Source organism: Lemur catta, chromosome X (genome assembly GCF_020740605.2).
Source record: "Lemur catta isolate mLemCat1 chromosome X, mLemCat1.pri, whole genome shotgun sequence".
In the NCBI taxonomy this organism is placed as follows: Eukaryota; Metazoa; Chordata; class Mammalia; order Primates; family Lemuridae; genus Lemur; species Lemur catta.
Window position 1 is genome coordinate 30,392,447 of NC_059155.1, and position 68,091 is coordinate 30,460,537.

The window sequence follows — 68,091 nt, forward strand, 5'->3', positions numbered from 1 at the left end:
TTAGTCATCTTTTCAGTTTTCAATGTACAGCTGTTGCACATTTTTATCACATTTATCCTTAAATATTTCATATTTTGATGCTATTTTAAATATTTTTAAAATTTAAAATATCCAGTTGCTTGTGGCTAATATATAAAAATACAATTGATTCTTGTGTATTGGCTCTATATTCTGCAACCTTACTAAACTCACTTATTAGTTGTAGCTTTCTTGTACATTCTAGAAGAAATTCTATTTGGACAACATGTCATCCATGAATAATGAGAGTTTAACATTTTCATTTCCAATTTGGATGCCTTTTATTCATGCCTTATTGTATTGACTAGAATTTCTGGATAGCCTCGCCTTGTTACTGGCATTAGGGGAAAAGCATTCAGTCTCTCATCAGTAAGTGTGCTATTAGCTGTAGGTATTTTGTAGTTAGCCTTCATCAGATTGAGGAAAATCCCTTCTATTCTTAGTTTGTTAAGAGATTTAATCAGGAATGGATGATGCATTTTGTCAAATGTTTTCTCTGTGTTTATAGAGATGATTACATGTTTTTTCTTTATTCTTTTGTTAATATAGTGAGCTACTGTGATTGATTTTCTTTTCATTTTAAATTTTTTATTTTTAATTATTATGGGTACATTATAGTTGTATATATTTATAGGGTACATGTGACGTATTGATACAGGCGTACAATGTATATTAATCAAATCAGGGTGATTGGAGTATCCATTAAGCATTTATCATTTCTCTGTGTTAGGAACATTCCAATTCCACTCTTTTAGTTATTTTAAAGTATACTATAACTTAATGTCGACTATAGTCACTTTGTTGTGCTATCAAATATTGCTCATTCTATCTACAGTGACTGATTTTTGATTATTAAACCTACTTTATAATCCTCAGATAAACCCCATTTAGTCATGATAAATTATCCTTTTTATGTAGTTAGGTTCAGCTTGCCAAAATTTTGTTAAGAATTTTTGAATCTAACTTTTTTTAATCTTTTTTTTTCAGACCTCCACTTTCTTTTTTTTAAATTAATTAATTAATTAATTATTTTTTAAGACAGAGTCTCACTCTGTTGCCCAGGCTAGAGTGCCGTGGTGTCACCCTAGCTCACAGCAACCTCAAACTCCTGGGCTCAAGCAATCCTCCTGCCTCAGCCTCCCAAGTATCTGGGACTATAGGCACACGCCACCATGCCCAGCTAATTTTTTCTGTATATTTTTAGTTGTCCATATAATTTCTTTCTATTTTTTTTTTAGTAGAGATGGGATCTTGCTCTTGCTCAGGCTGGTCTCGAAAACTCCTGAGCTAAAACGATCCACCCACCTCGGCCTCCCAGAGTGCTAGGATTATAGGCGTGAGCCACTACGCCTGGCCTGAATCTACCTTTTTCAATGGTTTTCATCTTCAGTTTTCTTTTTCTTATAATGTCTTTGTCCGATTTTGGTATCAGGGCAACACTGGTCTCATAGAATGAGTTGGAAGTATTCTACTCTCTTCTATTTTCTGAAAAAGTTGGTACAGAATAGTAATTATTTCTTCCTTAAATGTTTGGGAGAACTTGCCAGTGAAGTCTGGGCCCAAAGTTTTCTTTGTTAGAATGTTTCTTACCTACAAATTAATTTTTGTAATAGTTATAGGACTATTCCAATTTTGATTTCTTCTTAATGAGCTTTGGCACTTTTTGTATTTTAAGAAATTTGTACATTTGTCCACTTCACCAAAGTTGTCAAATTTATTGGCATAAACTTGTTGCTATGTTTTGAATATTTGTTCCCTCCAAAACTCATGTTGAAATTTAATCTCCAATATGGCAGTGTTGAGAGGTGGGGCCTTTAAGAGGCTCTGCCATTATGAATGGATTAATCCATTCATGGATTAACAGATTAAAGGTTAATGGATTAACGAGTTATTATGGGAGTGGAACTAGTGGCTTTATAAGAAGAGGAAGAGTGAGTTGAGCATAGCATGTTAGCATGCTAGCCCCCTCACCATGTGATACCTTGCACCACCTCAGGACACTGTAGAAAGTCTCCACCAGCCACAAGGCTCTCACCAGATGTAGCCCCTTGACCTTAGACTTCCCAGCCTCTAGAACTCTAAGAAATAAATTCCTTTTTTAAAAAATAAATTACCCAGGTTTAGGTATTCTGTAATAGGTAACAGTAAACTGACTAAGACAGGTGATAGTATTTCTGTATCATGTTAACTTTTGTATTAGTTATCTATTTCTGCATAACAGATTACTAAAAGCTTAGTGGCTTAAAGCAACACACATTTGTTATTGCACCGACTCTGTAGGTCAGGAATCTGGGCACAGCTTACCTGGATCCTCTATTTAGGGTCTCTCACCAGGCTGTAATCAAAGTGGCAGGCAGGACTAGGATCTCATCTGAAGACTTGACTCTGAAAGGATCCATTTCTAAGCTCATGTGGTTGTTGGCAGGATTCAAGTTTTTTGTGGGTTGTTAGACTGAGGGCCTTAATTCCCTGTTAGCTGTTGGCCAGAGGTTGCCCTCAGTTCCTTGCTATATTGGCCTCTCCAACATGGTGGCTTGCTTCATTAAAGCCAGCAATAGAGAAATTGTAACAAGATGTAAGTCATAGCCTAATCAGAGAAGTGACATCTCACTACCTATGCCATATTGCATTGGTTACAAGCAAGTCCCTGGGTCAATCCACACTCAATGGGGAGGGGGTTCCACAGGGGCATGAATACCAGGAAGCTGGGATTATTGAGGACCATTTTAGAGTCTACCTGCCACAATATTTGTAGGATCTATAATTAAGCTCCCTCTCTCAATCCTGATATTGTTTAATAGTGTCCTTTTTCTTCCTGATTAATCTGGCTAGAGATATATCTTTTTATTGACATTCTCAGAGAACTAGCTTTCCTTTATTGTTTTTCCATTTTCAATGTTTTTGATTTCTACTGTTATTTTTAATTTAGGCTTAACTTTACTTACTTTAGGTTTAATTTGCTCTTTGTCTCCTAGTTTCTTAAGGTGAAAGTTGAGATCATTGTTTTAAGATTCTAATTGTTTTCTAATATAGGCATTTAGTGCTATTGATATAAATTTACTTCTTACCATGGCTTTAGCGGCATCTCACAAACTTTGCTATGTTGAGTTTTCTTTTTCATTCAGTGCAAAATGCTTTATAATTTCCCTTTTGATTTCTTTCTTGACCCATGTGTGATTGAGAAGTATTTTATTCAGGTTCCAACACATCTAACCCACAAGGATTCATACAGCCTCAAGGTGAAGGGATGGAAAAAAATATTCCATGCAAATAGAAATCAAAAGAAAGCAGGTATAGCCATTCTGATATCAGATAAAATTGACTTTAAATCAAAAATAGTAAAGAAAGACAAAGATGGTCATTATATAATGGTAAAGAGGGCAATTCAGCAAGAAGACATAACAATCCTAAATATTTATGCACAGAAGCACCCAGATTCATAAAGCAAACCCTACTAGATCTAAGCACAGAGATAAACAGCAGCATCATAATACCTGGGGACTTCAACACCCCACTAACAGATCTGGACAGATCATCTAGGCATAAAATAAAGAAAGAAACACTGGACTTAACAGGGACTCTAGAACTAGCTGGGCCACTGACTCCAGCACACAAGGCCACCCTGCAGGAGCATGTGATGTGAACACGCATATCACAGAATTATAGTATAACGATGTGTCTGTGCATGGGAAGGACTAGAAAGAGGCTAATCCAGAGTGTCAAGATAATAGTGTAACTGGCCCCATGAATAAAGTTCGATGCTGCTTTTAAAAAAATAATCCTAGGCCGGGCGCGGTGGCTCAAGCCTGTAATCCTAGCACTTGGGAGGCCGAGGCGGGCGGATTGTGTGAGCTCAGGAGTTCGAGACCAGCCTGAGCAAGAACGAGACCCCGTCTCTACTAAAAAATAGAAAGAAACTATATGGACAGCTAAAAATATATATATAGAAAAAAAATTAGCCGGGCATGGTGGCACATGCCTGTAGTCCCAGCAACTCGGGAGGCTGAGGCAGTAGGATCGCTTAAGCCCAGGAGTTTGAGGTTGCTGTGAGCTAGGCTGACGCCACGGCACTCACTCTAGCCCGGGCAACAGAGTGACACTGTCTCAAAAAAAAAAAAAAAAAAAAAAAATAATCCTGTCCCTTAACTACCTAGTTGACCTTTTGAGTTGTTTCCCAGAAATGGTGGATTTTCTGCAACACAAAGGAGCTGATATTCTGAAGGCTCCTGGGAAGACTTCCTGATGCCAAGATTCACCATCCCCCACAACCTGCTACCAATGCTTGTATCCCCTCGTTAGTTACACTATGACCTACCCCAATGCATGTGGCCTCTCCTTTAAAAGCCCATGGTCTCTGTTAGTTGGACAGACAAATTTGAGGCAGCTTCTGCAGTCTCCAGACAAGCCATCTGTCTGATTAAAAAATCCTTTCTTCCTTGGCAATCCTCTCTTGTCAATCCTCATTGTCTCAAAGATTGGATCTTTGAGCGACAAGCAGCTAGACCTAGACCAAAACCTCCCTGAGCTTTCCCGAGCAGTAGTAGATGTTTGGATTTCAGGTAATTTCTACCTTCTTTCTACTTTTGTGTATAGTTTAACTGTTTTATAATGACCATGCACTTTCTATAATCAGAAAAAAACAGTTATTTTAAATTTGAATAATAGGTATAGTCTTCATCAAAGAAATGAATAGTCCTACTGTGCTCTGTGCTGGTAAAAACCACATCTTAGGCTCTCAGTCTCCAACAGGCCTGGAAGAAGCAGTGGCCATGCTGTGAACTACCTGTGGAGAGGTCCACATCACAGGAAAATAGAGGCTGCCTCCAGAGCTGAGAGCAGCCTCTGGCCAACAGTAGCCAGCAAGAAACTGAAGCTCTCAGTGCTACAGCTGCAAGGAAATAAATTCTGCAATAATCTGAGTGAGCTTGGAAACAGATTCTTAGCCAGTCAGGTCTCAAGATAAAAACACACTCTGGCCAACACCTTGATTGTAGCCTTGTGAGACTCCAGAGCACAGGACTTAGTTAAGTCATGCCTGGGCTCCTTCCTGACTTACAGAAACTGTGAGACAGTAAATGTGTATTGTTTTAAGCTGCTGAATTTGTGACAATTTTTTGTACAGGAATGGAAAATTAATAAATATTCCTATGAGTAGTATGTGAGAATTTGAGATGCTTTATATCCTTGCCAGTTCCTTGTATTGTCAGTGCTTTTCACTTTGGCCATGCTTTAGGGTGTATATTGTGACTTTAATTTGATTTTCCTGATGACTAATAATGTTGAAATGTTTTTATATGCTTATTGGTCATTGGACACTCTTATGAAGTGACTTGCAAGTATTTTTCCCATTAAAAATTGAGTTTCCTTTTTATTACTGAGTTTTAGGAGTTCTTTATATATACTGGATATGTGATTTTGTAGGATACATGGATTAAAAATTTCTTCTCCAATTCTGGGGCTTGCCTTTTTACTCTCTTAATAGTGCCTTTTAATGAAAATAAAAATGTTCTCATTTTTAAATGATACACATCTTAGGCTTAGTGTCCAATGCTAAACATCTAACAGAGGCCTCTCCTCCCCCACAAGTACGCAATGGTGACTATTTACAAATGCACCTTTGTCTTTGAAGGGTATCGGAATATGCCACCCCAAAATATGTCACTTTGGCATAAGGATTATTTTGAGCTAAATGCCATTGAGTATCAGCTGGTGCAGGAAAAGTTCTCTGCCCTTCCCATATCTGTCTAAAAGCAGGACATATATTTCCCTTTGAGGAAAGTTCCTCACTGCCCCATACCAGGGAGGGAAGAAGAATGACCAGTCATCGAAAACTGGCCAAGATGAATTGCATAAACAGACCTTACTGAAATAGCCCTTATATTTCATTAGTTCCCCCATATATTTCCTAGTTTCTTCCCCACAATTTATCATCCCTTGAAGCCTAAACCCTTTTCCTTTGTTAAAATGGTATATCAGTATCTGAGTCTATTTGCTTTTTTGAGTTTCACTTTTCTGTAAACTATGCATATAAATATTAACAAAAATTATGTGCCTTTTCTCCTGCTAGTCTATTTTTTGTTAGTTTAATTTACAGTGTGCAGGCACTGAACCTAAGAGAGTAGAGGAAAAGATTTCCTCCCTGACATCTTCTGGGAGCAGGGTAATTAAGATGTTGGGAGGTCTGGAAAGCATGCCATAGGAAGACTGGTTGAGGTGATGTCAAGCTTGTGGAATAAAACACTGCTGGGCTGGAGGATATGTGGGAGGGCTGTTAAGGGGGGGAAGAAGAAAGGAAGGCAATTAACATTTGTAAAGCATATACTAAGTGCCTAACCCTGTGCTAGGAGCATTAGAATATTTAATCTTCAGATAGGAAACTGAGGCTCAGAAATATTAAGTAATTTGCTCAGGGTCACAGAGCTAGAAAGTGATGGAGTTTGGTTTCAAAAAGGTCTTCTGGAAATTTCACTTGTATGTATAAAACCAAAAGAATTAAACACTGACATTCAAACATGCATATTCATAACAGCACTATTTACAATAGCCAAAAGTTGGAAACAGCCCAAATTTTATCAATGGATTGTAGTGTGTTTGTGTGTGTGTGTGTGTATATATATATATATATGTATGTATATACACACACATACACACACACACAGTGGGATGTTTTTTAGCCATAAAAAGGAATGAAGTACTGACACTTGCTACGACTTGGACAAACCTCAAAAACTTACAGTAAGCAAAATGAACCAGACACAAAAAGTATCATTCCTTTTATATGAAATTTTCAGAATAGGTAAATCCATAGAGACAGAAAACAAATTGGTGGTTGCCAGGGGATCTGGTGAGGGAGAAATGGGGAGCAACTGCTTAATGGGTACATAGTTTGAAAATGTTGGTGATGAAAATTGTTGCACAACGTTGTCAATGTACTAAATGCCACTAAATTGTTCCCTTTGAAATGGTCATTTTTATGTCATGTGAACTTCATCTCAAAAAAAAAGGTCTTCTAACTCCAACTACAGTGCTCTTTTCATTCTTTAAGACCATCTGTTTCTCTGGGGAGAGTAGAAATTGGAAAGCACACTGTGGCTCAATATAAATGAGAACTTTCTAAGAGAGTTATCCAATAGTGTAATAAGCTGAGTTGTGTTGAATACTTACACTAGAAGGATTCTAGCAGAGACTGGACAACTGTCTTTAATGAATATTATAGAAGAGACCTCTAAGTCTCCCTCCAACCATTAGATTCCACTATTCTATCCTCTTGAATAGTTTATCTATTGGTGAGATCAGATTCAAACATAATAAAAGACAGGGTATAGTCCAATAGTGGTCTTGGTCTTAATGGTCGAGACTACAAATAGAAGACAATTTATCAGGAAAATGATCGACTTTGATAATGAAGGTTATATTTTTTATGTTACAATTTTGGAGAATGTTGAAAACAAACTAAGCAATCAAATAGCTAATGTGTTAATTAAAGTGTGGTACGTGCTTATAATGCTTCTACAAATGCTATTTTTAATTCACTATTGTGGGATTTTTATTTTTTTAATTTTTTGGGATATATATGGTCTTATTTATTATTATTTAACTCAAAAAATCTTATTTTTGGCTGTACTCAGACTTAGAAGTAGATGCTCTGAGAGGACAGCCTACATCTCTTGACAATCTGTTCCTGGTGCTTTTCTTTGGCCTCCTTTATTCTCTTGGCCAAGAGTGTAGCACATTCTGCAGCTTCTTCCTTATTTTTCTTAGTACGTTGTTTCTTTAAAGCAATATGCTGGCGTTTATGTTGCAGGACATGTGGAGGGTGCTTTGGTCCTAGGTTTCTTACCTTCTTTGTTTAAGGGCTTCCTTACAACATATTGACGAACATCATCTTCTTTTAAAATAAATCATTTGAAAACAAAGCTCATTTTGACAAAGTTTACATAGGTAGCCAGTGGTATTAGCTAGTGGTGGCAGCGGCTGAGGAGGGAAAATTAGTCTTGCAGAAAAGCTAAGATAGGCTGGGTGCGGTGGCTCACGCCTGTAATCCTAGCACTCCGGCAGGCCGAGGTGGGCGGATTGTTTCAGCTCAGGAATTCGAGACCGGCCTGAGCAAGAGCGAGACCCCCATCTCTACTAAAAATAAAAAGAAACTAGCTGGACAACTAAAAATATACATACAAAAAGTTAGCCTGCTGTGGTAGCACATGCCTGTAGTCCCAGCTACTTGGGAGGCTGAGGAAGAAGGATCCCTTGAGCCCAGGAGTTTGAGGTTGCTATGAGCTAGGCTGATGTCACGGCACTCTAACCTGGGCAATAGAGTGAGACTCTGTCTAAAAAAAAAAAAGAAAAGATGAACTAAGATAGTGATTTGCTCACAGGGAGGGCCATAATTCTATAATACAAGGTTCAGCGACCTGGATATGAGGGACAAGCCCAGGCCACAGATGCACATACAATTCAGGTCATTGAAGAGAATATAGTCCTTCCAAGTAAGGACTCTAAGCTAAAACCTCCGTTGCCTGGCTGAAAGGGAGTACTCTGTTGAGATCTAAATCAAAGGGAATTCATATTTGGAATGCATGCATGTGTTCCTTATATCTATTTTAAGTAAGGAAGTTTCTGAAGTTAACAAGGGTATTATTACAGCCAACAGCAATATAGCATAGTGGTTTAGAGCCTGGGTTCTGAAGTCAGATCCGAGTTTAAATCCCAGCTATGCCACTTAACACATTACTCTCAACCTTTTATGGCCTCACTTTTCTCACTCATTAATAGGGGAAAATAATAGTACCGGTCTTACAGGGTAGTTGTGAACACAAAAAGCTCTTGGCATCACTCTTGATACATGGTAAGTACTCTGTAATGTCAGCTATTATGATCATCTGTGCTCCCTGACGAAAATTTTAAATGGAAAAACAAAACAAAACACAAGCTGTGAACTAAATTGACAAAGATCCTTTTGGAACAAATGAACTCCAAACATTCATTCAACAAATAATCATTTTGGGCCAAATGCCTTGCACTGGCTTTTACTTACAACACATAAACAATAAACCCTAACTGTTATTGTGTACTCCCGCGTGATTAGGGAACCGTTTAAGAGGCTTAAAAATCGGATGTAGCGCATTGGCTAATGGAATCACCCAGAAGGCTTTGCGGTCATCCCTTCTGGTGGCCGTGGCCGTTGGTAGGGCCAGAAGCTTGTCATCAAGCTCTCATCATTTTCTGGCAGATCGTGAGGTGCGAATTAAGTGGAACTTCCCCCGTTGGCGTTTCTCCTCCTTAGTTTCTTTTTCTTTAATTTTTTATGGTCCCCTTTTCTGTTTCCAACTTGCTGTTCCTCAAGTTTCTAACCAAACCGTGAGCTTCCACTACAGGGCCTGAAGCCTAATTTTTCAGTCACTAATGTCTGACTTCCAGTAGGCGCTGAGGTTTTATTTGCTTCCCTGATCTTTATTTTCAGTCACTTCACTAAATTTTGCTCACCCGTGATCCCTCATTTTGCTACTTTTGTTCGAAACCCCTTGACCCACCCCCTTCCCTTTCCCTCCTTTTTCGGACTCTGTGGGGGCAGGACGCCACGCCCATTACTCCGCTTGCCCCGCCCCTCGCCCTACCGGCTCCACAGGCCCCCTCTCCTCCCCCTCTTCCCGCCTCTCCCCCTCCTTTCCCGGTCCTTGGATGCACCAGGTGGGTGGAAAACGCGGTGAGGAGGAGACTCCTCTGCTCCCCGTGGCGAGCATGTTAACTGTAGAATCTGCCAAATTCTCACGCCTGAGCTCCGTCTCTCTACACCTCCCACAAGTCAGCCTTTGCATCAGCAGCCTGTTCGACTCCCGCCTTTAGACCCTTGCCACTTCTGCCTCTTATTTCGCGCCTTCTTTTTTAGGCTTGGAGGAGGCGGAGTTGGAATGGCTGCACCACGGTTGCCGGGGCGACGCCTTGGTTACTTCCGCTGGTTTCAATACTTCCGGGTTGGCATTGCGGTGGCGTTTCCGACCGTGGGAGCCTCGGCTTCCCAGTCGTCCGATGAGCCTGAGCAGGTGAGGGGGAGCTCCTGGACTTCCAGGCTGGGGAGTGGGGCTGGGCCGCGCCAGGCCGCGCGGGGCCGGGCTGGCCTGGTTCCCGGCCTGGGAGGGGCTTAACGGTCCTCTGGTCTCTCTCTCCCCTCAGCCGAGTCCCTTCCCTGTCTTTCACTCTTCTGGCATCGGTGGTTTTACTTCTTCGATTGAACCCTGCTTCCTCGGCCCCCCTGGGAGGCCGCCTCCTTCAGGCGCCTCCCTTCTCTCCACGAGCTCGCTCTGACAGCTGAGGAACTGGCAAGATCCTGCTACCCAGAGTGTGAATGGGTATCTTTCCTGGAATAATCCTAATTTTTCTAAGGGTGAAGTTTGCAACGGCGGCCGTGATTGTAAGCGGAGTAAGCAAACACCTCCATTGTATTAGTGTGAGGGATGCTGTTGAAAGATGCCCCCCTTCGGTTTCAACCCTCTGCCACTGTCAAGGCATTGAAGGCATCTATTAAAATGCAGTTCAGTTACTTGATTGGGATGACAACTATTATCAACATGAATTAGTTTCTCAGACAAGGTAACAGCAGGGACATTTATAGTTTTGTGTCAGTGATTCTTCCCTCCCCCCCAGGCTAGAGATGCTTAGAGTCATCATGAACTCTTCCCTCGTATTCATTCCCTACATTATTGAGTTCTTTGTGTCTCCATTTTCAGAAATTTATCTCTAACCTCAGTGACAACAAGCATCCTTGTCTGCTTTATTTTGCACCATCCTAAGCTAGTCTCCCTGCCTCTCCATTTGTAATGCACTGTGTTTGCAGTAGTCCTAGTAGGCTAACTAAAATGTGGTGGATTTCCTCCAGTTACTTCCCTGCTTTTAAAAAAACTTGCAGATGCCCCCCCACCCCCCACCTTGGTTTTAAGCCTTTCAATGTAACTTGTTCCTTACCATACTCTTATCTGACATTGTTTCAGTCAACAACAAGGGAATTCTCTGTTCTAGTTAGATCCCTTTCTTCTCAGCACAAACTATACTGATTCCTGCCTCCACATGCTGTGTTTGTTCCCACATTTGTGTCTCTGTTCATCCTGTCCCCTCCCCACACCTCTCCCTTACCTGCACCTATCCAGATTCTGCCTACTCTCTGTCAAGGCCCAATTTAAGTTTTTTCACCTCGACAAGCCTTTTCAAATTTTTGAAGCCCATGCTGATTGTTGTCTTTTCTGTGCTCCTCTTGCTTGTAAAGTTTGTACTACACAGTTTAGCACTTAACATTACTCGAATGAACTACCTTGATTCTTCCACCAGATTTTAAGGTCTTAAAAGACAAGCACTATATTTTGTACAACTTATATCCCTGCCCCTTCTCCTTGCTTATCCAGGAAAGATAGGTTGAATGGTAAATATTGTCTTGGTGTTAGAACATATTTCTGTGTTTTTCAAACATGACAATTATACCCAAAGCACGTTGCAGGTTTGGGCATTTAGTATGCCTTCAATAAATATTTACATGGGTCTCCATTGTTACCTTCTGAATCTGAGACTCTTTAATGCCTACTCTTTCTTAAAGGAGAAAGCAAGAAAGGCACCCAGAGTGTCCTGACCAGATCTTTGGAATAGTGTAGGGCTATGTAACTTGTATTCTAGGATATTCTTATTCTCACTAAGGTATCAAATTTTCCTTAGATCTTGAGAATACATATCTGCATTTTGAAGATAATTTTCATTGGCTTCTTTATACAATAAATATATTTAGGGTACTGTATTTCTATTTTAACTTAGATATGACCTCTCCCCTTTTACCCATATCTGGGGTTAGCCCCCACAAATTAAAATAATTTTTAGAGGGCTAGGGGTATTTTACATAAGTAATTCTCTGCAACAAAAGCAAGGGAAGAAGATTTGTAGGCAGATATTATCTGAGGATCAGTAGAGTGTCATATGCATGGGTGTGAAGCATTGGCCCAGCCCAGCAAGTTACCTTCCTGGTTTCCTCTATCGTCTTTCACATACAGGCTGCATACATAGGTAAAGGATGTCATACTGGAAAACCAACTAAGTATTTAATGAATGTGTACTCAATTCTGTGCAAGCTATTCTGGGGGTTATAAAAATACTGTTAGATATGATATCTGCCCTCAGGGATCTTAGGAGAGGAAACAACATGGGGCAACTAGAAGATAAATCTCATCCTAGTCGTCACTGTTATGCCTGAGATAAGATATGGAAGAGATAAATGAAGGTTCAAAACATATTGTACACTTGTAGAATAGGTGCAGTGTAACATGCATGCATGTATACAGCCTTATGTAAAAGACTCAGAGGTTTCAGCTGGCAATTTAATGATTCGGTAGTGTGATATGGTCCCCAAAAAAGTGATTGCAATTTTCAGCTGTAGTAATTGAAGTATAATATATAGAATGAAGAAAATGATCATGGATACTTAGCCTAAGAAAGATAAGATACAGGAGAACATGATAGCTGTCTTTAAATATTTGAAGGACTCCCCTAGGGAAAAAGAATAAGTTGAATATTGCCTCCAAAGACTGGGTACAAATTAGAGGAAGAGTGACTTTTGGCTCAATACGAAGAAGGACTGTCTAAAATCAGATCTAATCAAAGATGATACAGGATTTCTTCATAAGATTCTTTCCTAACCTTGGAGTGAAGGAGATTTAACTGTCAGATGGGGGTGGGGAGATGATGGTAGTGGCAGTATTGGATTTGCCCAGACTTCTGGATTTCGTGGGCCATTAAATTTAAATGTGAGTGTGGGGAGGAGGCACAAATATAGGATAGTCAGTATTATTTTACCTAGTAAAGATGTTAAACAAAATCAACTGCCAACTACTATTATCATTTCGTACAAGAAAGGTGATTTTTTTAATGCTCCAAGAGTAAGAAGAATATGCTGTCCTAAAAATGTATAGTCCTTAATTAAATACATTTAGCTTAAAAAAGGCACCAGGTACCTTTTTTTATTTCACCTCGAAATTGTGAAAACTTCATTAGGGAACCACTGGGCTAACTTGCATAAGATTCAGTGACTGGTCTTTCTGCTCCCTGCTGTGGTTCTGCTCCCTGCCTTCCACTGATTCTTTGTTGCTCCCTAGACCCTGGGCACATCTTCCTTATTAAAAGGCTTGGCAGGTAGTAAAGTTCTGATGGAGGCTTTCTCTGAAATGAAAAGAATTGGAAGAAGTTGTCAGGAAAGTTTTAGAGAGAAGCACAGCAGCCTGAAACATTTAAGACTATTTTGGGTAATCTCTAAATTTGTGAATGGAAAGTGAATTTTTTCCCCACAGGCTGAGAGAGGGGATATGCCATAGTCCTGCTTTTCCATCCCTACTGTCTCACCATATGTGTCATGTTTTACTCTCAATTCAAATCCTAAAATGTGGACATAGCTAAAAATGTTGATAAGATAGTATTTAGTATTCAAGAGTCTTATTTCAAACTGCAGTTGATATTTGAAGTGCCTATTCCTACTTTGCTTCTTAGAATTCCTTTCAACAACTTTTCTCCAAAAGGGCTATCTGTTCCAGAGTCTATATGTACTATGCTTGAAAGGAAGTTTCCATCATTATTTTTGTGGCCTGTAACTAAAACATTTGTCTGCATGTTTGCTATTATCTCTGGAAAATTGTTCTTTGCTTAGTTACAGAGAATTCCTTTTGTGGAAACAAAGCAAAACCTTGTCTCCTCTAAAGAGATACCGTGACTCAAAGTCACTAACCCCAAATTGGGCAATTGGGGAGGTGGGCAGCAAGGAATATCAGTTAAAACGTAAATTTGGGTAAATTTTCAAAAATGTAATAATGATAATTGGCTAACAGTTATTGAGGTAGGTGCCAGCCACTTTTGTAGGTGTTTCACATATGTTATTTAACTTTCGCAACAACCCTATGATATAGTTTTTATTATTAGTCCCATTTTACAGTTCAGAAAATGGAGGCATAGAGAGAGGTTAAATAACTTGCCCAAGGTCACAGAACTAGTAAGTGGTAGAGTCAGGATTTGAATCTGGAGTTAGGATTTCAATTTAGGTAGTCTGACTTCAGAGTCTTTATTTCTGGCCACAAACCACTTGGAAGTTACTTTTGAAATTGAGAAGTATACATACTGTGAAGCTCTGAAGCAGGAATATTTAAAGGAAATCTGAGAGTTCATGCTGAGGAAATATATTAATTTCAGGTGGACCACAATTTAGTAGTTGATGCCTAGAGCAGTAGTTCACAAGTGTGGAAGCATCAGCATTATTTGGGAACTTGCAAATTCTCTGGGCCAGACAGACCACCAGTCAGAAACTGGGGAGAGGCCCAGTAATCTAGATGAGCCTGGTACATGCTAAATTTGAAAACCACTGGTCTAGAGGCTGGAGCTATGGAAAAAATAAAATCCAAGAGAGAAAGAGCTGAGAGTAGCAGAAAAAGAGAGGAAAGCTGAAAAGATTGAAGATGACAGGTCTAATAGGGACCAGATGGGAAAGGAGGAAAAGGAAGCTGGGAGCACAATACATTGTTTAAAAAACAACATAAAAGAATAACAGTATTTGTGTGTATGCATTTTAAAGGGCCAGGGGGAAGGAAAAGGAGATTCACTAGATGGATGTATGTTAAATGTCAGAAAGAAGAGATACATCATCCATATTGCTATCATTCCTCTGGGGACCTGAAGGAAGGTGATGAAAAGGTACTTAGCTTAGCCTGGGCCTAGTTGAGGAGCGAAGTTGTATATAGCTAGAAGTAGCTAGATGAATGAAAATTCTAAAGTTTAGTGGAGGGATGAAAGGGCTAAAAATATGAGACGGTAGTGGTAGGAGCCTGTGCTTTGCACTTGAATCAAGCTAACTGAATACCACGAACTGCTTTTATGAGATGCCTCAGCCTATATAATTTGAATTCCAGGTCCCTTCACTTGTAATTGTCTAGTTAAATGTCTGAGTTGGGTGTGCTGGATGGACTGAAGCCTCTTCTTTGGGTGGGGATGAATATAATATTAAAGAAACTAGAGAGAATGAAGGGCACAGGTTGATCTTTTAGTGAATTGCACGCCTACCTCTACATAATGGTAGTAAAGAACAAATTCATGATCATCCAGCACATAAAACAGAATTCCCCATTTTGTGTCATTCCACTTGGTGGGGTTTCTCCTCTACATCTGTTTTGTCAGTTTTGTTCATCTAAATTATATGATCAGACACTAACAAATGCTCCTCACTCTTGTGCATTGTTCTGATTTTTGTTTATTTTTTAGCAACAGAAAAGTGCCACTGTAAGCCATGAGATGTCTGGTCTGAATTGGAAACCCTTTGTTTATGGCGGCCTTGCCTCTATCGTTGCTGAGTTTGGTAAGAATGTGCAAAATGACAAACCTGCATTTTATAGTACAGATAGTAAGGTATGGTGACAGTTATTTTTGGTGGAAAATAGAGAAAAAATAAAAAGCTCACCCTCTTTGTTCTAAAAATTATTGTATTGCCAGGCGTGGTGGTTCATGCATGTAATCCTAGTGCTTTGGGAGGCTGAGGCAGGAGGATTGCTTCAGCCCAGGAGTTTTAGATCAGCCTGGGCAACATAGTGAGAACCTGTCTCCAAAAAAAAAAAAATTAAAAAAATTAGCCAGGCGTGGTTGCCCGTGCCTGTAGTCCTGTAGTCCCCGCTACTTGGGAGGCTGAAGTGAGAGGATTGCATGAGCTCAGGAGTTGACATTTACAGTGAGCTATATGATTGGGCCACTGCACTCCAGCCTGGGTGACAGAGTGAGACCCTATCTCTAAAAAATAAAATAAAAATAAATTATTGTTTCAAAGCTATCAAGTAATATTTTAGAGAAAGTACTACTAATGGTATGGCAAATGAAGTTAAGAAAAGTCAAACTTAGGAAGCTTTTTTGGTAGTTTAGTGATTTGTTAATTTGCTAGGCTTAAGTAATATACCTGAAAATATAGAGAGAGTTGGATATGATAGACATTTCTGTTATAGTCCTCTACTAATGGTCTTTCTTTTATGCTAAGTTGTTTATAAATCTCTTAGTAAGTATCCAAACTTCTTTTTTTTCAAACCTCTATCCCATTTTAGAAGAAAACTTACTGCCAAGATCAGACAAGATTCTTTTTTTTTTTTTTTTTTTTTTTGAGACAGAGTCTCACTCTGTTGCCCAGGCTAGAGTGAGTGCCGTGGCATCAGCCTAGCTCACAGCAACCTCAGACTCCTGGGCTTAAGCAATCCTTCTGCCTCAGCCTCCCGAGTAGCTGAGACTACAGGCATGTGCCAGAATGCCTGACTAATTTTTTTCTGTATATATTTTTAGCTGTCCATCTAATTTCTTTCTATTTTTAGTAGAGATGGGGTCTCGCTCTTGCTCAGGCTGGTCTCGAACTCCTGACCTCGAATGATCCACCCGCCTTGGCCTCCCAGAGTGCTAGGATTACAGGCATGAGCCACCGCACCCGGCTGACAAGATTCTTCTCTATTTGATTTTAATTCAGAAATATTTTTAGATTGTGACTTTTCATCTTCCAGATTTTCTCTTTCCTAAGCTATTCATAAATGACTGCGATCCACCAGTCTTTGTTGACTTTCATGGTATATGCTCTGGTGTTGTGACATTCAGATCATTGGTGACCAGAGCCACATAATCTCCTTGTTAGTTTTAGACCTTGAAATATTCCTTGAAATATATTTTGTTAGTGTAATGACCACTTCTATGTGTTGACACAAAGAAAGAGGTTTGGTTTAAGAAGTTTTCCCTCCAAGCACTCTGCTGGTATTAGTCCTGAATTACCTAAGGAACCAGGATGAGTACAACCAAATGGGACTTTTCCAATATCTTTCATAATATTAGGGAACTGTTTGTTTTCTGTAAACAAATAAAAGGAAAAAAAGCACTAAACTTTGCAATAGTATATAAGAGTATCTTGAGCAGCAATCTCATGTGTTCTTATCTTTGTGAAAATTTGGAGAGATTTTTATGAGGGAAAGGTGGGGAGACTTGAGGTAGGAAGGGGCAGAAAAGAGACTGCTAAATGTCAGATTGTATGCTACAGATGAAACAAAAACATTTAAATTATTTTGCATTTATAGTATATTAGGACAATCTTAAAGCACTCTATTATATCACAGTTTCATGTATACTGTGGGTCAAATGGTGCTGCCTATATACCAGTATAGTAGATTTCATTTTAATACATACAACTCTTGTTCTCTGACAGTCATATTCTAATAGAGATCTTCTGTGTGTTGTAAAAAGGATTTTGTCTTATGTTTCATATATTGTCATTGGCTTATATTTAGCCAAAACTTACCTGTGACTCTTTTGAAATATTTAAAAATGAGTGTGTTCCTTCATAGGAACGTTCCCTGTGGATCTTACGAAAACACGCCTTCAAGTTCAAGGCCAAAGCATTGATGTGCGTTTCAAAGAGATAAAATATAGAGGGATGTTTCATGCCTTGTTCCGAATCTATAAAGAAGAAGGTGTATTGGCACTGTATTCAGGGTAAGACTGGATTCTTTCCTTATTTCATGAACAGAAGTGTTTTTTAAAGAAGCCATATATTTCAACTGTCTGCTAGTTTGTACCCTTCATATTCACCATTTCAACTTATAATTCAGTATTGATGTGTGCCAGTTTATATTTCACCTGCCTGCAAGTCTTGAGTTTTGGATTTGTGTTCATTTGGCTATGAGTGATACGTTTTAAGATGGGTATATCATTGCAGCATGGGTATACAGCAAGATGATAAAATGGGTATATCATCTTGCTTTCCTGAGAGTCATCAATAGCCACTCTTAATAGCAGCACCAATTAATTGTATATATTTTTGTGATATTCTTCCTGAGTTGGCAAATACTGACTTACTTTAAAATTTTCCTCTTTAAAGAAGTATTATTCTGGTAGTATAAACAGAAAATGCAGAATAATAGAGAGGGAGACCCATCTTTTTTTGGTCAACTTTTGATTAGCCATAAGTTTGTGGTTATTGTCCAGTTTGTAGTTTATCTGCTGCCATTTTCCTAGGCCACTCCTGCATCGAGGCTACCAGTTTATTGCTCAGAGAATAGACACCAATTTTATTGTTAAAATAAGTGAGACTTAATTTAAAAGATAATTTTCTTGGGGAAAAAATCAAGTAGTACGTCCTGAAGCAAGGTGATTTGTGGATCGTCTGTTTCACCTTGTTCTTTCATCAGCATGGATAATCACAAGATTTTTTTTCTGATAGCAAGCAATAAAATCAGAAATATGCATATTTAGTCATCACTTTAAAATTCTAACCGTTTGAATTGCCGCCTTCTATTTATACCCCCTAAAGTACAGTTCTGCAAATTTGGAAGAATCTCAAAGAAGGTATGAGTGAGAATGTCTGCAGTTTAAAGGAGAACTTAAATAGGGTGAAATCTTGGCTCTAGTACCTCCTTGTTGATAGGATTTAACATGTATCTGCAACTGTTAGGAAGTAGAAGTTGATTTTTTAAAAATCTCTGTTAGGTGGGTAGTGGTATATAATTCTTTCTATACATTGCTGGATTGAATTTGCTAATATTAAGGATTTTTCATCTAAGTTCATGAGAGATATTGGTCTGTAGTTTTTCCTTTTTGTACTATTTTTGTCTGATTTTGGTATCAGGGTAATACTAGCCAAAATGAGTTGGGAAGCATCCCCTCTTGTGTTTCCTGAAAGAGATTGTGTAATACAGGTGTTAATTCTTTAAATGTTTAGTAGAATTCCCCAGTGAAATTATCTGGGCCTGGAGACTTCCTTTTTGGGAACTTTTTTTTTTTTTTTTTTTTTGAGGCAGAGTCCTGCTCTGTCACCCTGGCTAGAGTGCCATGGCGTCAGCCTAGCGCACAGCAACCTCAAACTCCTGGGCTCAAGCGATCCTTCTGCCTCACCCTCCCAAGTAGCTGGGACTACAGGCATGTGCCACCATGCCTGGCTAAGTTTTTCTCTATATATTTTTAGCTGTCCATATAATTTCTTTCTATTTTTAGTAGAGACAGGGTCTTGCTCTTGCTCAGGCTGGTCTCAAACTCCTGAGCTCAAACGATCCGCCTGCCTTGGCCTCCCAGAGTGCTAGGATTACAGGCGTGAGCCACTGAGCCCGGCCTTTTTTGGGAACTTTTAAATTATGAATTCAAATTCTTTAATGGTTATCTTAGTTTGGTCTGCTATAACAAAGTACCATAGACTGGGTGGCTTATAAACAACAGAAATTCATTTCTCACAGTTCTGGAGGCTGGAAGTCTGAGATCAGGCTGCCAATATAGTTGTGTTCTCGTGAGGGCATAGACTGCCAAGACTTCTCATTGTATCCTCACACGGCAGAAAGAGAGAAAGAGAGCTCTGTGGGATCCCTTTTATAAGAGCATTAATCCCATTCATGAGGGCTTTACTCTCATGACCTAATCACCTCCCAAAGGCCCCACCTCCTAATACCATCGTGATGAGGGGTTAGGATTTGAGCAGGTGAATTTTGGGAAGAGACAAACCTTCAGTCCATTGCAATGGTTATGAGACTTATTCAGATTATCCATTTTATCTTAGTTGAGTTTTGGTAGTTTGTTGTTTTCAAGGAATTAGTTCATTTCTTTAAAATTGTTGAATTTATGAGTATAAAGTTGTTTATAGTATCCTATTATCCTTACAGGCTAATATTGGCTACAGGATAACAGGATTTGTAGCACTATTGCCTATTTCATTCCTGTTATTGGTGATTTGTGTTTTCTATCTTTTTATCTTTATGAGTCTTGCTAGAGGTTTATCAGTTTTATTGACTTTTTTCCAAAGAGCCAACTTTTTGTTTCATTGATTTTTCTCTGTTTTCCTGTTTTCAATTTCATTAATTTATGCTCTTTATTCTTTTCTTCCTTATGCTTGCTTTGAGTTTATTTTGTTCTTCTTTTTGTAGTTTCCTTAGGTAGGAAATTCAGATTATTGATTTGAGACTTTCCCTCTTTTCTAATTTAAGCATTTTGTGCTATAAATTTCCCTCAGCTCTGCTTTGGCTGCATCTCATATATTTTAATAGGTGGAGTTTTTATTTCCATTCAGGTCTGTGTATTTTTCAAATTTCCTTTGAGACTTCCTCTGACCAATGGATTGCTAAGAAGTGTGTTTTATTTCCAAGTGTTTGAGGATTTTCCTTATTGATTTCTGGTTTGATTCCATTATGATCAGAGAACCATAGGGTCTCAAGGATTTCAATTCTTTTAAATTTGTTGAGGTTTGTTTTATGACCTAGAGTGTGCACTGTCTTGATAAATGTCTCATGGGTGCTTGCAAAAAGTTGTGTTCTGCAGTTGTTGTGTGGGATGAGATAGGTAAGGGAAATGATAGGCTGTCTAGGTATGTAAAATCTGCAAATGCATGTTTAGTATAATTAACTTTTCTTTCTTTCTCTCTCTTTTTTTTTTTGGCAGAATTGCTCCTGCTTTACTAAGACAGGCATCATATGGCACCATTAAAATTGGGATTTACCAAAGCTTGAAGCGATTATTTGTAGAACGTTTGGAAGGTCAGTATACTCACCCTCTTTTGAGGTAATCTCTTTGGATTATTGAAATCATGCTTAATGAGAAGTGTTCATCAAAGGATGCCTGAGAATGGAGGACAATCACTGCAAGGACAAAGTGAGCTTGTACTGACTTAGGATAAATCCTTTCAAGGTAAAAAATGGTTGACCTGCTCTTCAAATTTGTCCCTTTTCCTATAAAGAAAAGGCATCTGATCATCCCAGAAGAAACACGGAGGAGTCTTGTCCAGAAAATTAATACTATCCTCATCAATAAGAGTATTACAACTGTAAGGCATTTTCCAGCTGCCAATTTTGATAAGCTTTTGTTAGGTAAAATAATTGTAGGCTATTATATTCTAGATACTGATGTACCTATGGTCACCTTACCCACATTCAGCATTATCATGTGTCACTCTATTCACTGCTGTGGTATTTCTAGTCTGATACTATACTAAATGGTTATATTACTACAGTCCTGGGGCTGTTGGATGGTTGGAGACAGCTGGAGAGCCATTCGGTTAGTAATGTCCTTTGAATCACTTTATTGTCCTAAATCAGCTTTTTCTGGAGCCTCCTGTTTGGGAATCCTGAAGAGTTTTCTTCTACCTCTTTGTAAAATAATTTTCTTTCATAGATTCTTTGCTTGGGTTTATTTAGTTTCTAGTTGTAGGCTCTTCATGGTGAGGAGGATATAATTTTGAAGATTTTGAAGATATAATTTTGAAGGAATAATTTTGAACATACAATTTTCATTGTAGAACAATATGCTCTGTGGTTTCTTTTTTCTTTTTTCTGGCTGAGGGAATTTAGTTCTAAATGATTTTTTTTTCACATTCAACTACAGAAGCCTTCTGTAAATTAACAGAGGCTAGGAGAGAATTAAGGCCTGTCAAAATTAATTTTAGATTTATTCATTTATTTTTATTTTAGAGACAGGGTCTTACTCTGTTGCCCAGGCTGGAGTGCAGTAGCACAATGATAGCTCACTGTAACCTCGAACTCCTGGGTTCAAGTGATCCTCCTACCTCACCCTCCAAGTAGCTCGGACTACAGGTGTGTGGTATCACACCTGACTAATTTTTAAATTTTTTATAGAGGTGAGGACTTGCTATGTGGACCAGCCTGGTCTTGAACTCCTGGCCTCAAGCAATCCTCTTGCCTCAGCCTCCCAAAGTGCTGGGTTTACAGGTGTGAGCCACTGTGCCTGGCCAATATTTAGATATATTTAGATAACTTTTTTGTATTAGACATAAGATTTTATCTTTTAATGTTCAGTTTCTGAATATTTAGAGTTGATGATTATCCAGAACAAGATTTAAAAAAAATCATGTTCTTTAGATGTTTGAAATGTTTGAAGGGGAAATACCACATTCTGAATTCATGTGGGGTATTGACATGTTATGTAGAAGAATAGAACATGTTCTAGTGTCCTTTAGAAATAACGATTTTTTAAGAAATTATATTTTAAAATTTTTATATATTTTAGTACTGACTTGGGATCTAGAAATATTTGAGTTTATTTTCATAAGCTTTGTAGTTCATTTCTAAAGTTATCTTTAGAAAAAGAAGAAAGCTTCTTTTCTTCTTATAGCTCAGTACTCTGTTCTCAGAAACTGGTGCCTAATACAAACAGACCTTTCCTTCTTTTTCCTTTTTACAGATGAAACTCTTCTAATTAATATGATCTGTGGGGTAGTGTCAGGAGTGATATCTTCCACTATAGCCAATCCCACTGATGTTCTAAAGGTAAGAGATGTATGCAGTGTGATTTAAAAAGAGCATGAGGTTTGAGTCAGATTTGGGTTCAGATTCCCCACTTGATGGCTATAAAACCTTGGGCAAATCATTTAACTGCATTAAGCCTCAGTTTCCTCATTTGTAAAATGAAGATAAGGCAGTACTTATAACATAGGGTTGTAAAGGATTAGACATAATATATGTAAACTTCCTATCATTGCATTTGGTAGTAGATAATAAATAGTAGTCAATTTATTATGATATGCGTTAATCCATTGGTCTTCATACTGGGGTATGCAAGCCCCTGTAGATTCTTTCCAAGGGCTATACAGTTTTACAGGAATCAATTTCCAGGTCCCTTACTTTCATTTGTACTATTTTCTAAAACTGGTCTGAGAATGAATCTATGTTTAGAATAGTCCTTCCCCCGCTTTACAGAATATTCCCCACCCATTCCAAATCTTAGTATGATATGTTGACCTGAAGTGTAACCTGGAGTATCAAACAAAGGAATAAATCGCAATAATAGTTTTGGAGAAGTCTCCTTTAATAACTAATTGGGGTATCCTCAGTCTGTAATTCCTCTTTCTCTGTCTTTTTTTTGAGACAGAGTCTCACTCTGTCACCCTGGGTAGAGTGCAGTGGCATCAGCCCAGCTCACAGCAACCTCAAACTCCTGGGCTCAAGCAATCCTCCTGGCTCAGCCTCCCAAGTAGTTGGGACTACAAGCACGCACCACCACGCCTGGCTAATTTTTTTTACGCCTGGCTAATTTTTTTCTGTCTTTAGTAGAGACAGGGGTCTCACTCTTGCTGAGGCTGGTCTCAAACTCCTGACCTCAAACAGTCCTCCCGCCTTGGCCTCCCAGAGTGCTAGGATTACAGGTGTGAGCCACCACGCCCAGCCTTCTCTGTCTTATTAATATTTCTATTAAGGGTGAGATTTGGCTTTTAAAATGATATATTTTGGCCTATGTTGGATGTTGGGATATTCTAAATTTAGAACCAGTATAGTATAGGTTAGTGATGCTGATTTATTATGAATATACTTGGATTTCTTTAAGATTTTTATCAAATCACAGAGTGAAACATTTATTTTAATATCAATTTTTATCTGTATCTCATAAAATGGTAAATATTTTCTACTTATTAACTTATTTAAATTTATGATTAATTAAAAGCACGAAATCTATGATTAAAATATGAGAGGATCCCAAGTTTTAAAAAATTATTTTAAAGGGGTTGTGAGAAAAAGGTAAGAGGACACATGCTTTATTTGAGCACTGGTGAAATCACTAGTGGCTAGGTTAGTGAAGGGGAGATCTATTGCAATTCAGAGAGTTTTGAGAACTGAGAGAGTGAGTTAAAAATAGCATACATGAAAAAAAAACAATGGTGGCTGACAGAGAAAAAATATGAAATAGACTTTCTGGACTAAAGTGAGAGTAATTTAGCTACAGAATTTTTATATTATTTTAGATTTACAGAACAAGTATTTATGAAGAGAATTTACTGTGTCCTAAAACTCTAAAATATTTGCAGTATAATCATACTTGTTAGAATGTGCTTTTCAAGAATAATACTTAACTCTCTGACACATGCTTTTTTATCCATCTGGATCCTAGACTTAGTGACCTAAGTGATTCACTTTCAAGTTCTCATACCTCTGATCTGTCTGACAAAATTACAATCATTTACCAATGCTACCATCCACTTTTTCGTTTCTTATACCTCAGTAGGACTGATTAGTGCTGGGGGGAAAAGTCACAATCTTAGACTGTGGCCATGCCGATATGATTTATGATCACTGTTGGGCTGTGCAGTCCTTTCATTATCCTTGGGCACCTCTTTCTCCTATCCTCAAGGACATTTTAAACCTTCAAGCGTTCTGTTAGCTCTGTGTTCCTCTTGATCTTAGCAGACAACTCCACCTCCTATGGCCTTGCCTTACACCTCTCAACTTCTTGTCCTTTCACCCTTCACCTATAAACTTATTTATATCCATACCCATCCTTACCTCGTCTCTACTGTAGTGGTTCTCAAAGTATGGTTCTCCAGACCAACTGCATCAGCATTACCTGGGAACTTGTTAGAAATGCAAATTCTCAGGCCCTACCCCACACCTAGTTAATCAGAAAGGTGTGGGATGGGACCTAGCAGTCTGTGTTTTGACAAGCCCTCCAGGTGGTTCTGGTACACAGTCAAGTTAAAAAATCCTGGCTTTACTCTGCTCTTACTCACTTCTGTTTCATTAGGAACCTTTCTCTATCATTTATCCTTTTTCTCTTATCTTCAGCCTCTTCTTCTTTACTGGTTACCTCCCTTCAAATGATAAATATGTGCACGTCTTTCTGTCCTAAAATACTTCTTCTTGACCCTCTGACTTCCTCAAAATACCACCTTTTTCTTCTCTTCTTATCCAGATTTTACAAAGAGTAGTCCTTACCCTCCATCCCTCCATAACCTGCTGTAATCACTCCTGCTACTTGATTGAAACTACTCTCCCCAGGGTCAGCAGCAATGTCCACATTATCCAATCCAGTGGACATTTAGTTCTCATCTTACTTAACCAATTTTGACTAATTCCTTTTACTTGAAGTTCTCCTTTCATTTTGACCCCACAATATTTAGATTCTTCTAGTTTTCATACTCCTTGGTTTCATTTGTGGGCTTTTATTCTGCACCTACCGTAAATCTCTCTCTTCTCTGACTCAAAGTTCCATCTTTAGCTCTTTTGTCCTACAATTTCTCCCTGGTTGACCATTTTCATTCTTAAGACTTTGGCTTTCACAGTATGAGGGTATATAGGCTAAGCTGCTATAACAAAGAGACTAAAAAATACAAGTCCTCAGACAATATACAAGTTTACTTCTCCCTCATGTAACAGTCTGGAGGAGAGTGGTTTATGCTGGTGGAGTGGCCCTACTCCATGCAGTCATCCGGGATCCAGGTTCCTTCGATTTTGTTGCACTGCCATTATCTCCTAGGGCAAGGATTGGCAAACTACTATCTGTGGGCCAAATCTGGTCCAGTGCATGTTGTAAATAAAGTTTTATTGGAACACAGCCACCCCATTTGTTTATGTATTGTCTATGGTTGCTTTTATGAGTCAGTGGCAGAGCTGAGTAGTTGGGACAGAGGCCTTAAGTCCTGCAAAGCCTAATATATTTACTGTCTGGCACTTTATAGAAAAAGTTTGCTGACCTCTGTCCTGTGGTATTTTAAAATCTGTATGGTTCAAGTTGGATCACCACCACACCTACATTCCCATGGGAAGAGAGAGAGTCAAGGGAAAGCATTTTCCTTTTGTTTTGTCAAAAATAAAATCAGATTAAGTTAGGAAAAATTTAAAAGTTTATTGTCATACAGTAAGAGAAAGTACAGATCACGATCTAGGATACTTCAAACCAAGTGATAAGCAGCTCACCTTACAGCAGTTATAGCACAGTTTGTAAAGCACAGAGGAGGAAGTATTTTGACCTTTTTCGTGATTGGCTGTTATAAATTATTGTTCTTTTAAAGGCAAACAACTGTTTAAGCTGATTGTCTATAGTGGATTGGTTTCATTTCACTGAAGCATGCTGACAAGGACGTAAAACTTACATTCTGTGTTTATGATTAGAGAATTTTTGGGGAAATCAGGATGATGTAAGTTTTGCTTACTTGGTGATGGGTGTTTGGCCTTTGGGTATATCTCATGTGTGGCCTACATTTTTGTTAACAGTTTAAATCTTTAAATATGTAGTTTTTGATGAGCAATTTCAAACATACCGAAGAGGAAAGAATAATAATAGTACAGTGAACATCTTTGTATACATTGCCTAGATTCAACAGCTAAGATTTTGCTATACCTGCTTCATTATTCCTTTTTTTCTGAATTCTTTTAAAGAACATTCCAAATATTGTCATTTCCCCTCACATATTTTTTTTTTTTTTTGAGACAGAGTCTCACTCTATTGCCTGGGCTAGAGTGCTGTGGCATCAGCCTAGCTCACAGCAACCTCAAACTCCTGGGCTTAAGCAATCCTACTGCCTCAGCCTCTTGAGTAGCTGGGACTACAGGCATGTGCCACCATGCCCAGCTAATTTTATATATATATATATATATATATATATATATATATATATATATTTTTAGTTGTCTGGCTAATTTCTTTCTATTTTCTTAGTAGAGACGAGGTCTTGCTCTTGCTCAGGCTGGTCTCAAACTCCTGAGCTCACATGATCCGCCCACCTCGGCCTCCCAGAGACCTAGGGTTATAGTCATGAGCCACCATGCCCGGCCTGATAGTTATGTTTCTTAACTCCCTTTTACTCTAAAGTACCCCACTGCCACCCACACACCTTTGTTTTTTCATTTTTACCATTAACTTGTTGAATAAACTGGATCAGTTATCCTGTAGAATTCCCAACTTCTGGATTTGTCTGTTTGCTTCCTTGTGAGGTCATTTAACTTATTCCTCTAAACTGTCTATTTCTGTAAATGGAAGGTATCTGTAAAGGTCATACTGAGTCATGTGAGGAGGCATACAATGTTTGATTGTCCCAATATTAGGGATGTTAAGATTGATCAGTAAATTCAGGTGTGACAGCCTTATTCCTCCTTTGTAAAGTTTCCTGTCGACCCTTCATCTAATAGTTTCCTCTATTGGTGACCATTACCTGAATCAGTTATTTCACCAAAGGCTGCAAAATGGTGATTTTTCTAATTCTGTCATGCGTTCCATGTTTCTTAGCTAGAATTATTCTGCAAGGAAGAACTTTTTCTTATTAAGTAGGGCTGTTTGGCTATTTTGAAATAGAGGCAATTTCCTTTGAAGCAAGACACAGGGAAGTTTCAACCACTATTTCTATTCACATTTCATTCTGAAGGACTTAGTTCCATGACTATATCTAGCTGAAAGGAAGGCTGGGAAATGTCTCTAATTGGGGGACCATGTGCCCAACTAAAACTCTAATTATTGAAGAAGGGGAGAATAGATGTTGGGGGACAGCTAGTAATCTACCACAATTACCCAGCCAGATCTACTGGGTCATCCAAGCTGGAAACCTAGATCATCCTGGATTCTTCTATCTGTGTTTCCTTTTAGTATTGAATCAGGTATCAAGTTCTGTAGATTTTACCTCATAAATATTTTTCAAATTTGTTGTTTCCCCACCATTCCTATTATGGCACTCATCTCAGAAGCCTCCTGACTTGGCTTTTCACTCTAGTGTGTACTTTCTCAACCCATCTCCAGACTGAAGCCAGAGTGATCTAAATCCATATCTGATCTACTGTGTATTGCTTCTTTGCTTTTGTGCATGTAGCTCTCTTTCTCCCTGCATTGCGTTTTCTCCTTTTCCTGGTAAATTTGTCCTTCAAGACTGTGCTCAGAAACGGGGCCAGACCTAGGGTAAAACAAGTGAGGCACTCCCCTTGGGGACAAAATGTAAGAGGGTGCCAAAAAACTCGGTAATCAATATAAATAACATTTTATGCAACATTTTTAAGAAAATCAAAATTAATTCAAAAATTAATGATAAACCAGTTATAAAAATTTTATATGATTCATTTCACTCACCTCACCCTAATCCTGGCCCTGTTGAATCCTGGCTTTAGTTAAAATTTTGATATTTGATCCGTCATCATGGATTTTTGTGGATTAATTTTGATTTTTTGAAAATATTGCATTAAGATACTATTTATTTTGATTACTGAGCATTTTGTGTCCCCTTACATTTCTCACCTAAGGAAAGTACTTCACTTGCCTCACCCTAATCCCGATTGTGCTCAGGAATCACCTCCTTAAAGACGTCTTCTACTTACCATAGGGTATTTGTAGTTTTGATTTGTCTTTATGGTAGTTTGTATCTCGATTTAATTGGGCTTAGGTTTTTATTTCAAAACTCTTAGTAGTAACAGTTGACTTTCTGCATAAAAGCGTGCTGCTGTTACATGACTTACAAAGGACGTTTATTGAAATCTTGAATGCTAGAGTTGTGCTTCATGAAAATCAGGCGTACATTTGGGCACTAGTATTTAGTGACTGACTCCTATGATTGATTGTATGTGTTTGGAGTCTGTGGGAAATTGTACCAAATCTTTTACATGACTATTTAATACTGTATTTCCTTTCTTGTAGCTTGCAAAGGCTACTTGGCAGAATATAATATCGTGCTTTTTACAAATAAAACTCAATTTAAGGTCTTGTAAGCATAAAATTACATTTTAAAACTTTTTGCTTTTTATAATTACATAAGCAATGCATCTTCAATGTAGAAAACAATGGAAAGCAGGAAAAAAAAACAGAGAAAAATCCTTACTTGTAGCCTCACCACTCAGATATAAACCACTGTCAATATTTGGATGTGTGTGTTCCTCCAGTCTCCTGGTGTTTAGGGATATATTTAAATTTACATGTTTTTTAATAAAAATGATATATATACTACTTTGTAACCTTCTTTTATATTTGGAAATTAATTTTTGACATCTTTCAGTATCAACAAATATTTTCCAACAGAATTTTATGGCTTCATAGTATTCCATTAAATGGATATATCATAATTTATGTAACCATTCTGTGTTGTTGTTTTTGGATATTTAGGTTTCTAATTTTCCACTAATCATATTTTAAATGAATCATTTTCTACACCTGCTATTTGTTCTTCCTTTTCCCCAAATTTTGTAACTTCAGAAATGATGGACTTAGTATGAGGAATGTGATGAAAATCATCTCTATAAAATGCACTATGACACAAATTACATTCTTTCTATATACAGTTTAACTCATTAATTTCATCATAATAGAGATTTTTCTGATAATTCCCAAATACTGTTTTCTTAATTTTAAAGGAGTAAAACATCTCATTTTGGTTCTTTCTGTCAAAACAAAATGTTCACCTCTTCTTTTAGATTCGGATGCAGGCTCAAGGAAGCCTGTTCCAAGGGAGCATGATTGGCAGCTTCATCGATATATACCAACAGGAAGGCACCAGGGGTCTGTGGAGAGTAAGTACTCTTTTCCTGGTAGTGTTTTATACTATCAGTTCTAGCATTTGCAAAGAAAACTTCCTTTATGTAAAGCCATAAAATTGTGAATTATAATAGGGTAAGAAGCTCCTCATCACCTATGAAAGGACCAAAACTTATCATTGGTCTTTATTTCTGCTTAACATTTGGGGATTGTATATGTGGGGAAAGTTATTACATTATTTGAGATAGTCATTTTGGTTTGTTTATATAAAGTCCAGAAGTCCTACCACCTAGAGATAATTTCTGTTGACATTTTGTCATATTATCTTTGTCTTCTATCTATACTTTGCCTTTTTGTTGTCATTGTTGCCATAATTTTTAATCTACTTTTAATCATTAAATATTATAATATTAATAAGTAGAATATACAGAGAGTGGAATTGGGAAATCCATTAATAGACTTTTAAATAAAAACGAGAGCTTTGCTATTTTTTTCCTTTGTAATTTTCTATAACTTATAATAAAAAATTTCAAACATAAAGAAAAATTGAAAGAATAGAACTATGAACTACATACCCATGACCTGGATTAAATGACTGTAAAGTTTGACCATATTTGCTATATTTATGCTTTTCTTTTTTTAGCTAAACTATATGAAAGTAAATTGCAGACATCATAGCATTCACCTAAATACTTCACTGTGCATTCCCTAAGAATAAGAAAATTCTCCTGTAATAACAGTACCATTATCACATCCAAGAAAATTAACAAGTCCCTAATACCTAATATCCAGTACATATTAAAACTTCCTCTATTGATGAGACCAGGCTAGTTTTCTTTTTGTTTTTTATAAGAGATGGGGGTTTCACTATGTCACCCAGGCTGACCTCAAACTCCTGGGTCAAGCACTCCTCCCACCTCAGCCTCCCAAGTAGCTGGGACAATAAGTGCTGGACACCGCGCCCAGCTCCAGGCTAATTTTCTTATAGAACATTTCCTTGTGGTGTTTAACTTGGTCTTCTGTACCATGTATTTCCAATAAACTGAAGGTTGGGTCCATTGGCTTGATTAGATCCATGTGACACATTTTTGGTAGGAGAGCTTCATAGGTGATGCTGTATATTTCATATTTCATCACAAGAGGCACATAATGTTTGGTTGTCCCATGACTAGTGCCAAATTTGATTACTAGGTAGGATGATGTCTACCAGATCTCATCATTGTAAAAGATAAGTTTTTTTTCCCCTTTGCATTTAGCAAGTAATCTGTGGGGTGATAGTCTAGCAGCATGTATATATCCTGATATCTAATCATCTTTTACCTAATGGTCTTCACATCCATTAATGATCCTTGAGGTTTACCTTTTTTTTTTTTTTTGAGACAGAGTCTTACTCTGTTGCCTGGGCTACAGTGCCGTGGCATCAGCCTAGCTGACAGCAACCTCAAACTCCTGGGCTCAAGCGATCCTTCTGCCTCAGCCTCCCAAGTAGCTGGGACTACAGGCATGTGCCACCATGCCCGGCTAATTTTTTTTCTCTATATATTTTTAGCTGTCCAGATCATTTCTTTCTATTTTTTTTGAGTAGAGACGGAGTCTCGCTCTTGCTCAGGCTGGTCTCGAACTCCTGACCTTGAGCGATCCTCTCACCTTGGCCTCCCAGAGTGCTAGGATTACAGGCGTGAGCCACCGTGCCCCACCGAGGTTTACTTTTTGATAACAGCAGGGTATACTTTCTTGATTAGTATAATTTAAAACCAGAAGATGGAATTAACTAGAACCTTCTCACAAACTGATACCGAGGGACAAAAGACAGAGCAATATGTAGAATTGGAGATTTGTCAGGAGAGCACAGCTACTTTATTTTTTATTTCTAGTTGTGGTAAATTGCACATAACCTAAAATTTATCATCTTAACCATTTTTAAGTGTATGGTTCGATAGTGTTAAGTACATTCACATTGTTGTGGAACTCACCTCCAGAACTCTTTATCTTGTGAAACTCAAACTAAACCCATTAAACAACTCCCCATTTCTCCTTTCCCCAGCCCCTGGCAACCCCCATTCTACTTTCTGTCTATAAATTTTACTACTCTAGGTACCTCATGTAAGTGGAATTATATAGGGTTTGTCTTTTTGTGACTGGCTTATTTTGCTTAGCATAATGTCCTCAAGGTTCATCCATGTGGTAGCATGTGTCAGAATCTTCTTCCTTTTTAAAGCTGCATAATATTCCATTTTATGTATATACCACATTTTCTTTATCCATTCAACCATTGATGGACACTTGGATTCACAATACCTTTTGGCTGTTGTGAATGATGCTGCTGTGCATGAGTGTGCAAATATCCCTTTGGAACCCTGCTTTCAGTTCCTTTGGATATATATCCAGAAGTGGAATTGCTAGATTATATGGTAATAATAGGTTTATTTTTTGAGAAAGTGAACATAGCTACTTTTATGATCCAGGCTACTTATGTGACTTAGGCATGTAACAAAGAAGTGGAGTACAGGCTGAGTGTGGTAGCTCACACCTGTAATCCCAGCACTTTGGGAGGCTGAGGTGGGAGGATAACTTGAGGCCAGGAGCTTGAGACCAGTCCAGGCAACACAGTGAGACTCTGTCTCTACAAAAAATTAAAAAAAAACATTAGCCAGGTGTGGTGGCGCACGCCTGTAGTCCCAGCTATTTGAGAGGCTGAGGCAGGAGGATCATTTGAGCTCAGGAGTTTAGGTTGCAGTGAGCTATGATGATGCCATTGCACTCTAGCCTGAGTGACAGAGTGAGACCCTGTCTCAAAAAGAAAAAAAAAAAGAAGCAAAATACATTGTTTTATGAATTCTGTTGAGACTGACATGTTTTATTTGCATATTAGAAATATAGGAATGTTTTTTCATTTCAACAAAGAAATATGTTTGTATTTATCTTCAAACATGTGGTTCTCTTAGTCTGTTTTATTTTCCTGTTTTGATTATATTAATAACATGGGTACTGGAAACATTTTACTTTCTTCCTTACTTCATTGTGAGAAAAAAACAGCACAAGTACGATAACAAAGTGTAACTAGCACTTACCTCAGAGTTGGAAAGACAGTAGTGTGGTGGGGACAGTGGTGAACTGGGGAGCACTAGCCCTGTTGAAAGAGGACATCTGCTCCTCAGCTCCAGCCTATTGCTGCCATGCACTGATGGTGAGCCCAGCGTGGCCAAATTTTCTGGCCTTTCAAGAGAAGCCATGTGAAATGTCCTGATTTTTTTACATGTTGACAACTGATTCAATCTTAGAAACACTGTGTGGGCCACACAAAACATGTCTGTGGCCTCATTTTAGCCTGTGGGCTCCAGTTTGGAGCCTTACTATTCACCATAGTAATCTTCTGTGAAGGTCACCCTTTTTAACAGAGTGAAATATACAGAAGAGTCAAAGAGAAGGCACTGTTTGGCTAGCCACATCAGCAGAATCAAGCATCTCAGCACAACCACATCATTTCCACTTAATAAATTGAGTTTGGGAACTTAGAGATGATTGAGCACTTTAGTATAACAGTTATCCCAGAAAGCAGTTGTCCCTATGGTATGTTATTTTCAATTTTTTTTAAGCAATAGGGTCTCAGTCTGTTACCCAGGCTGGTGTGCAGTGATGCCATCACAACTCACTACAGCCTCGAACTCCTGGGCTCAAGCAATCCTCCTGCCTCAGCCTCCTGGGTAGCTGGAACTACAGGCATGAGCCACCATGCCTGGCTCTAGATAACCACTGCTGTACTTTCTGTCTCTATAGATTTGCCAATTCTAGATATTTCACATAAATGCAATCATACAATATGTAGTCTTTTGTGACTGGCATCTTTCATTCAGCATACTATTTTCAAGGTTCATCCATGTTGCAGCATGTATCAGTACTTCATTTCTTTTTATGGCTGAATAATAATTCCATTGTATGGATATGCCACATTTTGTTTATCCCCTCATCAATCAATGAGCACTTGGGGTTTTGTACTTTCTGGCTATTATGAATAATTCTGCTATGAGCATCCATGTACATATTTTTGCATGAACATAATGTTTTCAGTTCTCTTGGGTATGTACCTAGGTGTGGAATTGCTGGGTTGTATGGTAATTCTGTTTAACTTTTTGAGGAAATGGCAAGTTGTTTTCCATAGTGGTTGCCCTATTTTACATTCCTACCAGCAGTATAAGGGTTCCAATTTCTCCACATCTTTACCAACACTTGTTCTTTTACTTTAAAAAAAATAGCCATTCTAGTAGGTATGAAATGATATGTCATTATGGTTTTGATTTGCATTTCCCTAATGACTAATGATGTTGAACATCTTTTCATATGCTTATTGGCCATTCATATATCTTCTTTGAGGGAAATGTCTTCAGATCTTTTGCCCGTTTTTTAATTGACTATTGTGTTATAAGTGTTCTTTATATATCCTAGATACTAGTTCCTTAGCAGGTATATGATTGGCAAATATTTTTCTCCATTGTATGGGTTGACTCCTCATTTTCTTGGTGGTATCTTTTGAATCACATAAGTTTTAAATTGTGATTAAGTCCAATTTATTTTTTTCCTTTGTCTCTTGTGCTTTGGTTGTCATATCATTATTTTATTTTTAATACAGCAAGTGAATTGGGAATTTATAAGTGTTCCAGTATTAGTCATTGATTTGAAAGAGTGACCTCTGTACTTCAGATTTGGATTTTTCTGGCACTTTTAAACTCCTGATCTATTTTGTTCACTTTAAGACTTATGTCATTCCCTTTGCATTTCTTTGGTGTCTAATGTCACTTGTGTTTCGTAGGGTGTGGTCCCAACTGCTCAGCGTGCTGCTATTGTTGTAGGAGTGGAGCTACCAGTCTATGACATTACCAAGAAACACTTAATATTGTCCGGAATGATGGGCGACACAATTTTAACTCACTTTGTGTAAGTAGGATAGGTTGTGCTCATTCTGTATTTCCAGCATTTTGAGCAAACCTCTTTTACTGAAGTCCTCAAGTGGAATTGACAACTGGTACGTATGGCCTAAATACCCTTGTCTGTCCTATTACCAGAACTTCAAACCTTCTGAACACTTTACACTTCACAGAGATCTCAGGGGGTATGGGTATTTGGGTACCTGGGAGCAGTGTCTAATACAGCAGCCTACTAGAGGTGCATAGGATTTGCATTTATTCATACACAGCCTCTATATCTAATAAGCACATCTATTATTTGCTTTGGTTAATTTTGTATCAGAAAGCAAACTTTTCTCAATGGGAATGAGAAAAAAGGGTGAAATTTTATAGGGCCTGTGAAACTAAAGCACAGTTTTTGGCCGAAAACTGTTGTTAATCTCATCTTACATTTTCTTTGTCTTTAAATCTTTATGATATTTTGCTACTCAAATGCATTTGGCATTTGATATGGTGGTTTGAAAATTTTATGTAACTAGTAGATGGTGTGTGACATTTCCTGCTTGGGGATCTCGTTAGGTTTATAAACTGTCTCCTTTAAGAAAGAGGCTAAGTTTCAGATCGAAAACTGAAGGGACAACCTTTGTATGGTGTGTTTCTCTAGTATAGATTTCCTTTCTCTTTAGGTCATAATGAAAGGGCAAGTACCAGGTTTTATCTGATTGGATCTGAGTTATTATACATTTATGGTTGGCCTAATTTCTGTTTAAGTGGGCAGAGGGTGAAAGTGGGGGCAATCTATCTTCTTAAAGTTTAGTTCCAGTTTCATCTTTAGTTCCAGCTTTACATGCGGCTTGGCTGGGGCTCTGGCCTCCAATCCGGTTGATGTGGTACGAACTCGCATGATGAACCAGAGGGCAATCGTGGGACATGTGGACCTCTACAAGGGTACTTTGGATGGTATTTTGAAGGTATGCACATTGTGGATTTGGGGTACATTTTAGTTTTCTTTGATGTCTCAGACCTTTCAGTCTTATTATTAGTTGCTACATATCATTCTGAAGATGAAAGAATCATTATGTATATTTTTAGTAGCCTCTCAGAATCATTCCCAGGTAAAAAAAAAAAGCTGTCTCCTTGGCAATCTGGTGATGTACAGTGGTCCTTAATATTATTATTCCAATTCAAGTGCTCGAGAATATAGGATACTTTATTAATAGTATCATGTAGAATTATTGATATAAAAGACTTAATATATTCCCATTTGCCAACTTTAGATAAGACAGAGATCATGTAATAGAAAACCTGGTACTTAAAAAAAAACAAACCCTGAAACTTGATTTCATTTCAAGGCCATGCTATTGTTCACGTTGGCTTTGAAAGTTTCTGCTGTTATGTTTGTAGGAAACTGAATATCACAAATGTATTATGTAATTACTGGTGATATTACTGCTACAAAAACAAATTTAGGGCTAAAATGTGATTTTGGTATGTGGTTTCTCTGCTAATATCAGTTTTGTTTAACAATTATTTATTATATATCATGCACCATTTTAGTAGTTACAGAGAAATTATAGCTATTACAAAAGTATTGTAGGTATACAAACAGATAATCAGTGCAGCCTGGTAAGTGATAAACTCAGAGTTCTGTGGAAGGAAATTTTAGCCCAAAAGTTTGAGATACACTCCTTGTAGGTGGTGGCATCTTGAATGATAATAACTAACATTTGTTGAGTGCTTTATTGTGTGTCAGGAACTATCCTAATGAGACTTAGATGTATTCATTCATTTAATCCTCACCATTGTCCCATGAGGTAGGCACTGAAGCAGTGAGAGATTAAGTAACCCACCTAAGTTTTCACAGTTAGTAAGTGGGAGAGCTGGAATTTAAACTCAGATCATTTGGCTTCAAACTGACATTTTTAACCTCTACACTATTTTACCTTCCTCATGTTGGTGGCTAAGGGTTGGTTAGGTCATAAAGGGTATTGAATGCTATACTGAGGTGCTTGGACTTTTTTTATAGCTTGATGGGGAGTTATTGTAAGCTTTTAGAGCTGGACATGGTAGCGTATGCCTGTAATCCCAGGTACTCAGGAGGCTGAGGTGGGAGGATCGCTTGAGCCTGGGAGTTTGAGACCAGGGCAACATATGGAGATCCTGTTTCAAAATGAAACAAACAAACAAAAAAAAGAGAGAATGCTTTTATTCAGGTCAGATTTGCATTTTAAATAAATCACTCTGGCTTTGTGGAGACTGAACTTTATGACACTGGTTCTTAATTTTGGGTGCACATTGGAATCACTTGGGGAATTTTCACAGCTCCCTTGTTTACTTTAGACCAATTAACTCAGCCTAAGGAGTAAGACCCAGGTGTCAATATTTTCAGAACTTTTCAGATGATTGCAGTGTTCAGGTTGAAGACCACTAATCTAAGGGGATAAGTCTGGAGCAGTGGTTCTTAAAAGTTTAACATGCATCAGAATCACCTGGAAGGCTTGTTAAAATGCCATTAGCTTGGCCCCATTTCCAGATTCTGATTCAGTAGGTCTGGAGTGGGACCCGAGAATTTACATTTTTAACAAGTTCCTAGGCCATACTGATCCTGCTAGTATGGGGATCACATTTTGAGAACCATTGACCTAGAGAGAAGGAAGCTGATTAGAAGACCCTCATAGTGATCTCAGCAAGAGGGGATGAAGGGCTGAACTTGAACATGACAGTGGGGATATAGAAGATGGGATGGAGTTGAGAATAAGTTAGTTAATAAAGTCAACAGGATTTGGTTGACTGGTTGTGGGGAGGTGTGGGAGAAAGGAGGTGTCAAAGAGAACTTCTGGGTTTTTGGAGTTGGTGACCAGATGGTGGCATTCATTGATAGAGGCACCACAGAAGAAGGAGCAGGTTTTGTGGGAGACATCATAGTTTTGGACACTTAGTTTGATGTGCACAAGGAACATCCAGTGGATACATTTGGATATACTAGCCCTAACTCAGGAGAGAGTTCATGGATATAGACAAGAGCCTGGGGAGTCATTATCACACAGGTGGTACAGAACTAGGGAGGGAGTTGACCAAGGAGTGCAGGTAGAGGAGTTCCCAACCTTTTTGCCTTCCCAGCATACTGGAGTACTATAAAACTTTCCAGCAGTAGTTATTTGCTGAGGTATTGATTCTCAGACTCTAGAAAGTATAGTTTGGCAAAAGCCCCCTTTGGTATTTCTGCATTTTACAATCACTGGTGTAGGGAGAAGAGTGGTAGGCCAAGGAAAGAACACTGGGGAATACCAATTTTTAAGGGCTTGGCAAGTGAGGAACCAGGAGAAACACCAAAAGGTAACAGTTCAAAAGATATGAGGAAACTTAGGAGAGAGTAGTGTCATGGAAGCCAAGGGAGTAATGAGTTTCAAGAAGGGATGAGTTGTTATTTAATGCCACATGTAATAGACAGAACCAGTATGATAAGGACTGCAAAGTGTCTGTTGGATTAATATTTTCCAAAGGAGGATTGGTGAATTGATGTTTGCAAAAGCCAGATTGCTGTGCATTGAGGAGTGTGTTTAATTATTCATTCATTCAATTAAAAAAGGAGTCTGTGTCTTACATGTGAGGCACTGTTCTAGGGTGGTGAGGATACATTGGTGAACAAAACAGTCCCTGCCTTCATGATACTTAAATTCTAATAGAAGAAGATAAACACATAGGAAGTGAGGATAAGTAGACAGGTATAAAGCACTCTTTCAAGAAGATTGGCTAAGAGGAGATAGAAGGTACAATGACATAGCAATAACTAGCATTTATTGAATGCTTATTATGTGCCAGGCACTATACGTAAAAGTATGTCCTTTAACTCTCACAGCAACCCTGTGGAGTAGGTATTACCTTTCCCATTTTATAAATGGGGAAACTTAGGTTCAGAGTTAGAAGTAACTTACTCATGATTACACAGCCAATAAGTAGCACATCTGAGACATAATCCAGGTTCTGTCTTATTCCAAAGTTTGTACTTATGACAACTATGCTGTTTTGTATCTATAGAAACAACTTTTATGTTGATGGTAACCTTTAAGTGCTTACATTTGCTCACTGATTCATGTACTTGCTATCAAAATTCTTTAAAATGGCTTTGCTCTATATTGTCATTATACATAATAGCATCATACTTTATTATTTTTCATTTCATCCTTAAGTGTCCCAAAACACTTTGGTGAATGGAGTCATGCATTTATCTCTGACATAGAAAAGAACAGCTTCACATCTCATCTTGTCACCCCCATCTAAAATCCTTTAGTGGCTTCTCATTGACCCAAGACTCTATATGACTGCTTTTTGTTCCTACAGCCATATTTCTATCACCTTTATTCTACATTCCAGATGTACTCAACAGTTTCCAGTGCTAGACTTTCTTTTTTCCCCAAGTTTTCACTCATACCATATACTTTGTTAGACACCCGCTGCACTACCCTAAATACCACTTGGGTAGTTCCTAGTCATTCTTCAGATCTCATTGCTTTTTCACAAAGGCCTTCTCTGAGCATTCGACTAGGTTATGTGTACATGGTTTCTTGTACTTCCTCTTTCATAGCATTTATTTTTTAAAAATACCTTTATTGAGGACTAATTAATTTACATATCATAAAATTCACTCATTCAAATTGGCATTTAGTATTTTAGTATGAACAATGAGATACTACCGGGTATTTACCCAAAAGAAAAAAAGACATTTTATAAAAAAGATACTTGCACTCGAATGTTTATAGCAGCACAATTCACAATCACAAAGATGTGGAATGCCCATCAATATATGAGTGAATTAATAAAATGTGGTATATGCACACCATGGTGTATTACTCAGACATAAAAAAATTATGAACTAATACCTTTTATAACAAGCTGGATGAAACTGGAGACCCATCCTCCTAAGTGAAGTATCACAAGAATGGAAAAATAAACACCACATGTACTCAATATTAAATTGGAACTAAATGATCAACACTCGTGTACATATGGTAATAAAATTCAACAAAAATCAAGCAGGGGATGAGTAAATTCACACCTAACGGGTACAGTGCACACTATCTGGGTGATGGACACACATAACTTTGACTCAAACTGTACAAAAATCATCATGTAACCAAAATGTTTGTACCCTCATAATACTCTGAAATAAAAAAATAAAGTTGAATAAAAAAAAACAATGAGATACATGCAACCATCACCACAACCAATTTTAGAACATTTTCATGACCTCAAAAAGAAACCCTGTACCCTTTAGTTCTCTCTCATTCTAACCTGCTTTCCCCCATCCCTCTAGCCTTAAGCAACCACTAATCTACTTTCTATAGATTTGTCTCTTCTAGGTATTTCATATATATAAATGAAATCATAAATATGTGACCTTTTGAGGCTGGCCTCTTTCACTTAGTATAATGTTTTCCAGGTTCATCCATGTTATAACATGTATCAGCAGTTCCTTTTTATGCTTAATAATATTATATGGCTGCATCACATTTTGTTCACATTTGTTAAATTTTATTGTAATTGCTTTTAATATCTGTCTGCCCCAGTAGACTCTCAATTCCATGAAGGCAGAGCTGTGTGCATCTTGTTTATCAGTTTATCCACAGCAAATTATTTATTGAATGAACAAGCCTATGTAACTTCATGAAGTAGCCTGTTTTCTATGCTTATCCACAGAAGTTCTAGTTTGTTTTCACATAGCTGTCTCACACCAAAAAAGTGCCCCCCAGTTCTAATGTGAAGAAGTTGGTCACTGTTTTGAAGCTTTATAATGATTCAGATGGCTCACGGGAGTGTTAGAGACTCTTACTATATTTGTGTATTCATTTATTCAACAACTATTTATTGGAAACTTTAATGTGCCAGACACTGTGTTAGGTGGTGGTAAGGATGTAATGGTGAACAAGACATAGTCCCTGCTCTCTTGGAGATTATATTCTAGTTGAGGAAGATAGACAATAAAAACACAAAGAAGGCACAGTATAATTTCAGAAAAAATAACAGCATATGGAAATAGTGACTTGGCGGTGGGGAACTACTTCAGCTATGATAGTCAGGAAAAGCCTGTGAGGAGGTGACATTTGAGCTGAGATCTGAATGATGAATAAGAAGAAAGTGGCCATGTGAAGAACTGGGAGAAAAGCATTTTATAAAGAGGGAACAGGTTACAAAGGGCCATTGGGAATGAAGTGGATACATTCAAGGGTTAGAAAGAAGGTTGGTGTGGTTGAGTGTGGTGAATGAAGGAGAAAGAAGTAGGAAATGCAACTGGAGAGAGAGGCAGGGGCTAAATCATGTAGGATCTTATAGGTCATTGTAGAGAATTTGCAATTAGAATGAAATCACCAGGAAGCCATTCAAGAGCTTTAAGCAGGAAAGTGACATGATCTGATTTATAATTTTGAAAGATTGTTATGGCTTCTAGGTGAAGATTTTAGGCCAATTAGGAGTCTATTGTGGTAGTCCAGGTAAGAAGTAATGGGATTGGATTATATCTCAGAGGTTCTTTGTCATTTAACAGTTTATGATTCTAGGTTATCTGCATCTGGGTTTTATTTTGTATGGTTTTTACGATTTTCCAACATTAGTTTTGGTCTGAGACCTTCAGCATTTACTGAAGATCCCTTAGGGAAGCATATTACCCTATGTTTCCATAAATATTGCCCTTATTATGTACTATTTGTTCCCCAAAAATGGTTAGTAAGGATAATTATCTCTAGTGTTCTTAATCTACTGGATGGAATAAGTGATATTTACAAACTGGCTTTTCATATTACTATCTTATCCAAATATATCCATTTTTTAGAACAGTGATGGGTTTCACTACACCAGTGGAAGGGCAAAATAACATTTTTCAATGTCTAACACAATGCCTAACACATTCTAGTTACTTAGTAGATATTCATCCATTAAACACGAGCTGTTTCTGCTGGCTGAATTCAGCACACACTGTCAGTTTATAACCTTTGGCATGCATAATTTGACATTGAATTCTCATGACCACTCAGTTGGTATGTATAGGACTCCACTGTATAAAGTAGGAAACCAGAACTCAAAGCAGTTCACATTATTTCTCATGTAATCCTCAAAGCATTCACATGAGGCAGGCCATGGTGTTACACAGAATTTACAGTGATGAAACAGACTCAGAGAAAGATAGTGACTTACCCAACTCCTGTTCTCTTCCCCTGCTTTAGTTTTCCTTGTAGTACTTATCATTTTTGGATAGAATGTTTATCAATTTGTATATTTATTTGTCAACCCCACTAGAACATACATACCATGAGAGCAGGGACTGTATAACTTATCTCTTGCTGTGTAACAAATTACCCCAAAACTCAGTGCCTTAAAACAACATTTATTATTTTGCAGTTTCTGTGGGCCAGGAGTTGAGAAACAAGCTTAGCTGAGTGATTCTAGCTTAGGATTTCTCATGTGGTTGTAGTCCATATGTCAGCTAGGGCTGCAGTCATCTAAAGCCTTAACTTGGCCTGGGATATCTGCTTCAAAGACCCCTTGTGCCTGTTGGCTAGAGGCCTCAGTTCCTCACCATGTAGGCTGCTCTTTATGACATGGCAGCTGGTTTCCTCCAGAGTAAATGATCCAACAGAGAACAAGGCAGATACCTTATATATAAAATACCTAGCAAAGGATGTGACATATGTTCACTACTACCATATTCTATTGGTGACACAGACCAATCCTGATATGTTGTGGGGTCAGGGCTACACAAGAGCATGAAGAACTGGAGGTAGGCTTCACTGGGGGCCATCTTGGAGGCTGGCCACCACTGACACTTTTTCTGTCTTGTTTACTACGATACTACCAGCATCAAGAAGAGTGCCTTGCATATGGTAGGTGCTCAGTAAATATGTGTTGAATGGTGGATGGATTTAGACTATATACGAATTCAAAATGTATATTTAGAAAAAAGACCATGGAGCCATAAGTTACTCTGGGGTGGAGGTAGAAGATGATTGTCAAATGTAAAGAGAAAAGGGAATTCACTCTGTTTTTTTTTTTTTTTTTGTTATATCTTTCCTTCAGATGTGGAAACATGAGGGCTTTTTTGCACTCTATAAAGGATTTTGGCCAAACTGGCTTCGACTTGGACCCTGGAACATCATTGTATCCTTTTAGAACCCAAGAGAATGAAAGCAAATGCTTCAAGCTTTCAGGTAATTCTAGGCTATGGGAAGGAAAATTTGATCATTACATCCTTTTAGGCAAGTGAAAAATTCAAGCATCTTATTGGTGACCATCGAGGGTGGAATTAAAGAAACGGCTTTCAGTTGGTGGCTAATACCAACTAAAAAGGGGGGTAGAAAAGATGTGTCAAACTTTCCTCTTTAAAACAAAATGACAACAAATACAGCCAATCTGGAAGGGGCTATGAAGTTTTTAGAAACCCTGATGGAAGATGCCCACAGGAAAGTCCATGTTGAGATGTTCTGGATTTCCCACCACTAACTATAGGACCATAGTAGCTGAGAAATAATAACAGGACAGAAAATATTCACAGGGTGAAGGAATTCATAGCCAAGTAGGGCTCTTTCCTCATGGGTGAATCTCCCCGCTTTAGCTGTGTTTGAGTGCCTACTATGTGCAGAGCCATGTGTTGGATACTGTGTGTGGTGTTGTGTGTATAGTGGTGCGCACTGCAGGGTTGAAAAGTAATTCGGGGCAGGGTCTGTAGGCTGAGAGAGACTCTGCCCTCTTTGGAATTGTTGTAATTACTAATGTTTGTAACAATTACTCTAGCACTGAATTATATGTCGTTGTTAATGTTCTTGGCTATTTTGTGTTTGTGTGTGTCCTGTTTGTCCCAGAAGACTATAAGTATACTAGAATTTTAATCCGTTTATATTGCTAAATGCCAACAATTATAATGGGCACATGGTAGGCACTCAGTGCATGCTTGCTTTGACAGGTGTTGTTTTAAAACAGGCTTTTAAGCAAATGAAACTCAGCACAGACCTTAATTTAAGAGAATGCAATGCACAATTTTAGAATTGAGTTTGGCTTTCAGTATCAACCCAGTGATCTTCCATGACTTACTCCTCAGTTTTTTATTACATACGAGCAGCTCAAGAGGCTTCAAATCTAAGGACTGAATTACACGTGAGCCCAGCCCTGCCAGCCTTTCTACTCTCTCGTCTTTCCCCCCTTTTCTGTGTTCTAGTGTATTTTGACAAAGTTATAAGTGTTTACTGAACCGTTGGTCTCCTAAAGGCCTCCTGATGGAAGAACAATAGGATGGCTCAAAGTTGTTATGTGTTTGTGTTACCATGTTAACTTTTCCCTGGGAGGAAGTGTTAACATTGAGACTCTGGCCCCAGATTGGTATCTTCTATGAAGATGGATACTGATGGGTGACATTGAAAATGGCCTTCTTTATCCAAATGAGGGTTAAATAAAGTTGGTTAGTCCCAGACCTGGGCTAGGAGCAGAAGGCATAGGCCAGGGCGGTTACTGCTATGTATGTTACAGACCTCGGTTCTCATTAAAGTATTTATTGGCAGAATCACTTTGGCTTTGTCATCATTACTATTTTCTCCTTGTCAACTCTTTAAGGTACATTCTCCAGAAAGTGATAAAGAGAAGGTGACTACGAAATGGAGACTGGACTCTTAAAGTACACTTTTATGGGAATAGAATAAGTGCGTTGTGCTTTGCCACTGCCATTCATTGTCATAATGCCACTCACTTCTAAACACTGGGCAAGTGGTTCTTTCCTAAGCATGAATAAATAAGCAAGTGGCTTATCTGGAGGTTTAAACAGATAAGATGCTAAAAGAGGCTTAAAATAGAACCCTGTGCTCAGGGTTCTAATCATCTCATAGGCAAAAAGTTTGGGCTACTTTCTTGTACTAGAACAGAGCCTGGCACATTATAGGCACTCAAATATTTGTGGAATGAATGGTTTAGTCTTTCATCTTTTTCCATTCATTCATTTGTTCAACAAACATGTGTCTGTTATGTCCTAGATGCTGGGAGTATAAAAATGAGTAAGACATAGTCTCTGATTCAAGCTCACATTATAGGGGAAGAACAGATTTGTAAGTAAATAATTACAGTAGGTTTGAAGTACTGTGTGAGAGATTAACAAAGTACTGTGGGAGCACAGAGGAGGAACATCCTTACTAGGGTATTTAACAAAGGCTTCATAGCAGAGGTAATGTTTGAGCTGAGTCAGAGGAAAAGTAGACGTTACCATGTAGATAAGGCATTATACATTTTGACAAATGTAAAATGACATGTATCTACCATTATAGAATCATACAGAATAGTTTGACTGCCCTAAAAATCCTCTATGTTATTCCTATTAATTTCTCCCCCTCCCATAACCTCTGGCAACCACTGAACCTTTTACTGTCTCCATGGTTTGGCCTTTTCCAAAGTGTCATATTGTCGAAATCATACGGTAGCCTTTTCAGATTGGCTTTCATTTAGTTACGTGCATTTAAGTTTTCTCCATGTCTTTTCATGGCTTAATTTCTTTTTAGTGCTGAATGATATTCCAATGTGTGTCTGTACCACAGTTTATATTTATCCATTCACCTACTAAAGGACATCTTGGTTGCTTCCAAGTTTTGACAATTATGAATAAAGCTGCAGTAAAAATTTTTGTACAGGATTTTGTGTGGACATAAGACTTCAGCTTATTTGGATAAATACCAAGGAACACGATTGCTGGATAGTATAAGATTATGTTCAGTTTTGTAAGAAACTGCCAAACTTTTCTTCTGAAATGGCAGTACCATTTTGCATTCCCAGTGGCAATGAATGAGAGTTCTTGTTGCTCCACATATTCCCTAGCTTTTGGTGTTATTGTTTTGGATTTTGGCCCTTCTAATAGGTGTTTAATGGTTTGTATTTATTTTTTATATATTTTTAAACTTTATCTTATATTTATTTTTAAACACCACACCTGTCAGATATATTACTCATCCCGAAATAAATGAGCAAAAGGGAAGCCATTTTTTCACAATGGTACAGGCTGAAAAATAGTTTCTTGAAGGGTTTATATATGTTATAAAATGGCTTTCATTCACCTCAATCTAAATGTTTTTCCTTCAGAAAAAAACTTTCCAGTGATTTCCTCTCCCCCAATCTAAATAACTTTCCTCATTATAATTTCTTATACCATGTATCATAATTTTAACTACATATTACATTTATGTGGTTATTTCATTAATATCTATATCTCCCATCAGTCTGTGAGCTCCATAAAAATAGAGATTATGTCCGTTTTGTTCACTGCTGGGTTCTCAGTGCCTAACACAGTTATATGCATCTAGCAAATATTTGTTAAATGAATAGATGAACTGATATGTATCCAAAGGATCTGATAAAATACCTACAACATAGTTAAGTTTCAACAAATACTATGGGATTTAAATGGAATTCAATTAAAATTTGAATTACTATAAAAATAATTGTATGATAAGGATTACTTCAAGGTCTGAGCCACTAGAAGTATAGTATTGCCCTGGCTTTAAGTGCCATCTATATGCTGTTGACTTCCAAATGTATATCCCCAGTCTATACCTCTCCCTTGAACTCCTCCATACTTCTATGTCCCACTCCCTACTCCACATCACTATTAAAGTCTAATAGGCATGTGTCTCTGTGCTCCCAGCTACTCGGGAAGCTGAGGTGGAAGGCTTGCTTGAGCCCAGGAGGCCAGCCTGGGCAACATATCAAGACCCTGTCTCTAAAAAAAAAGTCTAATAGGCACTTTAAACTTAATATGTATGAAACAAAATTCTGTTTGCCCCCTAAAAACCCTTCTAGTGGCTCAGGCCTTGAAGTAATCCTTAACTTTGCATGCACACTCTCTCTGTCTCTCTCTCTGTCTCTCTCTCTCTCTCTCTCTCTCTCTCTCTCTCACACACACACACACACACACACACACACACACCCCTACATCCTATCCCTTAACAGGTCATATTTGAAGGGATAAAATGGTCAAAATCTGTAGGCTATAAGATAAAAAAACTTTCAACTCCCCCCCCCTTTTTTGAGAGGCTGGAGAATGAGACAACTTGGATAATAATATCTAATAATATGGCTTTTATTATGTGCCAGGTACTGTTCTAAGAGTATTGTGTTTATACTCTATCCACATCCTTACAACCACCCCTATGAGGTAGGTACTATTCTCATTTTTCAGATAAGAAACTGAGGCACAAAAAGGTGAAATACTTTGCTCTTAGAAAGTTGCAGAGCCAGGATTCTAACTCAGGCAGTCTGGCTTGAGCTCATGCTTATAATCACTGTGTTAAAGGTGTACTGACTTAACCTTGTCCAGAGTCACTTAAAGTTTATGGCAGGGGAGCAGTAAAGAATATTGATTTTATTAATTCCCCTATCTTTATAGCACCCTGGGAGAAAGAAGGTCAATAGTTTTTGTGATTGGTCACTCTTTGACACTTAACTGTAATACTGGACTTAGATTATTTTCCTGGAGACCTATGATTGCAAATATATCATTTCTCCCTTCTCCCCTTTCTGCTGCTTCCCTCTCTTCCTTTCTTGGCCTTTCTTCTCCATGACTTCTTCCATCATTACCCTATCCCTTCTTCCTCCAGTCTAAGTGAGCACAGGTCACCAGGGGTAGCACAGCATGGTTCAAAAAGAGGGTCTTGCTGTCAGCGATGGCACACTGGAACAACATGAACTTGTTTCTGTTTTATGTTAGACCATTTATTGAAGAACTTGGAATTACTGATATGCCACTAGTTTGAAATTTAGTAATTTGGACATGGGAGCTAGATTTCCTGCTCTGTCTTCCAGTGCAAAGAAGAATTTTGTTATGCTTATAAGCAAATTTATAGGAGGAATGGTTAAACTACTATGAACCTGATTATATTATAAATTATTCTCTATTCATTAAAGCATATCCCTTAAGGGATAATATTTTTGTTATCTTAGCCCAGTCAGGATATTGATGTAAGTTAAAGTAATAAAATTGCTTGTTTTTTTAAACAAATATCTTGATGTCTTCTCAGTTAGAATGGCCATTCCTCAATAATCTTAATTTCTGAGGTTTCACTGTAAAGGATATTTTTTCTCTCTAGTCAGTGTCTCAGCATCAGAATTCAGTTGTATTTTGGGCCTGTGCTTTACTCACTGTAAACACTCTTCAGGCATCCTTGTCTCTCCCATTTATTTAGTAAATAAGAAAAACAATTTAACACATTGTATAAGATAAATAAGGGACCTGGTAATCTTAAAGTGGTTAGAATTTTGGATAAGAAATGTTTGGGTTATGAGTCTGCCTTCCACATTTGAAATAACCTCATAGCTATTCAGCTATAATTTCTTGGTTTAGTTTTCTCACCTTGTTTTTTTTTAAACTACCTCTGAGATGATATGATACCCATTTGCTTTTCTATAGGAAGTGTTTTCATATTTGTTAAATGGCTCAATTGACAAATCTGCAAAAATATACTAAGGGGGGTAAAACACATTAAGCATATTGAACAGTTTTGTAAGACAGCATGGCATTTTATTGGACCTATGACAGTGTTATCTCAGCAAGTTTATCAGCTTTTTAGTACCTTAATGTCAACACAATTGAGACAGAACTGGAACTGATACGGATTTATTATAGTAAATGGGAAAAATGATTCAATCATGTTGGGCAAAATACATCAAATAAGAACAAGCCTAAACAGATGAGAAGACCCCCATCAGGGTCTTGGCCCTACACAATTTTAGTCCCTCCAGTGCTTGGGAGCAAATGAATCTTGCCTGCCTCATTCTATAGAAGGGATTTTGAAGGAAACAGGAACTGCTTTGTGCATTAAAACAGACTCTTAGACCCTTAGCAGCTGCATTGGTCGTTTCCAGGGCTCCTCATGAGAGAGCTATTTGAGCCCAGTGGCTGATAATGGTCCCAACAGCTTGTAAATCCAGGGAACATATGGCTGAGTAGTAGCACGTTAAGCTCTCATGCACTTTACCCTGCCACAGTTGATCCATTAGGTGGAACGCATTTTTCCCATTCAGCAAACTGTGAGACTATGGCTTCAAGGCTTCAACTGTATCAAGAACTGTCTTCTCGCTCTGTGTGAAAATGTTTTCTTATTCTCATGCCTACTTAGCAACTACCTCAGAAAATTTGAACAGTGAGAACACTGAAATCAATACCTGCATATTACACTGCACTGTATTGATGATGAACTTGTAAGGGGTATTCTTAAACTGCTGTGTTTTATTAGTCCAGGTTTCTGAATTTGCAGAAGGCAGATTAACCCTAGCAGTAGGTCATAACAAAATGTTTCCTTTTGTCAAAAAGCGACCAGCTAACTACCTTGGTGTAGTTTATGCTTTCAGGAAGCCACGTGCTTTTATTTCTTTGGGATATTCATGTCAGTGTGGTCTGTGCATTTACGGACCACTTACAACTTCTCTTAGCAGATATCTCAGGGAAACGTGACACTTCAAGAAATGCCAGCAAAAATCTGAATCAAATTTCTTATAAATATCTAATGCTCCTTGATCTAGTAATACTGCTTTGGAGATTTTTTTTTTTTCTTTTGGAGAATTTATCCTAAGGAACTGAACAGAGAAGTATCAAAGATTTATACAGAAGGGTATTTATATTGGTATTATAACAGTGGAAAATTGGAAATAACCTAGATTTTAGCGTAACTATATGGAAATAGTTAAAATATTATATACTCATTTGTTGGAAAAACATGTAACCATTACAAGTTATGTTTTTGAAAAAGACTTAATGACAGGAAAATATGTACAGTATAATGTTAAGTGAAAAAAAAACATGAAGGAGAGTGACAGTAGTCATCCTGAGTGGTATAATTGTGGGTACCCTTTATGATTTTCTGTATTTTCAAAAAATTTCTAAAATGAACAAAAGTTTTTATAATCAGAAAAGAATAAACATCATTTATATATCAATGTATATCTCTAAAAGAAATACCAGCAAATCTGGGGAAATTTTAGCACCTCGCTCTCTATAAATGTGGAATAGGTAGATGAATGGATGGACAGACGAGTGAATGAATGAATGACAGTCAACATTTGTAGGCACCACCATTGAACCTATAAGATTGCAAAAATAAATGAAGATTTGTTAATTAAAAGGACAATATTCCAGACTAGTCAGCAGTTTGAAGGATGACATGAAAGGTACTGAAGGAGTCACAAAATTGAGTGACTGACAGTAGCCAAAGAATTATGGTCTGTCCTTGGGTCCATTGCTGCTCTTGTTGACCATGTATTGATACCATGTTTCTGCTTATTTTATGTGTATCCTTGAAGTGTCTCCTCCCATGCCTGCTGTTTTCACTATTTAGTTTGGCCAGTGACTGAGCATGGTGAGAATGAAATCAAGGTCATGAATTCAATTCCCATTTGAACCAGGTAACACTTCTCCAACTGGGGAGAAGATATCCCAAGGCTAACTCTGGCTGGCATTGGTCATGTGGACAAGCAAGAGAGTGTTGGTAGGTGAGGGTAACCTGCCTCTAACACTCGTGAAACCACTCAGAACACACTGTATGGAGAGTTATGTGTCCTTACGCTCTTTGGGAGTTGTCTTCTGAAACTGAGGTATAATATGCATAATTTTATCTACCCAAGGAGTATAAAACTTAGTCATGTCACAATTTTTATAACAAATTCACAATAAGCTGTTCATGGAAAGTATAAATGGGACTGATTGACCTATATTGTATCCTACAAGGTCTTAATATCTGGGATATTTTGGTCAAATTGCTGAGCAGAATCTGGCTTCTTTGCAAGTCCATTAGGAGACAACATTGGATGCGTGAATGAAGTCTAAATGTTTCCTCTCCAGTGTATTTATTCCCTTATCTGTGAAGGAGCCTGCGTCAAAGAAAGCCATTAGACTTTTGCATAGCATTCTGTATCTGCTCTTGGTGACTTATTAAACACAGTGTTCTTAATTGCAGTTACTCTTAAACCCAAGTGTATGATACCAGTCCTAGTGCCTTGTTTGTATCTGCTTTCTTAATACTGCTAAGGTATTAGATTTATTGTTTGTCTTTTTCAATCTGAGTCACCTCTCATCACTCATTTTTGAAAACCTTATTCAAGGGTTGAGGAATTTATGGTTATGTGCCCAGTTGTCTTTGTTCTCTTTCTCATAATATCTGAATGTAATGGACTCTCTTAAATGGGTCAGCTGGCTGTTTTATTCTTCAGGATTTTTAAGGAAGAGGAAGAAAACTAACTTTTTTTAAGTACTAACAATGTGCCATAGTTTACTAGGCATTTTCGTATACATTATCTGAGTTAATCCTCACTATAACCATATATGGTAGGCAGTATTACCCCAATCTTATGAATGAGAAATTTAGCTTTCAGAATTTAAATGACTGAATCATTTGAAGTCTATTGGACCTCAAAGCCTGTGATTTTTCCACTGTACATACTGACTCCCAGGGATAGCAGGTTTTCTTAGACTGAGCCTAGTAACACACTGATTTCTTAGCCTCCTCTCAACTCCTGCATTTCTACTATAATTTTTAAAAATTATTTTTAATTTACAAATAATTGTATTATCTATGGGGTACAATGTGATGTTGATATGTTTACAATGTGGAATGATTAAATCAGAATGATTAATGTCCATTCCACTTTGCTTATATTACCTTGGCAAGATCAGTCCTTTGTAGCAAGGCCAAGAACTAAGTTTTGAACCACCAATAAGGAGGGCATTGGTTTGAACCTGCTTTCAATTTTGTCCAAAATCTAGTTTTTATTTGTGTTTTACCTAGTTCCCAGTAACTCAAAACCCAGTACAAGAGTGTGTCTTATTGCTGGCCTGTTGCTTGCTGGGTAACAGCTAAGCACTTCAAGGCATATTGGATTCTGTTATCTACTTGAGGGCCAAAAAGTTCTTCAGTTATAGGAACGTAAATATTGCTGTAGTGAAAGCAAGCACATTTCTCCTCTGGGCCAGAGTGGTAAGCAGAGCAATTGCAAAAAATTTAACAAAGGTGGGTTGATGTGTATGTAGAATAGATCAGTGAGGAACAGACCATTTGAGAATTCAGTCTCAATCTTTGGGCTAAAATAGAGGGTGAAGATAAGGAGAAGGGAATTTTCAAGAGTATGGAAACTGAAAGGGATGATCATTACCCTTTGAATGACTCATGAAAGAAACCTGGGTTTAATTTAAGAATTAATCTCCTTAATTCTCTTAAGGAGAATTAAGAAAACCCAAGTGCAAAGCATCATGGTGTGTTGACATCCTTTTGAGAGGAGGATGGCTGTATTCCATCCAGGTTCTAGACAATAATTTGAGACTTGAATGAAAAATTTCAAGGGCCTCTTGGATTTAGCCATTATGTATTGGACTCAAATGCATCCTCAGGCCATCAATTTAGAGATAAAGGGATTAACCTTCCAAGGTCGTTTCAGCACCAAATCCCAGATAAATTAGTCCATCCTGTTTTTGCTTTCTTCTTGCCCTCTTTTGTCCACTCAGCAGCTTTCTGGGGCAATATTCCAGTTTAGGGCCTTGAGAGCCAAACTCTCTATGACTCCACTGTGGAGACCAGGAGGTTGAGGAAAGGGTTACAGGGAAACTCAGGAAGGCAGAGCATGGTTCTTGGGTTTCTTTTCCATTCTGTTCCTGAATTTTTGCTGCCAGGGTTGCCCAGAGGGAGCCTGAGCATAATTCCCGGCTGTCAATGTTATTTTCCGTACTTCACAGAAAGGAGGATGAGGCACTTGCACCTGAGCTGGTCTCCTGTGCCATTTTGTTGGTATCTTGTGTGAATGAGTTTTTTAGGAAAATGCAAATCTGGGGGTAAGCATAAGAAGGTCTAGGCTCCAGTCTAGAGAGCTGGGCAGTGCCTGCCTTGGTGCCCACCTCTGCCCTTTTTCTTCCCTCCCAGTGTCTCAGAATTTGTGGTTCAGCATTGCCATCAGCAAGTGCCTACAAGTGACATATGAGGCCATATGAGGGGAAGGGGTACCAGAGAGTTAAATAGGTGGTGGATTGGAAGGGGTAATGGAAATAATCACAAGATAGGCTATTTCTCAAAGAAACACTATTTTCTTTATTTCAAAAAATTTAGGGGTAAAAGTGTTTTGTTACATGGATGAATTGTATCATGCTGAAGTCAGGGCTTTCAGTGTACCCATCACCAGGATAAGTGTACATTGTACCCAACAGGTAGATTTTTATCGTTCACCCCCTCCCCCTTCTTAGTTTCCAATGTCCATTACACCTCTTTATGACCGTATATATCTCTTATTTAGCTTCCATTTATAAGTGAGAACATGTTCTGAACACCATGAGGTGTGGGAAAAGACAAACTTTAGACTAATTCAGGTTCCAACATTATATGCAGATTCATTATATAAAACCTGATTTACATTAAGGAGCGCAGGAGGTACAGGGACTCCTCACTTTCCCAAAACAATTACCATAGTAAATCACTGTAAACAGTTATGAAAGAACAGAAGCTCATTTCTCTAGTGCTGTGCTGTCCAGTACAGTAGCTACTAGCCACATGTGGCCATTGAGCATTTGAAATATGGTTAGTTTGAATTGAAATATTTTGTAAGGGTAAAATACACACCAGATTTCAAAGACTTAGTATGAAAAGTAGTAATTTTTATATTGATTACATGTTGAAATGATAGATAATATTTTGGATATACTGGGTTAAACAAAACATTAAAATCTCACATTTTTACCTTTTTAATGTGGTTACTATAACATTTAAAATTATGTATGTGGCTTACATTAAGTTTCTGTTGGACAGTGCTGCTCTGATATATTCAAAAACAGGATTTGACATATATATATATATATATATATATATATATATATATATATATATAAGCATCTTTTAAGCAGTACATTTCTTGCTTTAAGTAAGTATACCTGTACAGGAGAGAAAAACAGGGGGAGGACAGGGGGAGTAGAGATTTGCAAATAGGGAAACATAGAAGAAAGTTAGGACCTTGCCTCAGTTACTTCTCAGTCTGGGGGTAAGGGGATATAGGGGTTCAGGGAGGAGAGGGAAGGGGAGGCAGTGAGTTGCCTGAAGCAAGTGCTCTCATTCCCCTAGTTCCATCTGATCTCCTAGTTGGGGGCCAGAGTGGGGAAGGGAAAGGCACTTTGAAACTTCTCTGCCCTTACCGTCTTAGCCATTAAGCTCTGAGTGGGAGATAGTGATGATGTGACAGGAACTTTCCCTGGGATTCTGTGGGCCACCATTCTTGGCCAAGAAGAAGAGGAGGAATGAGGTGAGCCCCTTCTTCACTCCCAGGGCCATGTAGTAGAGCTGCTGCCGCACCTCCTTCTGCCAATAGGCATAGATGAGTGGGTTGAGCAGGGAGTTGCTCACACCAAGCAGCCACAGGTACTGTTCCAGCACGGAGTAGAGGAGGCACTCCTGGCAGGCCACTTGCACAATGCCAGTGATAAGGAAGGGGGCCCAGGACAGGGTGAAGCTCCCAATGAGAATAGACACAGTGCGGATAGCCTTGAAGACGTTGGGAGTTCGTGGGGGCCGGTAAGCTCCAGCCATGGCTCCTGCATGTTCCATCTTTCGGATCTGCTGGCTGTGCATGGAGGCAATCTTGAGCATGTCACAGTAGAAGAAGACAAAGAGGATCAGGGCTGGGAAGAAGCCAACGCAGGAGAGGGTCAGCACGAAGTGAGGGTGAAACACAGCAAAGAAACTGCAGGGCCCCTGGTAGGTGGTCTGCTGGAACATGGGGACTCCGAGTGGGAGGAAGCCAATGAGGTAAGACACCAACCAGAGCCCGGCAATGCAGGCCCCAGCCACGAGCCCACTCATGAGCTGGAAGTAGCGGAGGGGCTGCTTGATGGCAAGGTACCTGTCAAAGGCGATCAGCATGACTGTAAGGACAGAGGCAGTTGCAGAGGCAGTGACAAATGCCATCCGAAGGCTGCACAGGGTCTTCGATGTGGGCTGAGAAGAGCTGGAGAGCTGGTCTGTGATTAGGCCAGAGATGGCCACACCAATCAAGGTATCAGCCACAGCCAGATTCAAGGTGAAGCAGAGACTGACACCATCATTCCTGTGGATCAACAATAGCACAGCCGCAGCCACTAGTGCGTTAGCAGCAATGATGAGGGAGGCCAGGACAATAAGGATCACTCCAAATGAGAAAGATGACTCCATGTCTTGAAGTTGCAGGACTTCCACTTATCAGGGCATGCTGGATTTCCAGCTCAAATTCTCATGAGCCAGGGGACAAGGAGTTGTGGGTTCAGAGCTACAGCACAATTCTGGCCATGGTTGGCAGTCCAGGCTTGCAGCTTGCCATCTTTGGGATCTGGTAGGTCATTAAGAATGACTCACCCTCTCTTTTTAAGTCCTCAGCCTCCTGCCTCCCCAGCTGTCTGAAGGCAGCAATCCCAGTGCAGACCTGCCCCTGGTGCCTGAGCTAGTCCCTCCCCCTCCAACCACCAAGTTACTAGACAACTCCCAAGTACCTGTGCACGCTGTCTCGCCACGCTCTCTCCCTTCATTGGTGCCTGAAGGACTCTGGAGGGACAGGGGCATTCATCAGGTCTCCTGTCTGGCAGAAGATATAATTGACTCTAATCACACTTTCTTCCTCTGTAGCTTGATATAAGTTTCTACTTTTCTTCCAAAGCCTTAAGTACCAGCTTAATAACTAATCTCAGCTTAATTATTTCCTTAATAACTAATTCTCAGTTACTATTATGAACTTCTTTTAATCAAGGAAGATGATCATAATCAGTTGAAGTGGGAAGTGAGGGCAGGTGAGCTATTTGAGGGGCACAGTACGCTATCAGGGGCGTTGCCACACAATTAAGCTGTTTCTTACCTTTTGGTTCCTAGCACCTCAAAATCTAATTCTCTCAAATAGGGTATGCTGTTCCCCTGTTTCTTGCAGATTCTAGTTTGTGGTCTCACAAGAATTGTCTTTCAGTTTAGGCCAGCGGTCCCCAAACTTTTTGGCACCAGGAACCGTTTTCATGGAAGACAATTTTTTCACGGACCAGGGTGGGAGGTGGGGGGAATGATTTCAGATGATTCCAGCACATTACATTTATTGTGCACTTTATTTCTATTATTACATTGTAATATATAATGAAGTAATTATACAACTCATCATAGACTGGGGACCCCTGGTTTGCACTACAGCCCATTCCCTGCATAAAGCTGCTGTGTCTTGGGTATACTCATTGAGAACTGTTTCCACACCGTGTTGGGCCACGTCTCTGGTTGGTGAGTGGCAGCTGCCCAGCTTGCCTTTCTTGACCCTGTGGACCTGAGATATCTGTGGGAGGAGGAGAGGAGGAGGACTGTATTCTGGGAAGTGTCTGCTCAATGTTTGGCTGTGGAATTTTCCAGGGATAGGAACGTGTGGGGCTAGACCAAAGGGCGGCAGTGTTGCTGAAGCAGGTGAGATGGCCTCAGGGGGGCCAGCTGTGGAAATCACTCCTATTTTAGGTTGTGTATCCATTTGCCTGGGTACATTAGCACTAGCCTTTTGCCTGCCACTCTCATCTTGGATACCAAGAAGAGAAGGGTGGGGAGAAGAGTGGTTAAAAGCTTATTTACTCAGTTCAGGTGAGAGCACAAATGGGAAAGGTTAGTGTTTTAAGTGAGGGAGTGGAGAGCAAGGCGCAGAGCTGGAGGCAAATATATTCCAGGATGTTTTGACAGTCCAAGGGGGCCTTTGGCAGATGGCTCTCCTAAAAAGGGATCAGAAAGGCCATGTGGGGGGACTTGCTATTCTAGATGCCAGCCTGAGAACAGTTCCTTTTTTTCCCCAAGTCCTATTACTTCAATTTTTTTTTTCAATGGTTCTTATGATTTGGTACATCCATTAGGAGACTGATTTCAGTTGCATAGAACCTGGGCCAATTTTAGGCCTGGACCTAAGGTGTGCTTTTGCTTCCCCAGCTCTGACTCCATGGAATCAAGCTGGCCCTTTTCAAGCCCAAGTTCAAATTTGAGACTGCATCAGTATCACCTGGAGGGCTTGTTAAAACCCAGATTCTTGGGCCCTGCCCCTAGGGGTTCTGATTCATTAGGTCTGGGGTGGGCCTGAGAATCTGCATTTCCAACAAGTTCCCAGATGCTTCTGCTGCTTGCTCAGGGACCACACTTTAAGAACCACTGCTCTAGTGCAACGGTCCTTAACTTTAGCTGTGCAATGGAGTCACTTGGAAATTCCAAAAAGTACTGCTGTTTGGGTCACACAACAAAAGATTCTTACATAATAGTCTGGGTGGGATCTGTGCATCTGGAGTTTTAAGCTCCTCAGGTTATTCTAGTATTCATCCAAGGTTGAGAACCACTATCCAATGACTAAAGCACAGGCTCTGGAGTCAGGAAACCTGGGTTCCAGCCTGACAGTATCTCTGTGACTTTGGTTGGGCCAGTAACTTCACCTTTCTGACTTAGCCTTGGTTTCTTCATGTGTAACATGGGGACAATAAGACCTACATCACACGGGTGTGAGGATGATACAGTGAGTTACCATGGATGTGAAAAAGCTTCATAAGCTGTAAAACGTTACACAGTTATTATTGTCTTCTACTGTGAATCATACTAACACAGCTAATCAAAGTGTGTATCAGAAGCACTGGTATGACCTGAGAGCTTTGTAGAAATGCAGAGTCTCAGGCCCTGCAGGAGACCTACTGAAACAGTCTGCATTTTAACAAGATCTCCAGGTGATCTGTATAAACATTAAAGTTATTCTTGCCTGTCTCCTAATCTCAGGAGCCTGGCTGTATTAGTTTCCTTTTGCTGCTGTAGTGAACTACCAAAAAGTGACTTACTACAAATGTATTATCTTACAGTTCTGAAGGTCAGAAGTCCAAAGTGGGTCTCACAGGGCCGAAATCAGGGTATAAGCAGAGCTGTGTTCCTTTGGGAGGCTTTAGGGAAAAATCCATTTCCTTGTCTTTTTCAGCTTCTAGAGGCTGCCTGCACTCCTAGGCTCCTGGACCCACCACTTCGACCTCTGCTTCCATGATCACTTCTCTGACTCGGACCCTCCTGCCTCCCTCTTTTAAGGACCCTTGAGATGACATTGGGTCCACCTGAACAATCCAGGCCAACCTCCCCATCTCAAGATCCTTAACTTAATCACATCTGCAAAGTACCTTTTACCAGGTAAAGTCACATATTCATAGGTTCCAAGACATGGACATGGACATCTTTGTGGGAGGCATTTTTCTGCCTAGCACACTGGTATTCTCTGCTGCATACATCTCTTTCCTCTGCATCCTCCCCTTCAGCAGAGCCTGCCATTGAAGCCAGGCTCCTGGGAGAGGAGCTCTAGGAAGGCAGCCAAGACAAGTGTGCCTGATTTCTTGTGGCTAGACCAGCCATCTGCCTGCAATGATTTAGCTGCATCTTGCCTAAGGACAAAGCTTCAGGGACATTTAATATCTCTTCCTGAATGACTGGTACATATATTACTGTAAAATATGCACCCGTGTGAAAAGAATGGAATAGGTTTATATGTACTGACACAGAGAGACCTCCAAGACGTACTAATGATTGACAAATCAAGCCACCAATCAGTATGTAGAGTCTGGGCCCATTTATGGGAAAAAACCCAAAACCCAAATATACGTGTGTATCAATGCATAGAATGCATAGAAAGGAGACTGTTACCAAAGAGCGAATAACTTTGAAGCCCTCCACCATGGAATTGATGGTGGAGTGAAGAGTCATGATTTACTTTGAATACTTGTTACTTGTCCTATGTTTTCACACTGAGAATGAATTTTTGTGATTTTGAAAGAAAAAACTTCCCCCAAAATGTCCTATTTCAGCTGAGACACCATTTTACAGAGGGCTTTTCTAGACCATGTGGAAATGCATGTGTGCACGTGTACACACACACAGTATATAGTCATGCATCCTTAAAGACAGGGATAAATTCTGAGAAATGCATCATTAGGTGATTTTGTCATTGTGTGAACATCACAGTGTACTTACACAAAGATGGTGTACTTACACAAACCGAGATGGTATAGCCTGCTACATACCTAGGCTATAGAGCACAGCCATTGTTCCTAGGCTACACACCTGTATAGCATGTTACTCTACTGAATAGTATAGACAGTTCTAACACAGTGGTAAGTATTTGTATATCTAAACATAGAAAAGGTACAGTAAAAATATGGTGTAAACCTATGGGACCAGTGTCATATATGCAGTCCATTATTGACTGAAACATAGCTATGTGGCACACGACTCTGTGTGTGTGTATAAATAGATATAAGTATATATAGTATTTTACATATGTCATGTACACATTATATTTAAAATATATACCTACATACTATGTAATAAACATATAAAAATACACATACATATATACACTCTCTCTCTGGACTAGAGAGGGAGTGAGAGAGAATGCATGTTTCCTTTTGCTCATATTGCCTTTAACCTGCCTGTGCTGCAGTTGTAGAGAGGTGTGTTTGTGGATTGAGAGAAATGGTAGGGCAAGACACGGTGGGAGAATCAGCCTTTGAGGCTTTAATCTCTTCTTGGACTGGGTGGCACTTTGAAGAAATAAGCCTAGACTTCTGGGCATCTGAGCCTTGTGGCAATGATGATACCAGCTAACGTTTATGGGGCCTTTAAGTGCCAGGTACTGTGTGAAACATACAACGTGGATTTTCATTTAATCCTCACAACAATTCTATAAGGTAGGTACTATTAATGCCTTGATTTTACAAATGAGGAAATCAAGCCACACAGAGAGGTGACTTATTTGCCGAAGGCTATGCAGCTTGTAAGTGGAAGATGTTGGAAATTGTCAGAGAGGTCAGCGGCTTGTGTGGGACCTGTGGGCAGCCACCAAAAGTTTGTACTGTCTTACATCCACCATAGAGCCTACATGTTGTTCCTTTTCCTTGCCAGTTTGTTTCCCTGTGCCTTTGCAAATCCTACTATCTCTGACCTTCAAGCTAACACTTGTATGCTGTGGGCTTTTTCAAAGGTAGTTGGACTTAGAAGAAGTGGAAACCTTTCTTTGTCAATAAAGGCCACTGATCATGGAAAGTGAAGATCATTTTACTTTGAGCCCAAGGAATTGTGTGCATCTGGACTCATGTATACCTCTCCATTTATATTCCCACTCCTGCTTTCCATTCTTGCTATTGCCCCTCTCATTTAGTACTTTATTATCTTTCATCTGCACTATTGCTGTAGCCTTCTAACTGCTCATCCTGTCTCTCCCCACATGAACACCCCCTATACTAGCACGTTTGAGTGCCTGCTCTATGCTAGTTCCTGTACTAGGAAAGAGCTTTTCATACATTGAGTTAACATGTTGTGAGCTAGGGGTTATTGTCATGTCCATTTACAAGTGAAGAACTTGCGGTTTGGAGAGGTGAACCTACCCAAGGTTACCCAACTAGAAAAGGGTGGGAGAGCTGTGTCCCGACCCGCAGGACTGTCAACGTGGACCCTGGAAGAGGGAGTGGGAATTGGGGGGACAAGAGACGTGAGAAATGGAGACAAAACAGGAGTCTGATCAAGTCTCGTTTATTGTACGCTGAATGGCAGGTTATATAGGTCAGCAAGGCGGGAAAGGAGAAGGCGGGGTAAAGACAAAAAGCAACCGTTAAGCAAGGCGGGAAGCATCAGTCCCTCCCACGGTGGAGATAACTGTGCTGCTGCTTGCGGAGTGGAAAACTAGTGTGCTCAAGGTCAGAGGCAATGCTGTAGCCGGGCCTCAAGGCTCCGGACAGGGGTACAAAAGTTTAGGTTATGTATATAGAAAAGGGTGGGAGAGCTGAACTGGGATTGGAATCCAGTTCTCCTTACTCCTGGTCGAAAGGTCTTTTTGCTGTTCCATTGTCGCGCCGCACTCACCTGCAAGGACGACGCAACAAACTGGAGTTCTTCCAACAGCAGTTTAATGAGGCATCTAGTCTAGTTACATGGCGAGAGACCCCGAACAGGAAGGACACTGGGCTTATATACCATTGCAGGTAGTCGTGGCGGGAAGTGATTGGTAGAGGGCCCTGACAAGGCTCCCAGCAATGATTCTATTGGCTATGTGCTCACCCGTAATCAGAGACCGCTCCCAACAGCTCCCCCTTTTGTTTTGCAACACAAGCTTTGGGGACTCCAACCTCAAGGTCCGGATCCAGGGGGTGGAGTCCCTGAAGCAGGTGCAAAGGCCACCGTCTCCCGTGCAATGAGCAGAGACTCTGGGAGGTGCAACGGCTGGTAAGGGGGTAACACGCCACAATCTGGTGCAATGGGGAAACCCCTCAGAGTGCATGGGCCATGTCACGCTGTGCGAGAGGGGAGGCGGTCTTGACCTTCGGAGCGTAACATTTGTAGCCAGATGCCAGGGGATTGACCACACTCGAGGGCGGCTAGGGCTTGGGTAACCACCACTCGGTCCCTGCGGTGCTGTGCACGAACGCGCAGGAACCCCCAGATCACGAAACCTGCTCCCAGGATCCCCATGAACCCTAGGGACCCCAGGCCAGCCCAGTCCCGAAGTCCTCGGACTATTGACTGAAATGTAGGAAAGAGACCATTGGTCACTGTCAAGTCCAGGCGTGTGGAGTTAATGTGGGTGATCTCCAATTGCAACTGCCGGGTCAAGGCGGTAAATTGACTAGACCAGTGTCCTGTCAACATAGCAGATAATTGACGAGACTTGTTGGCCGCGGCGGAAGCATTATCAAACGGTACCGCGGTAATGCATAGTCCTGTGAAACGCCATTCGCAGCCCAGCTGTGCCAGCTGCCATAAGGCATCTATTTGCTCCTAGACCAAGTCCACACGTTGGTTCAGTATCATGATACCACCCTTCAGATGCGCGTTGACGGCGGATTGTGTGTCCAGAGCTGTAGCCACAGATGCCGATAGGTTGTTCAGCGTCTGTGCTGTCTGAACAGAGCCTACCGCTGCAGCCATAGCGGCTGCCAGTGCGGCAGTCACTGCCAATGTGGAAATTACAGCTGCAGTAACGCCAAAATCTCTTCGCTGTCGGAAAAGGGTCAAGGAGCTAGGAGCCTCCACCGGCCAAGGAATATGCCGAGGCATACGGGCAACAATTGCCATGGACTGGCTGGAGGCATTCCAGCAACGGGCATAGGAGCAGTTTGCCATGGAGCAATTGAGAACACCAGGACCAGAGGAAGTAGCAGTGATCCAGATAAAAGGGGGCCAGAGGCAAACAGGTGTGGAGGGGAAAGACAGATTACGCTGCTGAATAGCATGGACCGACGTCTCAAATGTTGAGGAGGAGGTCCATGTAAGATTGGCAAGGCCCAAAGAGGCATTAGTAGCGAACAGCCGGGGGAAGATCTGGGCATCATGGGTCACCGGCATCGGTCTCGGGAACACCGACAGGATGGCCCAGCGCCGGTCCGTCGTCACCGATGCGGCCAGCAGCAGAAAGATCAGGAGCAGCAGCATCCCCGGCAGCGGACGCCCCATCATCTGCATCCTCCACATCCGCCAACCGCTGCACTCGCCGCGTTAAGCGTGCCGGGACCCACACTGGATCAGGAGTGTCCTGCGGGAAAACACAAATAGCGCCCCTGGATCGGCTGACAACCAGATCCGGGCCTTTCCATTTGTTAAGCAGGACATCCTTCCACAAGACCTGCTCTGATAAAGGGGAACCGGGGTTGGCGTGGCGGTCCGCAGCAGAACGCCCATGATCATCCAGCAAAAGAAAATTTAGAGTAAACAGAGTAAAAGATAAGACGGGCTTAGGTGTCCGTAGGCCCAAGGGACCCATCTCCCCCTTTTGTTTTTTCAGATATGCCTTGAGGGTGCCATGGGCCCGTTCCACAATGCCTTGGGCTTGGGGATTATAGGGAAGGCCCGTATGGTGCTCTACGCCGAGGCGCGTGCAAAACTGTTGAAAGGCCCGAGAAGTGTAGGCGGGGCCATTATCCGTCTTAATAACACGAGGTTTCCCCCACGCCGCCCAAGCTTCCAAACAATGGGTGATAACATGACTTACCTTTTCACCTGCCAGAGGGGTGGCGTGGATAACGCCAGAGCAGGTATCGACGGAAACATGGACGTAAGAAAGAGAACCAAAGGAGGAGTAATGAGTGACGTCCATTTGCCACAAGTGGAGTGGCCGAAGACCACGAGGATTGACACCTACATGAGGTGCTGGACGAAAAGGTGCACAGGCCGTGCACTGCAGCACAATATCGCGTGCGGCTGCCCGCGAGAGGCCAAATTTGAGACGTAACGTCAGTGAAGGAGTATGGTATAGAGAATGAAACTGGCGAGCTGCCTCCAACGGAGAGCCAACCCAATAAGTGTGAGTGGCATGATCCGCCAGGGCATTGCCGCACACCATGGGGCCCGGCAAAAGGGAATGGGCCCGAATGTGCGTTATAAAAAATGGGGACCGGCGCGAATGGATGGCAGCACGGATAGCACAGAATAAGGAGAACACCGTGCTGCGAGAGTTAAGAGAATGGGCTGTTTCCAAGTGACGGACAGCCTGAACAACATAAGCAGAATCAGAGATTATATTAAGGGGCTCTGGCACGGTTCGGAGAACCAATTCAACGATAGCACATTCAACGTGCTGGGGAGAAGAGTAAGCGAAGCGGGCCGTAAACACCTGATCATTGATTACATAGCTACCGGTGCCTGTGGATGACCCGTCAGTATAAACAATGGTAGCCCCAATTAGAGGCTCAGGGGAAGTCAGATGAGGAAAGATAAGCTGATTGCGAAGTGCAAACTGAAGAAGGGGATGTTTAGGGTAATGGTTATCTATGTCTCCTGGGAAGATACAACAGAGTACTGCCCAAGAATTTAAGGAAGAGCAAAGGACTTGAGTCTGGGACTTGGTGTATGGGCAATGAATAACTGTAGGGTAAATACCGAAGTGGGAAAGGGACAACGAAAGCCCAGATAAGGCCAAATCCGCAACCTGCGTAGGATAATGTTCTCTAGCACGCCGCGGAGAAGCATGTGAATGAATCCACAGCAAAGGCCCGTCCTGCCAGAGTACTGCCGTGGGCGCCACGGGAGAGGGCAAGAGGCACAAGGAAAAGGGGCGGTCCGGTTGGATGCGGACCAACTGAGCTTGCTGAAGAGCTTCCTCGACCTTAGCGAGAGCCTGCCGAGCCTCAAAGGTGAACGAACGGGGGGACAGTATATCAGGGTCACCCTCCAATATTTGAAACAGAGGGCGCAGCTCAGAGGTTGGGAGATGTAAGAAGGGGCGAATCCAATTGATGTCACCAAGTAATTTTTGAAAATCATTTAGAGTGTGCAGAGAATCTTTTCGAATTTCAATCTTTTGGGGTCGAATAGAAGAGGGACCGATACGAGCCCCCAAGAAGGTGCCTACATCGCCTTCCTGGACCTTTTCTGGGGCAAAAGTTAGGCCAAAAGAAGATAAGCTGTCACACAAGGCGGCATAGGCTTTGTGCATCACTGAGGTGTCAGAGTGGCAAAGCAAAAGATCATCCATATAATGGAGAATCTGGACACAGGGAAAGGCCTGCCTCACAGGGAAAACTGCTGCCGCCACATACAGCTGACACATGGTAGGACTGTTAGCCATCCCCTGAGGCAGGACCCTCCACTGGTATCGCTGATCAGGCTCCTGATGATTAAGGGATGGAAGCGTAAAAGCGAAACGCTCCCGATCATTGGGGTGTAGCGGAATGGAAAAGAAACAGTCCTTAATATCAACAATAAGAAGTTGCCAATGCTTAGGCAAAGTGGACAGAAGCGGGAGGCCGCGCTGCACTGACCCCATCAGCTGCATCTGGCGATTGATTGCGCGGAGATCGTGTAAGAGCTGCCACTTGCCAGATTTCTTTTTGATAACAAAGATTGGTGTATTCCAGGGAGAGCGAGATGGCTCCAAATGGCCCATGCGGAGCTGCTCAGAGACTAACTCTCGAGCGGCAGTAAGTTTGACTGAAGGCAGGGGCCACTGAGGCACCCAGACCGGCTCCGCTGTTAGCCACGGTATGGGTATAGCTTGCTCCTCAGTGACCCCTAAGAAAAACCCAGCCCTTGTCATGGAGGTCGCGGCTCAGGTATAATGGGCTCCGCTCGGCCCTGTAGCCGGGGGCCCAGTCCTTTTCCAGGAACGCAGCCCATAGCACGCATCATCTGTTGACTCTGTGGAGAGAACTCATTAGTCAACCGAAAAGACATTTGCTTTAACACTTCCCGTCCCCATAGGTTGACAGGTATAGGCATAACATATGGCTGAAATGAACCCTCATTACCCTCGGAGTCCCGCCATTTGAGACGGGATGCACTCATGGCCGGGGCAGAGGCATATCCGAGGCCTTGCAGACTATGTGTAGAGGGAACAGTGGGCCAGGAGGAAGGTCACCATCGACTGGACATAACACTGGAATCCGCCCCGGTATCCAAGATACCTAAAAAGGACTTGCCCTGAACTTGTAATGTAAGTGTTGGTCTCTCTCCCAACTCAAGGGTTACATATGCCCCTACACCCCCCGAGGAACCAAAGCTCCCCTCCCCCCGAGGACAGGGAGCACTGGGAAAATGAGAATGAAGACTGGGTAATACTAACAGCTGAGCAATCCTGTCACCAGGGCAGATAGATACTACACCTCTGTGGGCCGAGGCTAAAATCTGAACAGTGCCTGTGAAATCTGAATCTATAACTCCTGGGTAAATAACTAAGCCTCGCAGTGTAGAGGAGGAACGACCTAGCACTAACCCCACCGATCCCGACGGGAGAGGACCGCGAAAATCAGAAGGGATGGGCTGACATCCCATCCCGGGGGTTAATACTGAGTGGGTGGTGGCACAGAGGTCCAGCCCTGCGGAACCCGCAGTGGCTCTCCGGACCCTGGGGGCACCAGGGACGGCAGCTTCATCTGCGGGGGCACCAGTGGCTGTTGGACCGGTGGCTGCTGGAAGACCCCATACATTCGTGGGCCCTGGGGTCGAGGGCCCCTCCTCCCGTTTTTTGGCTGGTTAAATGTTTTAGAACGAGCACCAGGTGTGGAGGTTAAAGGCTGCAGCCAGCGTCCGTGAAGGTCCTTGACTGACCGACACTCGGAGGCTCGATGACGGCCCTTACCACACCGATGGCAGATTTCCAGTATGGAAGGCCGGGACTCCGACCGAAAGCGTGGAGGTCCCATAGAGCGGGTATTTTGGCTTTTGCACTGTCTCCGAATGTGTCCTTGTTGGCCACACTTAAAACAAGTCACTTCGGAAGTGTCCTTAGCGGCGAGGATGGCAGCCGCCAAGCCCGCATTGGTGGGAGGGCCTCCAATTTCTCTGCAAGCTTTTAACCATGCACTGAGGCCCTTTCCCTTCCAAGGGGCAATAGCATGACGACACTCTCTCGTGCACTGCTCGAAAACCAACTGTTCCACTAATGGCATAGCCGAGTCGGCATCGCCGAAAATCCTTGCAGTGCATTCCACCATCCGAGCCACAAAGTCAGAAAACGGTTCTGCAGGGCCTTGGATGACCTTGGTTAAATTACCTGCAACTTCCCCGCGATTAGGCAGTTGTTGCCAGGCTCTTATAGCCAATTGATTAATCTGGCCATAGACCTGAATGGGAAAATTAAGCTGATTATTCTGCCAGCGACCCTGTCCTAAGAGCATATCGGCATCCCAGGCAGGCTGGCCCTGCTGCGCGTTCTGCTGAGCTTGATTAATACAGGCTTCTTGATATATGGATTTCCAATCTAAATATTGCCCCATGGATAGACAGGCCCGCGCGGTACCAGCCCAATCACTGGGGGTCATGGCATGCGCACTTAGCCGTTCCAGTAGGCCACGGGTGTAAGCGGCATTGCACCCATAAGCCTTGACAGCTTCAACCAAAGCTTTTAGTTGCTTGTAATCTAGGTGTTCGTGAAAGCGATGTTGATTAGCGTCCTCAAAGACGGGGAAAGCAAACTCCCTCTGTATCTTCTTTCTAGCTCGGGGAGGCACAAACGAGGTTCCGCCCTCCATATTTAGAGGGGCGGATCCCGCAACGGGAAAAGGAGGGGCAGTAGCGTACGGGGGCGGGCGATTACGCTCCGCCTCATATCTAGCCGCCGCCTCCTCCAGCTCCGCCTTCTCCTGCGGAGACAGCCCCTCCTCCGCCTCGCGAGAACGCGAACGGGAAGAAGAGCGAGACAATGAAGAAGAACAGGAAGAAGAAGGACGAGAGGAAGAAGAGGAAGCCGACATGTGGAGGGAGGCCATTTTGAGAGCCACCTCCTCCATGTCCCTTTCAGGCGGCGGGCGTCCCCGCCGTTCCTGTTTACCCGCGGACTTACGTTTCTTTTTCGGCCTTTTCCTCGGCCGCCCCGGCCGAGCCGGACCCACTTTGCCTCTCTCAGACATACTATCTTGATAATCACTGAGTACTTGCTGACCTTCCCGGACCAGACCGCTGCAACGGTCGTCCTCTAAACAGGAGCGCACCAGTGCCCACACAGGGAGAACACACTCCCAAAGGGGACCAGACTCTCGGGCACGGCGAAGGTCCTGCTCTAGCTTATCCCAACTCGGAATCGTTAAAGACCCCGAGTGGAGAAACCATGGGGCCACCCGGTCCACGTCCTGCACAAAATGGCGCAGGACACGGTCAGGGATACGAAGCTCCCGGGCGGCCAGAAGACCCCGCAGGGCCCGCAACAGGTGACAACTAGGAGAGTTCCCCATGGGGTAGGTCACAAGCACCCGGTGCCGGCGTCAGAAGAGGGCAGGGGTCCAAAATAAAGCCGCCCCAGCTGCTGTGGTTCTGAACTCACCTCCAAAGAGGTCGTCTCCGCCGGTGCGAGAAGTTCCCGGGTTTCGGCACCACTTGTCGCGCCGCACTCGCCTGCAAGGACGACGCAACAAACTGGAGTTCTTCCAACAGCAGTTTACTGAGGCATCTAGTCTAGTTACATGGCGAGAGACCCCGAACAGGAAGGACCGTGGGCTTATATACCATTGCAGGTAGTCGTGGCGGGAAGTGATTGGTAGAGGGCCCTGACAAGGCTCCCAGCAATGATTCTATTGGCTATGTGCTCACCCGTAATCAGAGACCGCTCCCAACATTCCATGTTGCAGAAGCCTGGGTGCGGTAGGCTGAATAAAGTGCCCCTCCCAACTGCCAATAGATGTCTACATTCTCATCCCTGGGACTTACGAATATGTGACCTTACATGGCAAGCTACTTTGCAGATGTGATTAAGCTGAGGATCTTGGGATGGGGAGGTTATCCTAGATTTTCCAGGTGGCCCCAGTGATATGATCACAAAGGTCCTTACAAGAGGGAGTCAGAGTGAGCAGTATTGGGGATGTGACAACAGAAGCCAGAGGCTGCAGTGATACAAGGAAAGGATCACAAGCCAAGGATTCAGGTGGCCTTTAAAAGCCAGAAAAGGTCAGGAAACGATCCTCTCCTAGAGCGGCCAGAAAGAACCAGCCCCACCAACTCTCTTGGGTTTAGCCCAGTGAAACTAATTTCAGACTTCTGACCTCAAGAACTGGAAGATTTGTGCTGTATTAAGCCACAAAGTTTGGATTTGTTACAGCACCAAAGGAAACTACTACGCTGGGATAAAAGGTTCATATGAGGAGACAGTTCAAAAACTGGGTCCTAGTTGTACTGCTTCTTGGCAGCGGCTACTGCCCAAGAGGCATTTGGTTGCAATACTGTTAATACAAAGGTTCTTTCTTAGCCAGGAAAGAGCAGCATTGTTGGCCCGAAATGCCAAAATACCAGCAGCCAGGAAGGAAGCCCAGCAGAGGGCACTCTGCAGGGAGAAAGCAATCCTTGGAAAGGCTCTGCTCCTGTTTAGATAAGTAGGAGGGGTCTCTAAAAGGAAAGATCCTTTCAGGCACTTCTGGTTTGCTCTGACTGTGTTGCATCTTAGCTGTGCTTCATGCAGGCCAGAGGAACTCCAAGGCTTTGCACACATATGTGGTGTAGAAACAAAT

General features: G+C 40.7%; 2 protein-coding genes across 3 annotated transcripts; one reads left to right on the plus strand and one right to left on the minus strand.

The window, feature by feature from the left end:
* Positions 1-9,977: 9,977 nt before the first annotated feature.
* Positions 9,978-58,150, plus strand: SLC25A14 (solute carrier family 25 member 14). Of its 2 annotated transcripts, none has more exons than XM_045537777.1 (10): positions 9,978-10,058; positions 15,286-15,379; positions 17,382-17,529; positions 20,455-20,549; positions 22,210-22,295; positions 29,181-29,276; positions 34,049-34,173; positions 34,978-35,113; positions 42,210-42,290; positions 43,228-43,686. In XM_045537777.1, the coding sequence occupies exons 2-10, from the start codon at positions 15,316-15,318 to the stop codon at positions 43,267-43,269; spliced, it is 873 nt and encodes a 290-aa protein (XP_045393733.1). In that variant the 5' UTR covers positions 9,978-10,058; positions 15,286-15,315; the 3' UTR covers positions 43,270-43,686. The 2 variants fall into 2 exon arrangements, with proteins under 2 accessions (XP_045393733.1, XP_045393734.1); XM_045537778.1 differs by lacking the exon at positions 43,228-43,686 and adding an exon at positions 57,105-58,150 and having other exon boundaries at positions 10,006-10,058; positions 42,210-42,340.
* On the minus strand, positions 53,230-54,413 carry GPR119 (G protein-coupled receptor 119). Its single transcript, XM_045537776.1, has one exon. It carries the CDS (start codon positions 54,326-54,328, stop codon positions 53,321-53,323), a length of 1,008 nt encoding a protein of 335 aa, XP_045393732.1. The 5' UTR covers positions 54,329-54,413; the 3' UTR covers positions 53,230-53,320.
* Positions 58,151-68,091: the final 9,941 nt, after the last annotated feature.

Excerpts from the sequence above, each read along its gene's own strand:
- SLC25A14 (XM_045537777.1), top strand. The coding sequence starts at position 15,316 with ATGTCTGGTCTGAATTGGAAACCCTTTGTTTATGGCGGCCTTGCCTCT. Across the intron at positions 17,530-20,454 it reads GTATTGGCACTGTATTCAGG|AATTGCTCCTGCTTTACTAA; the intron begins GTAAGACTGGAT and ends TTTTTTTGGCAG. Across the intron at positions 34,174-34,977 it reads ACAATTTTAACTCACTTTGT|TTCCAGCTTTACATGCGGCT; the intron begins GTAAGTAGGATA and ends TTTCATCTTTAG.
- GPR119 (XM_045537776.1), bottom strand. The coding sequence starts at position 54,328 with ATGGAGTCATCTTTCTCATTTGGAGTGATCCTTATTGTCCTGGCCTCC.